The sequence below is a fragment of the Aplidium turbinatum genome, chromosome 4 (assembly GCF_918807975.1).
Source record: "Aplidium turbinatum chromosome 4, kaAplTurb1.1, whole genome shotgun sequence".
NCBI lineage: Eukaryota > Metazoa > Chordata > Ascidiacea > Aplousobranchia > Polyclinidae > Aplidium > Aplidium turbinatum.
The window spans coordinates 13,207,036-13,279,124 of NC_137475.1; the positions used below are offsets into that span (position 1 = coordinate 13,207,036).

The window sequence follows — 72,089 nt, forward strand, 5'->3', positions numbered from 1 at the left end:
CTCAGACTTAGAGTAGGGTGAAGATGTTCCACGTGGAAGTTAACAGAGGAAGTGACGTCAAAACCACGTGGTCAAATTTTGAGAAATCCCCTCTTCAGATACTGCTAAACCACTTCAAAATTTACTAATTTTTCAGAAAAATTCAGAATTTCTCCTTGGGTGAACCAGGGTCAAAGGTCAAAACCCAACAAAAAAATTTTGGTTTGCAAATACCAGTGAGCAAAATGGAACATTATTCCAAACTGACAAAAAATTTAAAGAACATCAAGGAAAATGAGCCACCCTAACTGTGGATGCATTACATGAACTCTTCAATAACATAATATGATTCCGGAGAGGTGCCTACCGATATGAACAAATCAATTTTATAGCATTACTTAAACAACCGGGAACAAAGGAATATGAAAACCACCGCACAATCAGCTTGACATCACATATTAGGCTACAAAGATTCTACTATAATGCATTATCATGAACCGAATCAAGTACAAAATCAACAATGAAATTGCGGAAGAACAGTACGGATTCATGCCAGACCGCTGTATAAAAAATACCGTATTTGTACTAAAAAAAATCGCTCAAAGATCAATTGAAATGAAGATAGATCTGTACATCGCTTTCATTGATTATAAGAAAGCTTTCGACCGAGTGAAACATGCCAAATTACTGGAGATGCTAGATAACATTGGAATTGACGATAAGGATCTACGTATTATTCAAAACCTAGACTTTGATCAAATTGCAGCAAGAAAGCTCAATCAGGACATCAGCGATTGGATATCAATCAAGAGAGGCGTTAAGCAAGGATGCGTGCTCTCTCCAATCCTTTTTTCATTACATAGTGATGTCATCCTCCGATGTCTTGAAGATGAAGCCGGCGTAAATGTCGGAGTTATGTTGATGACACTGTCTTGGTGGCTGATTAGGAAGCAAAACTACAAAATTTGTTAACCAAAATAAATGAATAAACTAAAGAATTTGGAATGGAAATAATCAAAAGAAAACGGAAACAATGGTAATCAGTCTAATCACAAAGAAAAAAGAACGTGAAATTCCAATTTTTCAAATTAAAATGAATGGAACAACTATAAAACAAGTAAAAAGTTTTCGATATCTTGGGACAACAATAAACTGGGACGCCAACAAGTACATCTTTCTCAACCAGATACAGAGTATTAATGTTACATTTATCCAATTTGTAAATATAATTCAGAAACCTGGACAATTGCCAAACCAATCAATAAAAGAATGAATGGGTTTGAAATTTGGGCATTCCGAAAAATGCAGAGGATTTCCTGGACTGACAGAAAAAGCAATCAAAATGTTTTAAATCAAGTCCAACAAACAAAGAATTTACTAAAACGTATTAAGGAAAATCACCTTCAATTTTTAGGACACGTGCTGCGAAAAGGAAAATTAGAACATCTCTCTCTCACAGGCAAAATTGAAGGAAAGCGTGGCCAAGCCAGACAAAGATTAACAGATTAATTAACCTATACTTAAACCAACAAACCCAATACTGCCTCTTGTATGAAAAGTTTCCAAGATTCTCTGTTGTTTGGTTTATGTATTAGGTGTATGTTGGTGTATGTTGGTGTTAGTTTTGCGGTTTGTTGGTTTAAGTAGGTTAATCGTTGTCTGCCTTAGGCAGTGGGCACGCTTCCCTTCAACTTTGCCTGTAAGAGAGAGATGTTCTAACTTTCCTTTTGCAGCACGTGTCCTGTAAAATGTCCTAAAAATTATCATTAGAGGGCATAGAGGCCTTAATTAATTTACAGTAGGACCGGAATTACGCTTGGTACCAAGCCCAACCTGTTTATAGCTGCTGTGATCCATCCACCAGACAGCAATTCCATTCTTTATACGTCTGTAGACGTTGAATCAATGCAAAAAAGAAACAATTTGCTGACTAGACAAGCCTATAGGCTACTGAAATACTGCAGAGCGGACAGAAACGTAGCTACGAAGGGTCTGAGGGGCCAATTATTCCCTCAAAAAATGTTTTAATATTATTACAACGTTATAATACCATTATAACTCATATTGAATGACGTTAGCTCTCCCAACAATTGCTTTTGCCTCCTAAAATTTTCTTTCCAGCCACCTCACTGGTAGAGCGAATAGGCTACAATCGTTTTGATGAGATTTAGCTTTGAAAAGCTTCGCTCATCGCTTGCCACAGACATTAATAAGTGGAATATGCTAATCTATGAAGCATTTAGTATATTTTCTGAAAGTTTTTATTGCACCAAAACGATAGCACATCCTCAGGTGTCATAGATTTTGAGAAATTTGTACTTATTACCGTTAGTCAACAACTCAACTCACTGGCGTTAACTGTGCCTGCTTGATTGCATCAACGTATGGCAAAAATTGCAACAAGCTCTTCCGACGACTTTGCAAATGCAAGTCCGTATTTCCAGAAGAGCTTATCAAACTTGCGGTTTCAATGCATCAGAGCGACTCTTGTTTATTGCTTTGTAAAGTTTAGGCCTGCAGTTCGTAGGCCTACGACAATCTTCAAAACACAAAGATATCTTTATTAAAACAAAAGAAAAACTTCAAAAAGTTTAAAAAACTATAAGAACCCGTAAAGGCTGCGCCACAGGCGACGTACCTACTTCGCCTAATGGAACCTATATGAAATCGCTTAGGTTAATTCAGATCAGTTTGTTTTGCTTTTCTGACGATAACAACAAAACTAATCGTAGACTACATGACAAACATCACATAGATCAAAACACGAACGTTAAGATATGATATGAGAAGGACTTATTGCTATTCACTTTTAGCGTGAAACCTGATGAGGCTTCGGCTCACCTGCAGCTAATTGAGATTCACTGGGACGCCAAGTGCCGAAGTCAATAACAAAGTTTTTCCCTTGTATTTTTTTACTGACTGCTGGATAAAAAATAATTTCACAAATGCAAACGTTTTGTAAAGAAAACGTTGAGCTTGTTCAGCTCAACATATTTGTGTGAGCAGACGTTCTCGGTAATGAACTTAAACAAAAACCGCTGGAGATCAAAACTAATAAGCGACTCCTGCATGCGTGATGAATTATTATGCTTGCTTACCACAAACCTCGAACCAAATTTGACCTAGGTAATGGGTATTGAAATCAAAACGTCATTTCGTCCTTCACATCAACACAGCTATATTTTATGAAATTTCTGGATGTTTTAATTTATATTGGAAAAGCAGATAACTTGTCACACCCCTTGATATGTAACTTAAAAACAAATTGCTTAAACCTGCGTATTGCTTTGTTGTATAAAAATGACATTAAATAATACAATGTTACCATACAGCCTAATGCACCTTTCTTCGAGCAAAACAAGATTTTTCGAGGACTTCCGCATTATCATGTTTGGCCCCCCTGGGAAAAAGTTTGGAAACCCCTGCCATAGCTAGACGCATGACAGACAACAACTAATTGGGTTATTTTGTTAGTTTGTTGTATTGTTTCTTGAATAATGTCATTTAATCCCATTTGTCTTTTTTTTCAATTTCGAGTTTGCAGTTTTGTTGTTTATAAATGATATTTTAGATTATCAGTCCTCCAAACGAATATTATCCCGACTGGAATGTAGCAATCACAAATACCCTGGGAGATTCTTTGGAGCGAGTAAAGTGGAGATCAAAGGAAAACTTGGACGCTGTGTTTATTATGATGTACATCTATCATTTGTCAACAAAATATTACCTAATGTTGGAAGATGACGTAAAGAGTAATGTTGGTTACGATGAGGTGGTGGAACAAGTGAGTAAAAGCCATGAAAATAATGTGTTTAATAATTTGTTTTTTTTTGTTCAAACCTTGTAACCACGTCACGCTGTGCCGTGTCAGCAGGTGAGCACCATTTATTTTCCCCTGAAATTCACTTGCGAGTCCCTATGTAGCGACCGTGCCTAAAATGTTTTGTGATAGTGTCGCTTCATGGGTCTGTTCAGAAATGGGGTGCTGTTGTTATAATGTGTCACAATCAATGTGCGAGATCTTGCAATCAAAGGTTACTAGAGGACAATAACTGATGATAACCTATAGCATAAGAATTTTTCAACCAAAACAGCAGGCTCGATCAAAATACAAAGCAGCCCGTCGCGAGACCTCGCACATTGATTGTAACATACTTAGAATATTGTTGCAAACATTGTAACAACACAATCAATACAAAACACTTTACAAAACAGGGAATTACTCAATAAAACAATTTTCATTAGTCCATCGCTGCATGATCTACCAACGACAAAGTTTCTCAAAACAATAATTATCACGTTTATTGTGAAAGTTTCCACCGTCCTCAATGTCTTCAGTGCACCGGCGAGCAAGATGACCCATCTTCTTACATCGGAAACACTTCCTCTCCGGAGAGTCCTTGGCCAGATGACCTTCTCTGTGACAGTTGTAGTAAGCCTTTTCATCAAAACGGCAGCTCCTGGCTGTGTGTCCAATCTCCCCACATCGGTAGCAGTAGTTGTCACAGCAACGTCTGTTTTCCGAATGTCCGCCGTCAGCAACGCACTCCCTGGCGAAGTGTCCGCGTCTACCGCATTTATAGCAAACCCCAAATGGGCGTCGCCTGCCTCTTCTCCTCGGTTCTTCGCGCTCGTAGTATCCGTGATCGTGAGATCGTCGCTGATTATCTGCAGAACAATCTCGAGCAAAGTGACCATTCTTGCCACAAGAATAACAAGTAACTTCAGAATCTCTTTCATTAACATTTCTGATTATAAGATTAACTAAAGGGTTTTGTAAACATAACGCTTTCACAGTCCCCTTACAATACGGAGTTTCGATATATATTTTCGCTAACGGTCCTTGGATTGAAGTGTTATTTATCGACATCACATGGCCAGTTTTTCCAGTTAACTGACTGTCTTTTACTAAATCTCTCCTCACCATTATACCTGTAGAACCAGAATCACGTAAAACTTTTACCTTTTTGTTTCCAACTTTTCCAGTCACTATTGGCAGGTAATCTTCAGGTATTATTTTTTCGCAAGCATCTTTTTTTGTCTTCTTTACCGTTTTCTTCTCCAACTGATCATCGGCATCCGGTCTCTCCTCAAGCTGTGGTTCATGTATCATTATCGCACAACCGCCTCGATAAACGTTTGTGTTTTTTCCGTTCTTCCCAGACTGATTGGATAGGGAAAACGACTTGTCCTTGCATTACTTTGCTTCGTGTCCTTGCCTATTACAACGATTGCACCACTCCTCGATTCCTGATGATTTCTGTTAGTGTTCTTCCGGCAGTTAATTGCCTTATGACCTAAGTCATTACAATTAAAACAGCTTACTTCTCTTGGAACCCCACCTCCTTTAAAATTATTTGTTTGCTCCTCGTCATTATCGAATGACAACATCTCTTCGGTCGACAACTTCTCATCATGGGCAACTAAATACTGTTCCGCCACACTGGCTATGTCTTCTAGAGTCTTTGGACTTCTCTCCATTAAATAAACTGAAAGATCTTTTGAACATAAATCTGTGAATTGTTCCTTAACCATAAGGTTTGCCATTCCGTCCAATGATTGTTCGGCCCCCGAAAGTTCAAACCATTTTAACAAAAGGTTTCTTAAACTTTCAATAATTTGACCTTTGGCTTTCATGAAGTTCAGGCTTTGCCTCACGGAATCTTTGACGGCATCCATCATCATCATCATTACTTGCAGTGATGGGCATTATCGCCGATATTATATTATCGCCGATAATTAATTAATCGCCGATAAATTTTATTTCGGATCAACACTCAAGTGGAAGGACCATGAAAAGTAATATTTTTACTAACCGCCTAGTTAATGAAATTAAAATTAAAACCAGTTCTTCTTCAGTGCCTGAAATGTGTGTGCACAGGTCGTTGTCAGGGGAGGGGGCACGCCCCCCTGCAGCGACGGCCCTGACAACACAATAATTTTTAGAGTTACAAATTGCAATGCAATGAAATGCATGCAACAAGGCTCTTGTTGTTTTGCTGCAATCGGCAATCGTGAGTGAATTTTACAAAATGTAAGCGCACAGGCGGTACAGATTCTTTTGAAGCGAAGGGAAAGAAATTAGCAAGTGGTTTGTGAAAGTGTCGCAATACGAGACCGCTTTTACATCGGAAACATGGTCTTTCGCGGCACCTCACGATCAACTATTTTATTCTTGTGTTTTCTTTTTTCGTTGGAAGTGTTAGTTTTTAGTAATTGTCGTAAAAAAGTAAAATCTCTCTCTTTAAAACATGAAACTTACTGTTTTAAGCGCATTAAATCTTTAGATGAGTAGATTAACTAAAATTGCAAGAACTGGCCTTGAGACGTGCGGTTACGTCACAAACTCAGTTTAAAAGACAGAATTCACACACAATAACAACACAAGATCGGTTATAGACTGTAAGATCGATTTTTTTCTAGCTTGGCGATATAACTTTAATCCAAAAATAATAACCAAATGCGTAAGTGCCATTTAACTTAAAAAGTTAACCCATTTGTGCCGAAAGTGAAAGTACTTAAAAAAATTTTCGGAAAATTTAAATATAGCATACTTGTGACCTAAAAAACATATCACAATTATTTTTTTTTTAATTGTGTTTGTACTTTTTGAAAAAAAAGCCGTCCTACATATAAGACGCTAGGCAAATCCGTTATCAAATTTCACAAGTTTCTTGTGCGTAATGCTTAAGCGTTATTACATTTTACTTATCGCTCACAGTGATAAATGGGAAATGTCTTGTTCATGTCTTGTCATGTCATTATTGTCATCGAGCATTTTATTGAAATGAAAGTTCAAAAAATATGAAGATGAAAAGTAGCAAAGTAACACAACATCACTGAAACAATCGGATCTGGACAATCTGGACAGATCGCTCACTTACCGCCACCATTTGGTGTCACTGCGCAAGAAACTCACATTCCGCGCTGCGCTACTCAAGCGCCTGGCAGGCTCTAGCTGGGGGGCGAGGGCTGACACTTTGCGTATAGCAGCTTTAGCCCTTGTCTACTCTTCAGCAGAGTACTGTGCACCTGTTTGGTGCCGCAGTGCTCACTGCCATAACATCGACACTGCTATAAACAGCGCCCTGCTCTCCGGCTGCTCTCTAGTAGCCTTCCAGTGTAGTCCGGGAACATCGTGAATCTGGGGTGGTAAATAGATAGACCCTCGGCCCCAGACGCTCACACGACGACGACGACTGAAACAAGTCATTGCGGAATATGATATTGCTTGAAGCATTTGACATGCAGACCGACATCACATTTTTTACATCTTGTAGTAGTTTTTGCATGACAATAGGCGGCGCATCGAGTTGCGTGGTAAAATTATGCTAAATACAGTATAACCTTTCTCATCTACCTATGCGACATAGCCTACCTCAATCAAATATTTTTATTTCCACAAATACAGTGCCTATATTGTAATATTCTTATCTCAACAACTCAGCGTGGTGTTCACAAAGAAAGCAAAAAAAATTATCTGAAATTATCAGTAAATTACGATAATTATGTTTTTGTTCTTAAACAAACACGACTAATTTGACAAGCTTGATGGATTTCACAGTATGCACGTTTTTACTACCAATAACGCTTAAGATTACTGATAAATTTTCAAGCATTTTGCGTTTTTTGGAATTTTTTCAATTATTGCTGACTTTGCTGTAAACAGACCTGCAGAAAGCAAAATACAAAGTTTGGAATTTTTTATGGTATTTTCATTTGATTTAATTATTTTGCCTACTGCACGTAAGCGGCAGTGTAACTCAATTGATAAAAGCATCCAACTGGTATCTGAAGGTATAATTATAAGCACGGCGTTTACCTCAGTGGTTTGATTCTGGATCAAGAGGTTGAAGAGTCGTTACCTACTGCCACTGTTGCGATTCTATTTATGCATAACTTACAAAAACTTTTGTCCCTTTACACTACAGTATATTATGTTCGATTTTTCGTCATGTTGATGAAAACAGTTCGTGCTGCATGGGATGGGGCAGCGCTAATCAAGAAAAAAAAATTATCGTTATCGGACATTATCGGCGATAATTTTATCGTTTATCGTTATCGCTTAACTTTTTTTTGATTTATCGTTTATCCCCAGTAAACATTTTTCCTTGGCCCAACGTTGGCTGACGGTTGTTCGGGTTGGCTGAGGGTAGTGTAGTTTTGCCAACTTTGCCAACTTTTGAAATATTTTAATCGAAGATGCCTCCAAAGAATTGTTTAAGTTTGCTTCATGGTATTCCCTTTACAATTGTAATGGGACAATGAAAATACAAAAAAACTTAGAATTAGGAAGTCGGTCTTTCCAATGTTGGTGTGCAGTTGTACAGAACGTTGGGCCAACGTCATTATTTGCGGGCGAACTACGGTAACCCCTCAATTTTTTTACGTTATTGCTATAAGTAAAAAAAAAAATTGAAATGTTTTTCTAAATCATGCATCACTATGAGGATCACTAATTCTGAAAAAAAAACACTAATTTGCAAATTTAGCTGCAGTTTTTCAAGTTTGTTAGCAGCAGCTAGTTTTTTTAGTGTTCTACTATGGCTCTATATAACTATACTCTGCCTTCTTAAAAATGATCAGGGCGGTAGTTTCATCTCGCAATTTTTACGTGCTCCGTTCATTTTTGTTTTCGAAGTTTTCATTTTATTTTTAAAAAAATATGACAACACTGAGCTGAATAATTGGACCACAGTTTCCCGGACCATGTGTTCGTAGGCAAGCACTTTAACCATAGACATCTTATAACAACTAGACAGCGTTTCTCGCATCTCGATTGAAGAAATTAAAAAAAGGCATTCGCCATTGTTACTGTCTCAAATTTGCGTGAAAGCTGCGCTGTTACAGCCAATACCCATACAACAAAATCTGTCATTTTTACACTGATTCAACGTCTACAGACGTTTGTTAAGCGTTTTACGAACCAATTTAGCTTGTATTTGCTTGCAGGTTTTCTTACCAATGAGGTAAAACCTAATTTTTAAATAACATTTGGACACAGTTTTGACTAGTGTAAAAATATGATTATTGGAAACGGTGCATTCAAACACATGATCCGAGAGATTACTAAATATCTTGGAATAATATTTACTCTTTTTATCATCTGAATTGTATTTTCTTCGTTTTCTACATCCATATGCACAGCACGCCATATCTAAAGCATTGACAAACGCGAGTAATTGGTACACTATAAAAATGGCGAACGTCTGAACGAGCATTCTTCAAAAATCGCTAAAGAGAGATGACGATGCGCATGCGCAATCAGAAGCTACAATTGTCTGTGATGTGAATCGTAAAAAAACGCGCGAAAACCCAAATGGAGTTGGACGACATTTGCATTTGCATTTGCTGACATTTGCATTAGCTTTATAGCTGGCAGCGTAGTGCAGGAAAAGTTGAATGACTTTTTAGTATGGGTAGCTTGAAGAACATTAAAACTGACTACAGGAACTGTTTAAAGTGAGAAAGTTTAGTTGGTTTGCTACACACCCAAGGTATGAAGTCAGCTGTCAAACTGGGTTTAAGGGATCGAGCTAAATTGTTGAAGTTGGCAAGGGCTCATGAAGAGTTCAGCTACAGATGCTGAAGCACATGAACTTATCAACTAATTGCTAGTCGAATTAGCTCTCATGAATAAGTCGATAGTCGTGCACAGTTTATGTCATTTTTAGCATGTGATAAGCATTAGTAAATCTTCACTGTATCCCTGTAATGTTAAGCATCGCTGTAATTTAACATACTGTACTGCTTTTTGCTGTGAGACTTAGCCCACTAATGCAATAAAGTCATGTAGAATGGTTTTTGCTAGTGTTGTTGTTTAAACCGCTTAACTCTTGCTTTTTGTTTCAGAACGTGAAACTGAATGTAATAATGATTTAGGGAATTTTTAGACGTAGCTTTGGAGACTTTCAGGTTTTCATTTATGAGAGCACTGCCCACACCATGAATTCTGGGGGTTTTTTTTCGGTCATTGACCGATTTTTTAGCAAAATGTCCGAAAAAAATATACCGTAGTCAATTCGGTCAAAATGTCCGAAAAAATATATAGTCAATTGACTATATATGACCAAAAATGACCGAAATAAATAAAATTGACCGAATTTTTTCAAGTCATTTCGGACAAATGACCGAAAAGTCTCAGCGAAATAAAACCCCAGGTACATGAATGATCATCATGAAACTCAGGTAAGGTTTGTTTCAGTTCTAGTACTCAGTATACTCAGGTCTATTCTTCAAGGTAAACTATTTAATACCTTTTACGGCAATTACGCGACCTGTTTATTGGTTTTGAAGTAACATTTGTAGAAGTAGCCTACTCGATTTTTTCAAAAAGTGGTATCATCACTTTCAAGTGGCATAAAAATGACTATTATGTCAACGAGAAGTGCTTTTATCAGGATTCAAGTGTTGCTACTATCACCGCATTATGTTGTTAATTTTATAATCGACTTGAATAACATGTCAAGTAGCAGCCACTTTATTCTTTGTTGTTTTAAGAAAACCTCTGAAACGTCAATCGCGTCTTCGTGCTGATAGAATTATTACGTTACTTTTACAGACATAAAGCTTGTGTTTACTTAAATCTATATATCTCTTTCCACGGAGTTGGTGATCTATCGACTTGTACGAAAACAATTTACATTTTTAGCAATTCCTTATTCTTCCCGAAAAACAAGTTAAATAATTGCTGTCAAGTTTTTAGACGAGAAACTGAAGCTTGCAAGGATTGTGACTCATGAAACGGCACCAGAATATCTGTAGTGTGTTGTTTTAAAATGCTATTTTTAATTTCTATTGCTCTAAAAAACAATTTATGTCATCTTGTGGGCTGAAAATTAATCGTTGTTTTTCATCATCCATTTAAACGTTGGCATAGCACGGCCAACGGTAATTCAACGTCTAAATGCTGTGTGTCTGTATGTGACTATAAATACTGGCTAAGCGCGTTATTTCTTTGAAGCCTTTCGCCGCATCTTGAAAGATGTTTTATCAACGTTGGCGAACGATTGTTATCTGCTTGCTTGCTTCAACCAAGGCATATTACTGAAGCTATTTTTTCTTATTGTTGTCTTTATATAGCGCATCTTCTTTGTGTTTTGCAATATCAGCATAAAAGGCTTAGCAAAGCGAACGTTTAGAGCATAGACCAGAAATTCCGTTGAGTTTTGTATTAGCTGCATTTGGTAAAACGAGATGTTTAAATCTTAACTCTTAAGCATAAATTGAGAAACTTTATGTGAAATATTTCTTGACCATTTACTAATTGTACATTTTGTATTCTATTTGAATAAGATGCACTAGTAGAATCAATTGCTGTATGACTGTTACGACTATTATTATTTGGATTATTACTTGTACGGATTATCACTTCAAGCCCTGATTGCTGTCTCGGTGAGTCTGAACTATAATCACCAGCTCTATCTAGAATTGAAGTAGCCTATATCTGCCCACTAAGTTTGTTAAACGACCTTGCGACCTGCAACCTTGTGGCTGGACCTTCGACCTGCAACTTGTGATCTTGTGACCTTGTGATCTTCTGACTTGTAATCTTGCAACCTATCTGCCACAATAAACTAACAGAACTCAAGACCGCGTTCAGATTCAATTTACTTGGCTTGTTTTTCTGTCTGTTGTAGGCGCATAACCGTATTAACTGAGCGACGCATATAATAATCCAATCCACTGTTTGGCGCCAGTGAGAAAGATATTCTTTAACGTAGAATTCGCGTCAAAATTCTACATTATGTATATACCACGAGTTTTTTGCAGATTGTTTTATGAAGTAGATTGCGCAGCATCGGATGCAACCTAATTCGTACCATGAACAATTCGTACCGTCAGTTCATACCTTGCAAAGATAGAGAAAAAAATTAAAAAAAGCCGAAGTCGCTGATCACAGTTTCTGCAAACATTTTAAAAATTTTCCACAAACAAACAAAAACTCTTTGGATCATTAAAGAAATTTTTAAATGTTTGCGGAAACTCCGATCAAGCCTAACCCTTTTAAAATGTTTGCGGAAACTGCGATCAGCGACTTCGGCAAACTCTTAGGATCATTACCGGAAACTTTAAAATGTTTGCATTACCGGAAATTTTAAAATGTTTGCGGAAAAACGGAAACTGCGATCAGCAATGTTCTATTTTTTTCTCTCGATCTTTTCAGTTTGTTTGTTTGCGGATACCGATGTCTAGCTAATCGATACCCTAATCCTTTTAAAATGTTTGCGAAAACTACGATCAGCGACTACAGCTTTTTTAATTTTTTCTCTTGATCTTTTCAAGGTAACTGACGGTGCGAATTGTTCATGGTACGAATTAGGTTGCACCCCGCAGCATTCACTAGGTTCTGCTGAATGGAGAGTTGTCCTTTCAATGTGTTGCTCAAGAACACATCCCGAGAGTCGAATCAGCGCCGCTTGGTCTTAGTCGGGTGCTTTAACTACTGAGCAAATGGGGCGGACAGATTTTTGTGGTCATGTCATCTTTTCATTGACATACTGGGGTATTGTAAAAGTGTTCACTTATCTTCAAACAATTCTGACAGAGCAACGTCAAATGAACAAACGGTTCTGTGAAATCAAAATTATGCTGAGAGAGAAGGGAGGGATTATCCCAGATAAATTCCTAGAATTGGCTCCGATTCCTGAGGATGTTCCTCTTTCTGCTACAACCATAGCCAACCATAGCGGAATTAAAAACCGTAAACAGCATGCTGGAGAATGAGGAGACCTATCAGATTGTGGTTAGTGAACACGATATGTTCTTAGTTCTTACTGCGCATTACCTATCTAAAGTCACCCACATTTTTGGTAAGGTAATACATGAGTTTTATGTGTGGGGAGTTAATTCTTCTATTTAGCCTAAAATGAGTTTAAACTTGAATGAATGAATTCTAAACCATTTAATGTCTGCCTCAACAGGCTAATTGCACAATTCAACGCACATAACCACATGGTACACACCAATTTACAAAAAATTCATGCTATTGTACGCTGGTGGCCTGGTACGCACCGCGACTGTTTGATGGGACTGCTTTCTATGCTGTTTTAACGATCTCGGCTTATGCATTTCAACATCCATCTGTTCTATTGCAGTTCAAACAACTGAGTCGTATAGGGGGAAGAAGCCTATACGACACGGTTAATCGATTGATGCCTCAGGTGATGTTAAACGAAGTCGCAAGTTACGTCTCGCGGACCGGGAAGGGGAAAAATAAATTAAGTGGAGAGAAAAAGTTTTCTTTTAATTCCATGCAAAACTTAAAGAACATGGTCGTAGGTAAGTAGTTTGTTTAAGTTTTGTATTCACCTTTTGTTGGTATGATATCGTCTCCAGAAAGAATACTTACTGTTCATGATTAATTTTCAATGAAATAACAACCTTGGATATAACATAAGTTTTGCAGCATCTGAAGTTTACCTTTTTCGTAATCTTTTTTGTCAATTTGCTGTTTACTATCCCTGATTAATGCCTCAGTCTAGATCCAATTGAAAAACACCTGCTGTTTACTCGTGTGCAATAAAAAAGATGAGATTAGAAAGTTGATCTGGCCGATTTCGCAAGGAAGGGTGGCCTTCTCTGCGAAAAGGTCGGGAAGGCCAACCTTCCTGGGTTCGGCGGCTATGCTTATGGTGATGTCCTCACTTTTATTTTCATTCCAGCTCTCCTGATGATCGTGCCACGCACGTGAAACAGACTGTAGAGCAACGTTCTTAACCTTTTCTGACTCGTTACCCCACTTAAGCAATTAAGCATGTTGGGCATCTTAAATCTATTATTTGTCTATTATATCCCATAACCTTGTCCATTTGCCTTGCAAGCAGTTCAAGGCGTTTATGTCAGAGAAAAAGTCGCACTAATAAGCAACCTTCGACAAGAACACGTTGTTCTGCATCTTCTCGTGAAGACTTCCAAACAGCAGCATAAAATTAATTCCATTCGTACCAATTTTATTAGCCTTTGGCAATCAATTGAATGGAATAGCCAAAGCCAAACCCAACAATGATTTAAGTTTGATTAAAAATTGGTAATAATTTGCACTGTCCTGCTCATTGCCCTCTGGAAGACCTCAAACTTCCCCAGATTGAGTAATTACCCACAGGTTAAGAGCCGCTGGCCACTGCTGTAGATGATTGTGTAAAAATAAAAATCGATGTAACATTATTTGTTTACAAAACTGCTTTACTTATAGATGTTGTCCAGAGCAATACGAAATCATGCACTCTACAAGAAATTGACCACAAACTGGGCGACTGGTTTAAGACGTGGAAAGACCGCGATGGGGGCCGGTTAAACGTCTTGCTACAAGAAGTACTGCGGGTATGTTCATTTGTTCTCTCCGTCACTGACAAATCGTTACTATTCTCTCAATAAGGGCAATAAAAGCATTTTTATTTACTAAACCAGTGATTAGTTTATTACTGGAGCAGAACTTCAAGAAATATGCACACATTTTAAGACTTGACTTCGAAAATCTATCAAACGATAACAATAATTATTTGCACTGGTTAGAGAAGGCAAACCGCATTAACACGATTAACGAATGTGCATTAATGTTAGAGGTTGATAGAACATAACGGTATACCCATTCCCCACCCCATCGTATAGGCTACGAATTACAGAATTAGAACATACTGAGGAATGTTAGGATGTATTAAAAAAATGCTTGTTGTAAAATAACCGGGTGTTGCATACACATATCCATGGGATATGTAGCAATTAGAGTCTGTTCTTTCACGTGCTGTAAACACGATCTAATTTGCACTGTACAGTATATTTTCTTTACATATGTTGCATATTGTTTTATAGGTACTTGCATTTGAGGCCGCCACAGATCACGTTGTTACATCCAGGCGCAGTCTTCTGATGAGGCATGAAGTACCTCAGTCCACTGTGTTTTTAGACTTTTATGCATGTCTTGTCGTAGCTGTGAATTCTGCATGGGTGGTGCATTTTACCATTCGAATAAATGTATTTTTCAACAACTTTACGTTTGTTTACATCATTGACTTAAATTTGCTCAGTATAAGAAGATGGTCATCGTATTGGCATATGGATCATCAGGACAGTGTCAACTTGAAATTGCAGGTTAAGTTTAACCAACGTTGCTCAACTACAACGATTAGTACAAAATATATATGGCCAACTGCGACGAAAGGTGCAAAGTGCGTTTGACCAGCGTAGGTACCAACGATGAACTACGTTGGCAGTAGAGTTGGGATTACGTAGGCCCAAAGATTTTAAAATAAGTCGGCTCAACTGCGACGAATGGTGCAAAATACGTTGGGCCATCGTAGGGTACCAACGATGAACTACGTTGGGTGTAGAGTTGGGATAACGATGGCCCAAAGATTTTAAAATAAGTCGGCTCAACTGCGATGAATGGTGCAAAATACGTTGGGCCATCGTAGGGTACCAACGATGAACTACGTTGGGTGTAGAGTTGGGATAACGTTGGCCCAAACATTTTAAAGAAGTTGTCCCAACTGCGACGAATGGTGCAAGATACGTTGGGTCAACTTCAGCCACAACGTAGTGCCAACGGAGGAGCATTATTTTACCAACTGTCACACTACGTTGGGCCGAAGTACAATGTTTGCTGGGTCGTTATCGCTTTAGGCATTTTTCGTTTATCGATTATCGTTATCGCTTAACTGAAAAATGAGTTATCGCGCCCAACACTGATTACGTGCCGTCTCCAATCCGAAGGTTGGCTGTCATTTTCTTCCACAAGTCACGTTCTTCCGCTACTCTTTTTGCTTGTCCAATGCTTGACAAATCAGCCCACTGTATAGCGTCATCTCCCCCATGTTCGTCTCCTTCTTCCACTGCACCTCTTTCCTTCCACCATACCTTCAATAACCAATTGATGTAGCTGTCCTGCCGATCCTCTCAAAATATGTCCCGCAAATTTCATCTTTTGTTTTGCTAAGTCGTTTGCACATCTATCTTGCACTCCAATTCTTTTCCTAATTGCTTCGTTTGTTATGTGTTTTTTATATGATATTTTTAATATTCTTCAGTAGCACCAGAGTTGAAAAACATTAATTTTTTTGTGAGTTTCTTTGCTGTAGGTCCAACTTTCACTTCCATATGACATGACTGGTTTGATGTAACAAGATAGAAGTCTCAGTTTTAATTGTAAATTTATTTCTCCTCTTAAAAATTCTATGCATTTCCAAAATGACGCTTTTGCTTGACCGATTCTTCTTTTTACATCATTGGTGCATCTTCCATCTTGTGTTATTGTAACGTTTCAACAAAGCTAACTTCAATTTGTCGTAGTCCATCGCATCTTTTTGTGAAAGTCTTGAATATACATCAAGGGCTTGCCCTGACAACAACATGCTTAATTGCTTAATTGAGTAGCCCACGCTGTCTTCTCCAATTTGTCTATTGTAGCATATCGTTCAAATCTTAACAAATAACTATCTAAACCATCTTTTTCCTCAACAAATGATGGCAAATCTGGACGTCTAACTTGCACCACAATAACATCTCGAACATTATCGTTAGTATAATCAGATCGCTCACCAATGTCCAGTTTTTGTCTTTCTAAATCAAATCTTAACTTTTCCAATTCATATTGCGCTCTTCTTTCTTCAGCTTCTGATTTACGCTGCACCCGTTTCTCTTCAGCTTCGAGCTGTGCCAGTTTCTCTTCAGCTTCTGCTTCGCGTTGTGCCCGCTTCTCTTCAGCTTCAAGTTGTGCTCGTTTCTCCTCAGCTTCTGCTTTGCGTTGTGCTCATTTCTCTTCGGCTTCACGCTCTGCTCTCTTCTCTTCAGCTTCAAGTTCTGCTTTCCTTATTTCACGAGCAGCTCTTCTTTCTTCTCTTTCGTCAGCTTCTTGCTGAGCTTTTTGGTCCATTACCTTATGATACCCTTCCATCACAAACTAGTAGTAGTAGTAGTAGGCATCCTTCCATCTTTTCAGATGATAGTAGCACTCTGTGTATGGCAGCTTCTCATGTGGCTCTGAAGTCCAATCCTGGCGTGGCAGTCTTGTCCACAGTTTGGACATATGAAATCAGAGGAGTTTTGAGGCTGCTGTCTCTCTTTTCTTCTTTGTCTTCTTTGCTCTAGTTGCTTCCTCCGTCCAATTATCTTGTTCCTCCGTCTGCTTTCTCCGTCCAATTATCTTTCCTCAGTCCATTATCTTGTGATACTCTTCCATCACAAACTGAGACCTCTCATTTCCACTCAGCCCCATTTGTTCAGCTATGCTCCGTAAGTTTTCGATCATCTCATTTTTGACAGTATCCGCCATTTTGACAGCTTGTTGTTGATTTATTGTTCCTTCGGTTGTTCTTCGATTTCTTCGTTTGTAATCGTTTCCTGGACGAGCCCCCAGAATGTCACAATTTCTTTCTATCTCTTACCAGGAAAGAGACTTGGAAAGGTTCAATGACGTAGTTTAATGGGATATTATCGAAAGGCAGTCAATTAAATGTGGAATAATATTTCTACTGGTGAAATGATAATGAAAATTCTTGAAGGACTTTACGAACGGCTTCTCAAATAACTCTAACTTCGAACACAATTTATATCAGCACCAATTCTCATCTACTTGTATTCAATTACTTCAACTCTCAATCAACAATAATCTCTGCACCTTTTACCAATCCACAACTCATAACACAACTCTCATAATAAACTCATAATAATAATCCATCAATTCACACAATTCACTAAACAAGCAAGTTTAAAGAAGCTCTAGATCTGCACGTAGCAGTAGAATGATCTGGAAAACACGTTACATAATAGAGATCTCGCAATCAACGGTTAGTAGAGGACAATAACCGATGATAATCTATAGCAGGGGCGTGCAACCTGCGGCCCGCGGAACCAAAATATGTGGCCGCGGCGTGCTTTGGTTTTTGGCCCGCACCACAAAATATTCAGTTTCAGGCTTTTGGTCTGCAGCAAGCTTTTTGTCTGCGTGCTACCACGCCATGAGAAATCACTAATTCTGTTTAATGGATCGTCGCTCATACTTTGAAATTGCTTCAGTGCATCGTTGCAACTCCATATTTTGCTCTAACAAGTGGAGTCGCTTATTTCTTTTTAATGTCCGCCTTTTTCACCTTTTACTCACTCCATGACGTATTTTGTTGATTTAAGTTGAGTTTTTTTCTTTATTAAGCAACAATCATATCTTTACACCTTCGTTATTGGTAATTTTACACTTGCTTAAACCTCATTGTTTAAAAAAAACTTTAGTAAAATTCAAGCAGCGATGGCAACTTCTGCAAATTTCACAGCAAAAAAAAGAAAGGTAGAGGAAGTGAAGAGAATTTTCCAAGAAAGATGGACCTTGGAATACTTTTTTGTTAAAAATTCGGATGACAAACCCATGTGTCTTATTTGCAATAAAATTGTTAGTGCTACGAAAGAGTACAATGTTAAACGACACTACGAGACAAACCATTCTGGGTCTTCTTACGGAAAGCTGGATGGAGATGATAGAAAACAGAAAGTGACGCAAATGCAGAAACACTTACAGTAAATAGCCAGCGTTTTATGTTTCAAAGCATGCGTAGTGACAGTGAAAAGGTAGTAAGAAGTAGTTTTTTGATTGCACAAAGAATAGCCCAAAAAATGAAACCGTATTCTGAAGGTGATTTCGTTAAGAAATGCCTGATTGATGTCGCACAAAAAATTTGCCCAAAAATGGTGCCTGAGTTCCAGAAAATAAGTCTGTCGCGAAGGACAGTGGCAAGGCGTATTGACGAACTTGCTGATGACATTTGCGTTACTCTTAAGGACAGAGTGAAAACTTTTGTTTCATGGAGCTTTGCAACTGATGAAAGTATACGGATCTGAAGGATACGGCACAATTGGCTATATTTGTGAAAGGTGTGGACAGGGAGTTGAATGAAACGGAAGAACGTTTGTCACTGAAGTCTATAAAAGGCACTACCACTGGTGCTGATATAGCTAGGGAAGTTTTTAATGCTTTTGAAACTTTCGGAATGGACCTGACTACCTTATGCGGAGTTGCAACAGATGGTGCTCGAGCCATGTCCGGACATGGTATTGGATTAGTAGGCCTCTTGAAGTCTGCTTTACGAGAAAAAGAAATCAGTGATGGTATTGCAATTTTCCACTGTATCATTCACCAGGAAAATCTGTGCGCAAAGACGTTGAAATTTAAACAAGTTCTTGGTCCGGTCACTAACGCAGTAAATTTTATTCGAGCGCGTGGACTTAATCATCGCCAGTTCCAAAACTTTTTGGATGATTTTAACTCTGAGCATCAAGACCCGTTGTACTTTATCGAAGTGCGTTGGTTGAGCAAGGGTCGCATGCTCAGACGGTTTTATGATCTGAGAAAAGAAGTAATACATTTTTTGAAAACAAAAGGGCAACCTGTACATCAAATGGAAAACGAAAGTTGGTTGTGTGATCTAGCTTTCTTGGTTGATATAACTACACACCTGAATGACCTCAACACGAAGCTGCAGCAAAATGGCCAGTATGCAAATGACATGTATGGGCACATAAAAGCGTTTCAGAACAAGTTAAAACTTTGGAAAGCTCACTTACAAAAAGGAGATCTAAGCCACTTTCAATCTCTTAAAGAAACTGGACTGCTTGCTGAGAAGAAGACAGAATTCGCAGACCAACTTCAAAATCTATTGAGTGAATTTTTGAATCGCTTCAAAGACTTCAAATCCCACGAACATTTGTTTGAAATATTTTCCTCGCCATTTCAAACAGAAGTTGACAAAGCACCAAATGATATTCAAATGGAACTGATTGAACTCCAAGCGAGAACTGACTTAAAGGCAAAGTACTTGGAAATGAGTCTGGGCAATTTTTACCGCAAACGTCTCGATCAAGATAAGTTTCCACAGCTGAGAAAATTTGTCTCTTCAAAGATGGCATTGTTCGGTTCAACGTACGTGTGTGAACAATTTTTTTCTAAACTGGGGTTTATGAAATCCCCTCATCGCTCAGGACTGACTAATGTACACCTGGAAAATGGACTTCGGGTTGCCAGCACTTCAATTCAAGTAAACCTGGATAAGGTGGTTGGGAAAGCAAGCCAGCTTCAAAGCTCTCATTAAAGTGATTTTAAAAACTTTACCGCTGATTCGCAATAAACTAAAAACGAAACTGTTTTCTTTTCGTGGTGTTCACTAACAGGTAGTCGATAAGATATGCAAGTGGCCCGTGGTCTAATACGAATACACATATTTGGCCCGGCAGTATGAAAGGTTGCACACCCCTGATCTATAGCATAAAAATTTTACAATCAAAACAGCACGCTCGATCAAGATACAAAGCAGCCAGTCGCGAGACCTCGTACATTGATTGTGACAGGTGTGAAAGCATTACAATTGGAGAAGAATCGGCCAACAGAAATGTTTCAAAGGTACGGGATGTGAGAGTTGTTATTGTATATTTTGAGGCCTCTGATTCCAAAAATGCACTTGTTTTTTCGAATTGGCACTAGTCTTTGAGATACAGCGAATAATTTGTTTCGCAATTACGAATCGCAAGTTTCCATAAACTAAACGTTGTCTCATTCATTCTATGAAGATTACTAGAAGAAATCCAAGGCATAGTTCTGAGTTATTTAAATGGCTATTGGTACTGATTAAGTTGATTACAATCAAACAAACATAATTTAACGTTTAGCCTACTGGCCCAGTAGCCTACCAGTCAAAATACGGTATAAAGTAAATCTGAGGATGCCAAATGAAGAATATTGAATGTGCGTTTATATGATTGCTTTACACTTACAGTATCAAACTAAGTAATAACTACCTACTGAATGCATAAATCTTTTTGGTTGAGCTGATAGACAAATATAAACAGCAATCATGTTTTTTTTAAGGTTTGATTTTGGTGACCGCTAAGTAGTTTTAAGAGACCGCAAGTGTTTCATTTAAATACCAAAAAATAGCCATAACTACATACAATCAACGCAATATAAAATGAATTATTCGACAAGGCACAGCTTAAATGATTGTGGCAGCGACCAAACAGCCTGCCCAACACGGCCGCCAAACAAGTTTGCTGCACAATCAAACAAAGTGTGCTTGTTGGCTTCTGCTTGTTATGTTTCCACACGTAAAAACTGATCATTATGCGCCATAAATCAGAAATAAACATTGCCGAGTATCGAAGGTGCACTTCTAATAAGTGCACTTCGTGCACTTCTAACCGTTTTCTAAGTTTCTAGAATATTTCGTTGAGTAATAGTAGCAATGTTACGAGAAAGGTGAGGTACGGTTGTATAAATGTAGTAGCATTGCTAAAAATTAAATGTCCATAAAATCAATATGGCTGTGGCTATATTTACACTATATAGTGTAATAATAGCCTCAATAGTGCCAGATAAAGCATTCTGCCCTAATTTGAGAAGAGTTTATAGCTGTTGAAAACAATCCCTTCCTAACTTTAATCCTACCTCTGGCAACATCTGATTGTAACCATTGCAGTGTGGAAAAATAGCCACTTTCAATCAATATTGCATCATAGTCTGACTATTGTAGAAGCATTATTGCATCATAGCCGTTACTATGCCTGACTGTTGTGTTGCGTTTGGCTGTAACACGACAGCATTGCATAAAGTTGGTCTGTTTCAGTTTCCAAAAGAAAGTCCGCAAAAAAGGAAATGGAATGTGTTTGTCAACATGGTCACAACGGTAAACCGTAATCTCTTCGTGGGAAAATTGTAACATAAGATTCTCGGATCTGTTCGTCTGTATGCAATGACTGAAAGAAACACTCTTCTGAAAACGCCTATTCAAGAATTGTATTTCTGTAAAAATAGCCTCAAGGCTGTCGAAATTGGAACGCAACACGATGCGCCACTAAAACTTGTCACTGCAATACAAATTACTGAGATAAAGACGGAAATTTCGTCGAGCTGGCAAGCACTAAGCAAAAAAGTTAAATATGCAACCAACTTTTCAAGCAACAATTTTAAAAATGACGAGAATAGATTGCAATATTTCAAACGCACGTAAGCAGCTTCTGTGACGTAATAATGATAAGCATTATGAAGCTATTCAAACATCTGTTGAATTTGGCTTACACCATTTCTCGTAATTCAAGATATAATGATTATGTAATGTTTCAAAGGTGTGACAAAGGTGATGCAATCTTTGCTTATTTCTAGCAACAGTCCATAACGTAAGACGTAAGGTTCAGTAGACAACGGTTCTATGTGACGTTTGATTTAAAAATTGTCCGTAACATAGCGGCCCTTAGTTATGACAGTCTAACATGGCATAACTAAAAAAGAATTTAAGGACAATCGTGAGCCAATGAATAAAAACACACAATACACAAATTGTTTAAATCACTCACGTTTAAGTTAATACGCAAATACAAAGGGCATGCAAAGAATGAACAACAATAAGAATAATACACGACGATACATGAAATTGGTACCATAGATACACGCTAAATTGACGCTATATACAATGGTTGCGATAATAACTGACTGTTCTGGGCTCAGACAAGTGTCAGCCACCGCAGACAAAACCAGGCTCAAACCCTAACACTTAAGTGTTCTTTACAGGGGCGAGGCACGAAATATCCCTCAACACGTAGTCTACTTTCACTTTCCCCGTACTCTCATCATAGTTGCAAACGGCAACTTTAGCTCTCCGAACCACAGGCTTCCCTTTTCTAATTCGTGTAAACAGTATGGGTCTAAATATGGGGTCAACAGTGAGGCAGGGGTGATGACAGTAAAATCCCTAGGGTTTTCACTCAAAGGTACCAAAGGGCGTTCGTTCACGATCCGAACGGCACTGCTTGTGTACGTAAGCAGTTCAATAAAATTGGGCTTGCGTATTGAAGCTTCCAAAATGTGAAAAAAGTACTTAGTCATATCGGCCACGAAACCAAATCTACTAAGCCGAAATCTAGCCAAGACATCTACCAGAGGGTTTAACAAATCAGGATACGAAAACATTACATCATTAACACAAGTTCCTCGGCATTCAAACTTGCCATCGTAAACAATGCGCTTTTTTAATTGAGACGTCACAAAGTATGGTAAATACCACTCAAATCCTTTTACATTTTCTGCTTCACTAGCACGCTCAATATAACCATTAGATTTAAGATCTTTTATGGTGTCAGTAAGAAAATTACGAAGTTCAGGTTGTTTTAAAGCCTTTTTCCTTAAAGCAGCAGCTCTATCTGACGCCAACACAAAATTGTTAGGTAGTTCAATATCTTCCTTCAACGGTACAGGTATCTCAAATCGACCATCTTTCAACTCAATATTCGGTTCAACAGTTCTCTAGCCGAAATGTCATTGCGAGACAATTCACAGGTTTCATTTTGCAACGTCAAATCCTGAATGACTTTATTCAGGGCTGCTATTTCGATATCACGAGACTCAATTTTACGCTGAAAGCTAGAGATGACATCCGACTCTGAAGATGTTTGCACTCTGCACACGTTAGCAACGCTTTCATCTAAGGGTGACTTACCACCACAAGCCAACCAACCGAGAGGAGTGAGCAAAGCATGCAGTTCACTACGATTTTCACCAACACGCTCTTCTTTAGCCCACATCAAATAAGCGTTGTCGTTGCCAATCAGTAGCCTACATCTACAGTACTACAATCATTCAAATGAAACACATTCACATCATGAAAATGACGAAAACCACTTAAATCCTGGTTATGCGTTAAAGTTTTAACAACGTCAGCCCAAGCTGGGTGAACAACCGAGGATACATCACAAAACAGTTCATCGGTCTGTAACGACTTGATGTTGAGTTTAACAAGGTCAGCACAAGTAGCTTCCTGACCAGCCAGAGTATCCATGTTAAACGACGCTTTATCATACGGTTTAAGACCAAGTTCGCACACCAAATCACTCGAAACAAATGTCAACTGCGAACCAGGATCATGCTGACAATATACCAACTTCGATTTACCAGTCATTGGATTCAAAACACGAGCAGCAGTAATGCGGTTAAAGGCTGCTTTAACATTTCCAATCTTAACATTACGCACAGGAACTCTGGCACAAGCACCATCTTTGCCGATCGAATCCAGAGAATCACGTGACGTCACATAAAAAGCATGCAAAAGAAAAACGTGTTTCCTATCGTTGTGAGGCCCACATTGATGACAGTTGTTTGCATGCTTATAGTCCCTAACCACATGCTGGCGCAAACAATTCAAGCATTTGCCAGCTTTCACAATAACAACTCTCCGATCTTTCGGTGTCAAGCGCAAAAAATCTTTACAATTAGACGAAAAATGATATTCAACTTGACCACGTGACGAACAATAAAGACACGCCGGTAGGTCTTTACGTCTGGCCTCACCACCGCGCGGTGCACCAACAGCAGTCGAGAACTGCGAAATCCCTGACATCACATTATCATGGGGTTTTACCGACGTCTGCCTAACGGACATGAAGACAATTTTTCTTTGCCAAACTTTTTAAAATGCTGCGACTCACCAGAATCGCCCATTAGCATAATGCTAAAATCAATCGACTAGCGCGTTTCCTCTCGTACTACATAATCAAACAAATTCTGAAAAGTAGGCTCATCAGTGCTACCATACTGATCACCTAAAATGTGAAGATAACGCTGCTTAGCGTCAAATGGGAGTCGCTTAGCCAAATCCAAAACAAAACGTCTTCCCAATTTATCACGCTGACCATAAGCTTGCGCGTAAAGCAGACACTTTGACAATTCATCTTTAAACTCTTTCAAATCACTGGAAGAGATCGAAGTTATTTTGCTACCATAGCGATACTTTCTAATTTCTGGTTCGGCGAAAAGACCTCCACGAACTCCAAAACGCTGGGACAAGCGATCTAACCGCATTTCTATCCTGTCTTCCTCTGACAAGCCAGAAGTGTCGGAAACCAAATTAGCAATCGTTTGAGCAGCTGTTCTAACACAAGCTGGTTGTAACAAAGTCAAACGAGTTCCTTTAAAGGGCGAAGCTGCCATTAAGGCCGTAATACGATTTTTAAAGAAGATAAATGGCATATTATTACCATCGTAACCAATCAAGGCCGCCTAATCAAAAAACGTTCTACTATTTTGGTATTCAAAAAAGCAATCCTGTTGTTGAGAACTCGATTTAGCGGGAAAAGACAAGCTATATCCCTTAAGGGGCTGAGGGGGCTCAGTCACATGCACAGCCCGATCAGGATCCTCACACACGTTAAATTCAGGAGACGCGATACGCCTCTCACAACCACCCAAATTACGTGTAGCTGGGCGATCAAAAGCTAGCGGCGCAGAAAACTGTGAAGGGGCAAAGCATTACTGCTAATGGCGGCCCGTGACCTGTACGCTCTGAGGGAGGAGTTCGGTTATAATTCGCAGGCCTTGGCTCCAGACTCTAGAGCCTTCGGAAGACCCTTAGCCGCGGCCCCGAGACCTCCTGAAACAGTTTGAAAACGTGTGGATTGCACTGGTCCACCCACGGATTGAACAGGCGTGGGGAAAAGGTAATGTAAATTAAACTGCGATTGATGTTCACTTCTGGAATGCCTAGAAGAGCCCTTCTTGGAGCTACGCCGGGATCCCACATCTGATCGATATCTGTAAGCTTGTGGCATGTTTAAAGTTATAGCCCATGCAGTCAGAGGGAAAATTCTGAAAAATCTAAAAAAAGCTGTCCTATCATCTTGCAAAGAAAATTGACTTCGAGAGGGTAATCAAGGCGTGGTGCAGTCAAACCCAATGCTTTACATTACCTTTTTGCAATTGAAGCTCTAAAAACGTTTCTGAAATGCATCAAGTTGGAACCAACAAGAAGCTTGATCGTAAGCTGAGTCAATGCTAAAGTAGCCTACAACTAGCAGTTTTAAATTTGTGACTGCTTTGCATTGTGTGGATTAAGGTCCTAAAGAAGATTCACTGATGAATTTGAAATTAAAGGAAGATGTAATCTAAGTAAGAGAAAGCTGAGAAGAGTAGGCTACTACTCGCAAGCTAAAGTTGCAGTAGTAATTGTAAATTTAAAAGAAAAAGATTGTCTTTTCCTGAGGACAGAACGCTTTTATAACTCCACTTAACAAGCTGAATCATTCGAAGGAAATGTATTCTAGCGTAGGCTACATTGCAAAGGATTCGATAGTCGTTGGAATTGACAAATGCATCAACAAACTCAAACATATCGTCGATGAGTTTGAAGTTTCATGAAAATTTCATCGTATGCCTGTTGTGCAGTTGCGGGCATGTAGAACAAATTTAAACCATTTGTAGGCTACAACAATGACATTTTTAAGACATTTTGGATGAGTTGGTACTTTTGACAGAAAGCCACACAGCAAACTTCAGCTGCAAACCAGGACGAACCACCCCATAATTTCTACACAAGGAAATCATTGATTGCAACTTTCGAAAGGTTTTTCAAAATAGTTTTGTTATGATTTTTTGTATTCCGGTAGCTACCTCCAGCGGTTGCGATTTGAGAACGTGGTTTTAGCAATTACTAAAATTTGTAAAGAATTGTTTGCGCTCCAGTAGGCCTATGACTCAAAACAGATTGAAAACCCTAACTATACATGTTGTGCATCAATTCAGACGTCGCAAAAGTTTATTATTTGATGCTGTGATCCGTAACTTTGCATTGCAAAAAGTCCAGAAATGGTTGAATTAAATCTGGGATGTCCAAAGTCCGGCCCGCTGGACAACTCCAGCCCACGTTTTTGTATGGCCCGCGCGTGTTGTTGTATAATGTGTTATTTTTAGCCTGCAGACACACAAAAATCATATGAATTCAACTTGCAGTTTTCAGAAAAATTATTGTGGCTGTTTTGGGCACTCCTGAGTCCTGAATTACATGCTTGGTTGAACTATTTTTGTTGCCTGTATTGTGGTTTACAAAGCTTTCTAGACAAAATAGTTTGTCTCAATGGCATTTTTGTTGCAAGTGTAATCCGGTGATTATTGTTGATTTTTACATTGAACGAAGTTCTTTTCATGCTGAGGAAAGTAGGCTAATTTCAGCTTAACACGAACAAGCAACGCAAGATACAAATTAGTTGTATATTTGCTAAAAAAATATTATGGGGCCCATTTTTCGTATTGTTTCCGACCAGTGCTGACTTCTCTCGGAGGCCCTGCCAATGAAGAAAAATGTCGGCTCATTTTGATGACGAAATCAAAAACTAGCTGTTTTCAAATACTTTCTCTGATGCAAGTCCAAAAGGCTTACTCGAAAAAGATATAATATGATATATTGTATATAAGCTTTTGATCTCCCATCTATTTTTGCCTCGTGTGTTTGCTGAATTTATAAAATTAACGTTTCGCTATTCTATTTCTACACTGCAGAATACCAAGCGATTGGAAAACTCTGATTGGTTCTTCATTTCTTACTCCGGTTGTTGTTCTATTGGAAAGCTGTTCAGAAGAGAAAGTATTCCCTCATTTGCTGGTTTTGTTCATAATTTTTGGAATAAAAAGCCAATCGATTGGTTACAGGTAGGACACTGCATATCCAACAGCTACTGTAATGGCAATTTTATGATGAAGGCCAAACTAATCTATTAAAATTAATGATAAACTTCCTGTCCAAATGCGTAGCCTATAATGTAGAGTAGACTTTAATACTTTAAAATCACTTGGTCAAAATAAAAGAATAACGTGTTGCAGATCAAAAGAAAAAATTACCTTATGCCCAACTAAGCCTCTGAGTCTGCAAACGGCTTATGTAGACCATACCTGTAACGCCAGGGGCTGTGGAGTTGGGCGAAAAATATACAACTCCGACTCCTCGATTTATAAATGGCCGACCAACTACGATGGCGGCTTCAGTGTTGCCAGATTTTTTAGGATTGTCAGACTTTTTTTAAATGTTTGTCCTTTTTTATTTTATTTTTTTGAAATTTAATTTCACTAAGTTGCGATCGATGGCGACATACACAAAAACTGACAAGAACAAACACTTATACTTTCTGGTGAAGTTTTGAAGCACAATACAAAGAACAAGAAGCAATGTTTTCAAAAAAAATTGCAAAAATGTTATTAAGATTCAAAGAAAATAAAGGGGTGTAGCCTACTAGCAAACCAGCAAACTTTTACTTGAGAGGTTACTGTTATTTTTTATTCACTTGTTGAAAAACGTTATTGTTCGTTGTTTTGTATTCAACCGGAGTCGATCTTTTTTAACAACTTCGGACATGCCAAAATCCTTCCGACTCCGGCTCTCTAACTCCACAGCCCTGCCTGTAACCCGCGATGCACAGATTACAATGACGCTCAGTGGTGGCCTTTGGGGTGGGCAAGCTAGGGGGACCGCCCAGAGCCCGCAAATTTTTGGGGCCCGCACTTATCCAAAATATGCACAAATAAAATTATTAAGCACTAGCAGAAAGCAGTAGGTTAACTTAACTTTTCCACCATAGTTTATAGTTTGCATCCCTATTTTTTTTAGAGTTGGTTTTGCATATTTTTTCAACCAGCACCTGGCAATCCTGTTTGAAGGTGTTTCGTTTTTTTTTACTTTTATAGATGTTTTTTTCTTCATGACAGTCAGGTCGGTAATCCTAATGAGAAAGGTGCATTTTTTGTAAGTGCTGCAGACGGGTGGTGTAGGACTCGGAGGGCACTGCGTATGGTGGTACCAGGCGCAGATCTAGGAGTTTTTTTTTGGGGGGGGGCCAGAAAATTTAAAATCAATTAAAAAGAAAGATAGGCTAAAACAGATATAAACAATGATACTAAGACATATACGATATGCTATAAAATAGAAATTAAAACAGCCATTTTCATCAATTGTGAATGTTTAAAAAAATAAATTTTGATAAAAATTGCTGAGCATGCAAAGTAAACTTGAAATCTGGTTTGAAACCCTGTATGCAGTGTCCATGACCATTGACCAATTGGATATTTGTATGTTTACAGGCATATAAGGTAATTGATTGAAATTATAATGAAGACTAAAAACTATAAAACAGCCATTCAAAGTTTCAGATTGTATCAACTGACGTCATTTGGTTCAGTGTTGGTTTCAGCTGAGTCAGCTCCAACAAATGTTGCTATTAAAATGTATTTGAAGTTGTATGAAAGAAAATAACGGAGTCTGATCGATGCATAATTTCAACCATAATAATAACAAAAAAATATTCCCCTCCCTCGGGATGAGTTAAGTCCGCCGTGGGACTGATATCAGCTGTTTAGAAGCATATCAAACCATTCGATGCGGAAACATACAATTTCAACAATTCCTCACAAAATTTCGGGAGGAGGGGCCCGGGCCCCCTGGGCCTCCCCCATAAATCTGCGCCTGGGTGGTACAACATAGTATCAGAGTGATGTGAAGATGTCATAGCATGAAATACACCTTTCTCGCTTACCATCGCTGTTTGTTGTTGTAGCCTATTATGTTAATTCTTTTTTGTGTTATTGTGCTGTGTAGTTATTGGAGTTTGCGTACTTTAATTTGTCGATACCGAGCTGTGGGGGGCCCTCATGTTTACTTCTTGCACAAGGCCACCACTGATGACGATGGTGTTTGCGGTAATTAACTGAGCTTGCCAATTAAGGTCATCATAATGTTGATCTTTATTTCAAATCTTCAGTTTCAAAACAGCTTTTGTCAATAAGGTTTACATAGAATCTAAGTATTAGGCTACTCTTATTTCCGAGCACAGAATAATTTTAGTATCCTGAAACGTTTGCAAGAGGGAGTGGGGAATTGAAGACAACACCGCGTATTACCTTTTGCTGTAAGGCGTTTGCATCCAAGCCGTTTTATTAAACAACTCCTTTTCCTGTTTGTTTTGCTGTGTCTGGTGTTTAATATCCTGGGATCTCAATGGTACCGAGCCCAGAGTGTCCGATATCTTCTTATCCGATGGGCTATTTTTTAGAAGGATTACACAAGAACAGCGTATTGTACGAATGATGAAGATGAACTAACATGCCAAAGAGAATTTAAAAAGAGATTACCAGCAATAGAACCATATGTTTTTCATCATGTTGGAAAGTAGGTGTTTCATGATTGGCTACACTACAGCCGTGGTTGTAGAATTATCTCGGTCAAAATAGTTTTATTTGTGAATTGTAATTGCCTAAGCCGCAGTAGTCAGTATCCTTTTTTAACAAAAGAGCCATGCTGCTATGCCTTTCAGCAGATATGACCAGCAAGAAGCCACAAACGTAATATAGCCAGTGACGTTCGATGGCTTAAACCGTTGTGAAAGCAACTTGGAAATATGCTGCAGCAAGGTAGTAGGCACGAAGGGCGTAACCGTCGGGCGAAGCCCGAAAGCGTGTTGCGAAGGCAACACCTCCAGCGGGGGGTCTGGGGGCCTCTCCCAGAAATTTTTGAAAAACACTTCCAATTTGGTGCGCTCTGAGAGCATTTCCAAAACAAATTAAAAATAAAAATCTGTCAAATTGTGCTTCGCCTATGTCGTGATCATACATCCATTTAATGTTAAGAAGTCATGAACAATCTTAATTTTAACGTTGCAGGACCAAAATTCAGTGTTAGACATGGAATAATAGTTGTCTAAATATTTAATTCGTCATGAATGTTCATTCTCAGATATTCAGTTAGGCCTACACTACAAAAACTAACACTTAGGCTATGCTGTTTTCCACCAACTCGAATAAGCTACAATGTGACTAAATTTGGAGCTACCCAGAACTCGCCATTTTTTCGCCTTTATGATGCTATGCTGTGTACCGTGACGAGAGACCATTCTGTGCGTATGACGAGATAGTCTATCTATTGTAGCCTACGCATTGACGTCACTGGGAAAGCAACTCTAACCATAACACATCTGATTGGCTAAGCAGCTGGTAACGTTTTACAAAACGAGTGAGGATTGGATAAAACGAAGGCGTTTTTTGACGTTTTTGAACGTGGGGAAAGCAACTTTGCAAGTTAAGTTGCTTTTCCTGGAGCGTCAGTGGTGGTTTCTGACAGGAGCGTTTGCGTTAATTGGCATTTATAGGCAATACATGCGGTTTGGTGAGGACTTAGACTACTCACAAGCGTTACGAGTAATTCTAGTCACAAACACAGTAATTTTCAAGTTAAAGTAGACGTGATAAAAATAATAAGTTAAACCTAGAATTCAGTCATTATATTTTGCATAGTTTTCGCTCAGGTAAGCACTGCTTTCCTTGCTTTCCCTCAACGATCGTCACTGAATATAGCCTACGTATTTCGTGTTGTTTCCGTAAATATACATGAGAATTAAGAATAAATTTTTTGCGCTTTCTTAAGACAAAATTTTTTCATAAAATCTCCGTCTGTAAAAGGCTTTTCGAGCTTTACAGTTTTCGAGCTGCCACAAAACTAGCAGCACTGACTTGCTCCGCTTTTTCCATTATTTCCACAACTGCTTTCTTCCGCTCATATTCAGTGGGTAGTCTACTTTGCAGCAAATGGTAGGCCTGTTCTGAAAATGTTTTTGTAGGCTACGTCACATTTTTTGTTGTTTTCGAATTTTTCCCGCATGTTACAGTTATGCCAACATCATTTCATTGAACACAACGTTATCTGTCTATGCTCCGTTAATGATAAAGGTTACCTCATGACCTTAGATTTAAGAAAAAAGAAAGATAAGCATAAGCTGTAAGTAATAAAAGAATGTTTTTTCCTTGCTGCATCTCTTTCTATGATGTTAGTCTCATTTTATTCTCTCGTTTTTGTAAACAGCACACTTTTTATACTTCACTAATATGGACACTCATGATATATTTTATTCGTTTTTTATTGAATGTGATTGGCAATTTGCATTCACGGAGAATACGCCACTGCGCGATATGTTGGCTATGTAGCTCATTGTTCTGGTTTTATTTAGTTGCACTGCAGCGTTGTCGAACTCAAATGCACCACGGGCAAAAATTAAAAAATCTGTACAAGTCGCGGGCCAGACTAGTTCAACATTTATTGCAAAATATATTTCAAGGAACTTCCGACTTTGCAACAATAATAAGTGGTTTTGCCAGCGATTTTGAGCATATTGGTTGCGGAAACATGATTAAAGCAGATTAAAGTTTAAAAAAAGTAACCTCAGGTCAACTCATATCTAAAGTCAAGGTAGGGCTAATGAAGAGCCTTTTCAGAGCAGCGAAAGAAAACAATATTCAAACTAAAACCAAAAAACACAAACATGCCTCTAAAAAGCAAAGAAAAACCTATACGAAAGCTTGCTTTGCGCATTTGTAACGCATAATACTTTAACCCCGATACTTGGCTTCCCATTTTGGATGCAAGTTCATCAATGTTTGGGGTCAAGCTCTCAGCTGAAGAAAGAAGGAGAACAACTGTTCACAAACGTACGTGCTGCCAAACATAGAGAGCAATCGACCAACTTGGCTGCGCAGCTGTGACATTGTATTGGGGATAAAAGGCGGAAATCTTGCAGCGCCCACAGAGTCGTACTTTGCCTTGAGACTTGAGTCCATCACTCCATTGCTGTTCGATCAGCTCCATTTGGAGGTTGGTCGGTGCACTTTCCACGTCAACTGCAAATGGATTACTAAGCAGTGCAAAATTGCTGTTCTGGGCTTTAAATTCGGCAAATCGTCGTGTGAAGTCGGCACCAAGAATATTAAGTTTTTCAACAAACTGAGTACATGGAAATACTGTGGCAGAAACCTGGTCTTTCACCATTTGGCAACACGGAAAATGGCTAAAATTTTCTTCCAGCATCTCACTGCTGCGTACATATCAGTGATCACACTACCCCACCCCTGAAGTTGCAGTTTGAGCGCATTGAGGTGGTTCGTGATGTCACATAAAAACGCCGTTTAACACAGGAATTTTTTATCCCGGAGCTCTGATGTGTCTTTTCCTTTTTTTTCCATGAACCCGCAAATTTCGTCAAGTAACTCGAAACATCGAGCATTCAAGCACGTTTTAGCATATTGATTAAACGCCAAAAAGAATTAATTTCGCCAAATCAGTTCTCAAAAATCGCCAAAAAAGAGCCAAATCGCCAAACCATAGATATGAAGCCAAACGTCTTTAGAAATCACCAGATTTCTGAATTTTGGCGATAAATTTGTCAATATGACAACCCTGGAATCTACTGATCAATTATTACGTAAACAATAAATTGTTGTCTTAACAATAACTTGATAAAGCATATTGAGGACTTTGCGTGCAAATATGCACTGTGCAGTGTACACTTGTACAGTACTTATGAACTAAACATTTATTAAGTTTTAATCACGTATATAACTTCATTATTGTTTATTTCAGTTGTGTAAGTTTATTAACTTATTAATTATTTAAATTTTAAAACTTGAAATTGTTTATGATCCAGCATATCGGCGGGTCAGATTTAAAAGGAATTTAATACAATCCTGCAGGCCAAAAAATGTTGCATCGCGGGCCGGGAGTTTGCCACATGTGCACTATAGTATAGCCAGGGGTCATCAAACTTTTTTCTCTGAGGGCCGGATTGCTGCGAGATTAACAGCTGCGGGCCGGATGCAAATTGCGAAAAGATATACAACTATTTAAAATCTCCATTGACTTGAAATGAGCACAATAAATAACAAAGTCAGCGGTGGAATAACATAGTTGTGATGAAAATCAAAAGGTTGCTGGAAAAGTTATCCCCTGCTGTGATACACTACAGGGCATCGTGCTCTTGAAAAGACATTACATCTTTCCAAATTTTCTCAACACAACATCAGTCCTTTACAAAAAGTTTGGTAACTTTTTTTCCTTAAAGGCCTACTCAATGAAAATTTCAAACGGGAATTAAGCATTAAAATGCGTAAACTGAACATTCAAGAATACATTTCAAGAAATATTACCGAAAAAAAATTGTTTTCAATGGCGCTGGCAAGGCCCAAAGTCCAATGTTTTATTTATTTTCATTTTTTTTTTCAAAATAACCAAAAGTGCAAACACTGCTCGAGAATACGTCACAAAAGACAGCAATAACAAAAGCCACGTTACCACATCTGATGTTTTGAGCAAACTGTCTGATGTTTTGATGTTGAAATCTGATGTTTTGATGTAGGCTACATACATACATAGCCTACAGTCAAATCGCCGCAGTAACAATTATTGCGAAATCAGCTAATTGCTAGTCTCTAGTGACGCAGACTGTACAGTCGCACGCTTCGCTGCTCAAGCCCAATCTAGTTTTGAAAGCTCTGACAAAAGCACGCGCGCAATGGTGGTCAGACCGCAATGGGGCAAAGTTTTATTGAAAATCGTTTTATGGTAGCATGTTAAACAGAAAGAACGTGGAAAATCGCCAAGTCAGGTTTTTCCTTTAGTAGGCTATCCCTTTAACAGTTGTAGTGAAGCTGTTATTTCCACAGCACGTGGCGGCCGGATGAAATCAGTTCGCGGGCCGGTTCCGGCCGCGGGCCGTAGTTTGGTGACCTCCGGGCTATAGACTATCACTGCGAAACTATTATTAAGACTATTACTGCAAAAATACAAGAAAAATAAGGTTTTATTTAGTTTTAATTAAGTGATTATTACAACTACCGAATGCTAGATTTTCATCAAAATTGCCAGGTAGCCTAAAATCCTCACCAAAAAGCGACAACTTGGTCTAATTTTATTTACTGTGTCAGACAGCTAGAAAATCATTCAAACATTTTTTGTACCATTGTTTAATTTTCTGTGGTATCGCTTAAGTGCTGGACCATGAATAATGCATTTTTTTTATTATTTTTCTGAAAATTTCCGAATGTCAGACTAATACTGTTCGAATTCTTCCAGGATTACCTGGCAACTCTGGTCTTAATTTCAATTTTGTGAAGCTGGTGATGCACGCTACAATTAACTTTCCAATGTATTTCAGATTCTCATCCCTTAAAGGTAAAGTGCAACCGATATATGACTGAACGAAGAACTACTTACAGTTCTATAAGAACGCTATCACATTTAGTATCAAAAGAAGTACCTAAAGACATGTGGAATGGAAAACATATTTTTATCCAACAACACCAAATCGATCTAGCTGTTTTCATTTTTTTTTTAAAGATAGATGCTTTTCAATGCCACCAGGTCTAGTAATGGTTGTATGTCACGGTCTTTGTAGCTGTTAGCTCAAGACTGAACGCCCAACCCTTTCACAAAAATAAAAAAACTGCATCAAAAAAGGGAACAACAAGAAATACTAGTAAAATTATCGAGGAAAGAGGTAGTTTTTCCGTGAAAAGGAGGATTTGCCCCAAAAAATTAATATGAATGCAAACGCACTGTTGGAAAAGAATACGTGGTGGTGTTTTTTTCAAATTTTCTGTTCCGCTGGACAGTTTCCATATCAGGATCAAAGAAGCCTGGGCTCCTCTATTAATGCTACTGTTTTTATTATAGCGAGCATTGTGTGTCGCAAACTAATAACTATATCAATGAACCTTTATCTCATCTTTAAAAACTAAAGCACAATACATTTGCATTTGGGTAGTCGACCGTGGAAAGAATGGAGCGGTAAACTGGTACAACACGGTCAGAACCCATACCAAGTTTTACAACAGGATCAAATAATAATTTTTTACAATTTCGGTTGTTTGTGCTGATGTACATAAAAGCGATGCAAAATTTCTGGTTGTTGTGCAATAATTGTTTTGTTTCGCAAATCATGAAGGGATATTCTAAACTTCCCTTTTATTCTACAGCAGGGGTTCCCTCCTAGTGGGCCATAAGCTTTTTTCAAGGAGGCCATGGAAAAATTTGAAAAATATTTTTTTTTAATTGATCATCTCTAAGTTCACTCCAACACTATATAACAAAAGAAATAACTTGAAGTTTAATAAAAATACTAGTACATTTTGCCCAAATCTTTATGAAATGGTCTTTAATTTCCAGTTGTTTCAAAAATAATAATATAAGATTTCTATGTAAAGTTGTAAACAGTTGCGGCTGCTGTGAGACTAATAAACATCATTGAATTTTACCAGCAGCTTCATCTGGCAACACTGGTTTACTTTCTTTGTTTTACTTTTAGATTTATTAATATTAATATTTTAAAATTTGCGTAATGGCTGCCCCTGCTAAAAAAAGGAAATAAAATGCATATGTAATAACTAATCAATGTACTATCATATTTATTGTGTGTTGTATTTATAATATCTTTCCCAAAAAACTTTTAACTTTCATGTGCTCCTCTGCTACATCTAGGTAAATCTAAAATTGTGTTCACAGACTCTGTAAATTACCTGGGTGTATTTATTGAGAGTTCTCTCTCAGATGAAAATGATATTTCATGGCAGGTACGCTCTCAGTCGGCCTACTGTGCTGCAAACACTGCAAAATCTTATTTCACTAAATGCTCACCCGCTGAAAAAACATTGTATTTCGCTCTTATTGTATGTCCTTATACGCATCCCAGTTATGGAAGAAGTTTAGATCTTCCAGTATAAAACGATTGCGTGTTGCTTACAATGATTCTTTTAGAATATTGCACAATTTGCCTCGTTATTTCAGTGCCCGTGAATATCAAGTAATGAATATAACAACGTTTGATGCATTATTGAGGAAAAACATATTTTCGTTTATCAACGGTTGCATTCACTCCTCAAATCGCTTTATATCAGACCTGATGTCATCTGATTGTTTTTATCGTTCTGAATACTTTCAATTCTTCCAACGCTCATTTTAATTAAATAACGTTTCTTAATTTTTTCAAAAAGGTAAAAAAAATAGGGGGCCATTGATTTTTCAAAATTTTCAAAGGGGGTCACGGTGTAAAAAAGGTTGGGAACCCCTGTTCTACAGTAATATTTCTAATTTCCAAGGCAAAATTAAGTTATAGCTGAACCACAATTAAACCATAACAATTTATGGTAAGGTAGGTTTAGGAGTTATGCATTTCCAGTTACGCTTTCATTTTAAATAATAATTAGCCTATCCTTAATGTTCCATTCAAGCAGATTAATATTATCAATTTGTGTTGTGATTGAGTAGGGTAGCCTACCACAAATTTTGTGTGAAATTCTAAATGTCTGAATTATCGAGGTTTGTTTCCTGATGTTCATCAAAATAAAATACCAGCTTTTTAGAATCATCTAATTCTGCAAAGATTTAACTCATAATAGTAGGCTATCTTAGCAGTTGTGTGTCAAATAGGCTATTACCATAGTTGCTTCTTTTTACTTTAGTAGCCTTCAAGAGACCTCTGCAACTAAATGTTGCTACATTAAATTTTATTGCATTATTATTGGTCACAACGGTAAACCATAATCTCATCGTGGGAAAATTGTAACATAAGATTTCCGAATCCGTTCGTCTGTATGCAATGACCGAAAAAAACACTCTTCTGAAAACGCCTATTCAAGAATTGTATTTCTGTAAAAATAGCCTCAAAGCTGTCAAAATTGGGACGCAACACGATACGCCACTAAAACTTGTCACTGCAATATAAATTACTGAGATAAAGACGGAAATTTCGTCCAGCTGGCAAGCACTAAGCAAAAAAGTTAAATATGCGACCAACGTTTCAAGCAACAATTATAAAATGACGAGAATAGATTGCAATATTTCAAACGCACGTAAGCAGCTTCTGTGACGTAATAATGATAAGCATTATGAAGCTATTCAAACATCTGTTGAATTTGGCTTACACCATATCTCGTAATTCAAGATTTAACGATTATGTAATGTTTCACAGGTGTGACAAAGGTGATGCAATCTTTGCTTATTTCTAGCAACAGTCCATGACGTAAGACGTCAGGTTCAGTAGACAACGGTTCTATGTGACGTTTGATTTAAAAATTGTCCGTAACAATGATTTACAAAATATTGTGGGCGGGGATGAATATAGGAATCAATTATGGGTCTCAAAAGTTTAGTCTAGTTATGATATGCCTTTTCACCCACAATTTGCCTGAGAAATCTACATTTTTAAGCTTACCGGTACATGTTTTATGCTCGGGAAATAAATGCCTTTTTTCCCATCATTTACGCGCGAAAAGTGCCCTTTTTAACATAACTCTCGAGCTAAAAGTGCCTTATTTTGAAAATTTGCCCACCTAGTCCCAATTTGTGAAAGGATGCTATGCTATGCATCATTGAAAGAAGACCTCGTCCAGTTCAAGACTTCGTCACATGCCAATGGAATTCGACGTCAACAGACTGGATGATGGCGATGACATAGAAGCTAACTTGAGAATACACAGTGCTCAGTGGCACAAGAAATATCGTTTAAAGTTCAACAAAAAATATTAGACAAGCAGAACAGAGCATAATCCGCTTCAGGACAACAATCTGGTACCGGTATTCCGACCCTGCACAGCGCACGATCAGCAGCTGCTCACCGGCTTGCACAGTCAACCGAGGCTATCTGTTTCCTTCTGCAATAAGCCAGGTGGCACAGCAGACTTGCACCAAGAAGCTACAATGGGAATTGACAAGAACGTTCGAAGATGTGCCACTGAATTGGAGGATACTGAACTGCTGACCAAGCTGTCTGCAGGAGACCTGATTGCCATCGAGGCAAAATACCAACGTAAATGTCTCTGTGCATTATACAACAAAATCAGACCAGCATCACTCAAAGACGAGGAGGATGATCGATTGCATGGCATAGCCTTTGCTGAGCTGGTGGTGTTCATGAAGGACATGCAAGAAGATGAGGACAATGCCCCTGTATTCAAACTCTCCCACGTGGCTAACCTTAAATTCTTGTCACGAGAGACCATTCGTCTTCCAATAGCTTATGGCAAGGAAGTGTATGCAACCTGTGGAGTTGATGTCCTGTGCTCTCCTGCCGAGTCCGACTTGACCAACCTCTCCCCATGTTCTCAGGAGGAGGCGGATACACGCATGCTTCTACATGTGGAAGATGCTGTCCAGAAAGGGATGAGGAAGGTGACCATACGCACTGTAGATACTGATGTTGTGGTACTGGCTGTGGCTTCCTTCAACCGCATTACCCCTGATGAGCTGTGGATAGCTCTTGGTACTGGGTCCAGCTTTCGGTACATAGCTGTTCACCACTTGGCTGCCGCCATGAACCCCAGACGATGTGCTACTCTCCCGGTCTTTCACACATGGTGCGACACTGTGTCTGCATTTGCTGGCAGAGGGAAGAAGACTGCCTGGGAGATTTGGACAGTTTTCCCAGAGGTGACTGATGTTTTCGAAGAACTACTACACATGTGAAGTGATGTCAGTGAGGAGTTAATGTCACTGCTGGAGCGCTTCGTTGTGCTGATGTATGACCGCACCAGCGACATCATGGAAGTGAACGTCGCTAGGAAACACCTCTTCGCACACAAGTCGAGGGCTCTAGAAAACATCCCTCCTACGCAGGCAGCACTCCAGCAACACATCAAGCGGGCATCTTTCCGGGCCAACTGCTGGAACCAAACTCTGGTCCTGAATCTCAAGTTTGCGAGCCCATCTGACTGGGGCTGGACAAAGGAGGCTTCTGGGTGGCAGCCTCTCTGGGCGACACTGCCAGAGGCATCAAAATCTTGCCAAGAACTGATCCACTGCAACTGCAAGAAGGGGTGGACCGGCCGCTGCAACTGCACCAAGGCTGCACTGAAGTGCACTGCATTATGTGCATGTTCGGGAGACTGCTGGCTGCGACGACGCACCTTGACATTTATGCGGCAGTACCGGTATGGATAATTCGTCTGTATTTCATTACCGATATATACTATTCATGTGTCTGAGGCCCGCCTGGCCTCACTGTACTTCAAGCTTTTATAGCCTCTATGTACATTAAACATTACACTGCAGCAAATTATCATAACATGTCTTTTAAATAATTTTCGAGACAAAAAACTGCACAAGAATCGTGAAAAAACTGTAATTTAGGTCATTGACCTCTCAAGGTCATCAAAGGTCAAATTTGACTTACTTCCCGATCTTAAAATGAACCTTATGATATTATGGACTAACGCTGGTAAAAATTTCATGCTTTAATAATTACCATAACATGTCTTTCAAATAATTCCCGAGACAGACATAGCCTACTGCACCAAGATCGTGAAAAACTGTAATTTAGGTCATGTTTAGGTCATTGACCTCTCAAGGTCATCAGAGGTCAAATCTGACTTACCTCCCGATCTTAAAATGAACCTGATGATATGCACTACTAACACTGGTGAAAATTTCATGCTTTAATCATAATTTGCACAATTGTTATGCTAACCCGCTGCACTATAGTGTTTCCAAATTTGGTACTCTGTTTATCAATTTAGAAACAATTTGGTATCCATTCACTAAGTGTGGTTGGCGGCACTGCTCAAAGCTTAGAATGCTGACTAGTCAGTCCCAGTGGTCACTGGTCAGCCGTTTTTGAATGGCAGTTGAAAATATGAAGCAAATCGGTGTAGCCTACCAACAACTAAACTCAGGCCCGTAGTTATACATTTTAGCTTGGGGGGGCTCAAAAGCTGTTGTGAAGTAAAAGGCTATGCACCAGTGGCGACTCGTGACTTTTGGCCATGGGGGTGCTGTAAATGGTGATGTTAAATATGACGTCATAAAGTGACAGGAACGGACAAGCGCCGAAGGCGCGAGCCTCCTAGGGGGGTCTGGGGGCATGCCCCCCCAGAAAATTTTGCACTTTTATATGCTCTAAAATACTATTCCTGGTGTTTTCAGGACAAAAAATAAAAATTTTAAGCAGTTGAAAATGTGGATTTTTAAAACTTTGAAACAAAGAGCACGAGGGATCAGTATCGAGCACGAGGGATCAGAGAGAGAAAGCGAAAAATTAATGAATGTCATCACGGAGGTTGAAGATACTTTATTTCAAGAGGTCTGTGCCCCTGAAAAGAGCAATGTTGGTGCAATGGACCTCACTAAAAGATTTAGGCTATATATGCTAAACCATCACAGCACGCTTAGAATAGTGATACCTTTTAGAGTAAACGTTTTCAAGGCATGTTTTTGAAATACAACACACCAATATTCAGCGCGGCTGTGGAACGCATGTTTTCGCTTGGAAAGGACATTATGCGTCCCAAACGCAGCAGATTGTCAGACAAACGTATTAAAATGCTTATGTTTCTACAAGGAAATAACTAAAAGCTTTGAGCTTGGGGGGACATTGCCCGATTTCTTTCTCCCACGCCAAACCCTCCATGAACACCCATATAATGATGACAACAAGGTGCAGACAGCAATCGTTAAAGAATGCGCAGGCTGGAGCATGGTCCAGGAAATGAGACATTTTGAATATACTGCAGAAGAGAGCAAAGACGATCCGAAAATATTGCTGGAAAAACTTGAAAAATATTGCAGCCCAAAACAGAACGATGTTATCTCCACATTGAGGTTTTACAAAGTAGAATACAAAGAACCCTTCGACGCATTCCTGACGGATTGAAAGCAAAAGCCGAACACTGCAAATTTCCAGACAGAAACAGGGCTTTGCGAGACAAAATCATACTGTCTGTTCCGACGGCGCTGCAAGAGAAGCTTTCATGCGAAGCGACACTCACGCTTGACAAAACAATACAAATCTGCCGAGCCCGTGAAGCATCGCACAAACAATTGCAAGAATTGCAAACGAAGCCTGCTGAGTCCATACACAAGGTTGTACAACACCATTCCAACAAGGCAACACAGAGACGCTTTTCACGCTATGAGAAAAGCGTTGAATGCAGGGACGTGCAGTCAGGGGAGGCAGTTAAGCCAAATGATAAACAAGTGCATAAATCAAGGGATTTTTCCACACTGCCTGAAAGTTGCTCAAGTAGTACTTATTCATAAAAAAGGTTCAAAGACTGATTGTAGCAATTATCGTCCCATCTCACTTCTCCCTCCTATATCAAAAGTTGTTGAAAAAATTATTTCATCACGTATCAATGAATATGTAGAAAAATACAACTTACTATCAAAGTGTCAATATGGTTTCCGAAATGGCCTCTCTACATCTCGTGCTGTTTCTGATGTCTGTAGTAATATATTATCCAATAAGGATAAGGGACTTCATACATGTAGTGTATTCTTGGATTTATCAAAAGCCTTCGATACCGTGGATCATGCTCTATTGTTAAAAAAATTGAAAACTGTTATGATATCAGAGGGGTTCCTCTATGTTTATTAAGAAGTTATCTAAATAACCGTTCACAATATACATGCATAAACAATACTATATCTAACCCTGAGCATATATTATGCGGAGTCCCACAAGGCTCAATACTTGGACCTTTACTATTTTTACTGTACGTAAACGATATGCCATTGGCTTCTTCTTTTCAAACCACCCTCTTTGCAGATGACACCTTGTTATCCATGTCAGCAAATACACTAAATGATCTCCAAAGTAATGTTAACAAAGAACTTTTGCAAGTTAATAATTGGCTTCGATACAACAAGCTTTCTTTGAATTATTGTAAAACTATGTATATGCTAATCAAGAAAGGAGGGAATAATATAAATGAAAACTTTGCAATATCTACCAATGGAACCTAAATCGATCGCACAGACAATGTAAAATACTTAGGTGTTATAGTTGATGACAAAATGAAATGGACACATCACATAGAAAAACTGACAAAACAATTGCGAAAATCTATTGGTCTTATGTATAAGATTAAGCATTATGTAGATGAAAAACACTGATGATGTTATACTATGCTCTTATATATACTCATCTCCAATATGGCATCACAAGCTGGGGCACAGCTGACTCTTCCAATCTTAAAATTCTAAACACCTTGCAAAACAATGCACTGAGATGTATAGCCAACTGTGACTATTATACAAAACTTTCCCCCAAATATAAAGAGTTTGATATACTCAAGATAGAGGATGTTCATCGACTAGAACTAGGAAAATTTATGTTTAAAATTCACCATAATATATTACCAAATCATTTTAAAAACATGTTCACAAAATCGAAAGACATTCACAAGTATTCAACCAGAAGTGCTAAGAAAGAGTCTATATATATTAAGCAAATAAATTCCAATTCTGGGAAAAAATGCATTAAATATGCTGGAGCAACCTTGTGGAATAATATCCCAAAGCAAATTACAATGTTGTCGTTTTCTTCTTTCAAAAAGGAATATAAAAAACAACTCATCTCTAATTACTGAAGCTGATTTTTGGCATTATTTACATTGTTGGCATTGATAAACTGATTTAGGCTACTAGTTACTGACCCAATTAAGTGTCATTCTGTGATTATATTGTTGCTTTAGGCTACTGTTGTTGATAACTTTTTTTTTTTTTTTTTTTTTTGTTGTTGTAGTCTTTCTTTGTGTTTGTTTGTTTTTTCTGTACTATTAATCCAATTATATATTGTATCCAGTAAAACATACCATGTGGGGGCACCTTGACTTAGATAACCGAATGGTTTTTTCGGTGCCTCCATGGTGTAGTTTCCATATAAAAAAAGCTATTTATTATATCTCCTGATGTGTACATTGAAAATGAATGTGGAGCTATGCCGAAATAAACTTGATTGATTGATTGATTGATTGATTGATTGATGCCTCACCTGCCAACATCTGGCAAAGCAAAAGTTATATCAAAGAAATGGTTATCAAGGAATAAATATTTTTTGTTAAAAAGTAGTAAATGTTGCACGTTTTTAGGTGCTTTAGTTTGTGTGAATTGCTGTAGTCGTGCCCCCTTTCCCCCAAATTTTACGTTTCTACACCCAAACTGTGCTTTAATTTGTTTCTGTTTCTGTGGCGATATTCCTATCGAGCGTTCATGTGGTCAAAATCGTTGAAATACGCAAGGAAAGGCAACGCCAGCTTTGCCTCACTTCAGATCAGAAAACTTCCATACACTGCACTATGCGTGCCTTTTTCTTTCGCAAAGTCGCCAGAAATCATCATGAACGATTTAGCTACGATTTGAGGCACGCCTCAAATGTGACGTCACAGCTATGAAACCTTTTTCGTCAAGCTGGAGTGCCCGCGAGCCTACGTGGTATGTGACTTCTTGCAGCGTAAAGGATTGTTTCTTATAAAATGTAAATAAAATGGAGGAAGATTTAGTATCAAATCTGAGAGATTTTTAAAAACTAAACTTTCAATCCAAAGTTAAAGTCATAAATAAAGGAAGACCTGTTCCAAATTTATAAGGTTTGCATCAGACGACTGAACAAAAAAAAATAACTTACAACTTTCAAAGAGATTGGTACTCAAAAAAGAAGTGGCTGTGTGGCTATGCTTTAAAAATTGCCTTTTTTGCTTTCCCGTCTCTTATTTTCAATATCTAGTGATAATGTTTGGAGTAAAGAAGGGTCTCTACAACAAAGTCACAGATGTTTTAGTCCAAAAGGATAGGCGCATGGATTTTATTTTTAATAAATGTGAAAGCATGCTGCTAATTTTTTTGATTAGTAAGTTATGACACCGTTTTTGTTGTTAAAAAATTTTATTGTAAAAGTGACTTGAAAAAAGTAGTGCCTCATCATCTAGGAACCTCACCGCACGTCACTGGTTGAATGTGACTTTTGTGGCCAAAACCATCCCCGCAACAGAAGCATGTGCCCAGCGTATGGAAAAACGTGTTCCACTTGCTGGAAAAGAAATCATTTTTCAGTAAAATGCCGAAGCCGCCTACACCAGGTCCACAACATGGAGCCAAGCGTGCACTCAGAAGAAGAAGACGCATATTTGTGTGCTATACAAGGAAGTGAGAAACGAGGACTAACTGCACTACTCAATATAAATGAACAGGAAGTCCGTTTCCAGCTAGACACCGGAGCTGACGTCAACACCATATGCAAGCGCTTTGTAAAAAGAGGTCAGATAACTCCGACTACACAAACATTAACGATGTGGAATAAAACGACAGTCAAACCAGCAGGTACGGCCCTACTCGATGTTATCAATCCGAGAACTAATGAAACCTACTGTGTTAAATTCACTGTTGTAGATAATAACTTAATTGAACTGTCTTCTAGGATTATCCACAGTTAAAAACTTGAATTTGATTTCGATTCATGATGATGCTTTTATCGCCAATATAAGTAACACAAAACTGGGTTACATCGGTTGTGCGTCTTTAACAGTAGACCCAAGGGTAAAACCTAGAACCCTACCCTGTCGCAATGTGCCAGTCGCGCTCAAAGAGAAAGTCAAACTCGAACTCGAATCGCTGGTAGAGCAAGGCGTACTATCCCCCGTTGATGAACCAACGGACTGGGTTAGTCAAATGGCAATAGTAAAAAAACCAAATGGGGATTTACGTATTTGCATCGATCCCCAGCCACTAAACACAGCATTAAAAAGAGAACATTATAAATTGCCAACGCTTGACGATATCTTACCTTCCTTAACAAATGCCAAAATATTCTCAAAGGTCGATGTAAAACACGCCTATTGGCATATCGAACTAGATGAAGAAGCAAGCAAACTAACAACAATGATCACGCCGCATGGTCGCTATCGGTGGAATAGACTTCCATTCGGTCTCAAAGTAAGCAGCGAAATTTTTCACAAAAGATTAATAGAGGCGTTGCAAAACCTAAACGGTGTCTTCGCTGTCGCAGATGACATCATTGTTGTTGGTTGTGGGTCAAATGAAAACCAGGCCATCAATAACCATGACGATAACCTGAGAGCTTTGCGACATCGCTGCAAAAATATACCAATTTTGCTCAATGATCAAAAGGCGATCATTAAGAAAACGGAAATCACGTTTATGGGCCACAAGGTAACGAAAAACGGGATCCAAGCCGATCTATCAAAGATAGAAGCAATAAGAAACATGCCCTCACCCACAGATATATCTGGCATAAAACGATTCTGCGGCATGATTCAGTATATATCGAGGTTCATGCCAAATCTGGCAAACGACCTCGAGCCTGTACGAAGACTGACCCGAAAAAACGTAGAGTGGGAATGGAGTGAGGAGTGTGAGCAGGCAATACAAAAGGTTAAAAAGAAAATCGAGCAACCCCCAATACTGGCCTATTTTGACGCGCAAAAGCCAGTGATTCTACAGGTGGACAGCAGCAAGGATGGACTTGGTGCTGTTCTCTTGCAGGACGATCAACCTGTCAAATATGCATCTTGCGCCATCACAAAATCTGAGCGAAATTGGGCACAAATAGAGAAAGAGACATTAGCAGTCGTATTTGGTCTGGAGCGATTTGACCAATACACCTATGGCCGACAAATCACAATACACAACGACCACAAACCCATCGAAACCATACTTAAAAAACCACTAAGCCAGGCCCCCAAACGGATACAGAGCCTGCTGATGCGCATGAATAGATACGATGTTGATTTCAAATACATGCCTGGAGCCAGCCTTGTCATTGCCGACACCCTAAGTAGAGCCTTCCCTGAACTTAACGACTCAGAGAATCAACCGAATCACATAATGAACTTAAACGTCCTAGAGGACATACCAGACGAACGTCTAATTGCAGTAAAACAGGCCATGCAAAGCGATGACGAAGCAAAAACACCGTTGAGGATCATAACAGAAGGTTGGCCAGCTACCAAAAATGATCTCCCAGAAAACATCAAACCTTATTTTTCGCTTCGAGAGTGCCTGACGCAAGAAAAGAACTTAATACTAAAGGGAGAGTGCATATTTATCCCAAAAAAATTTGCGCCGCGAGATCAAAGACAATTTACACCTTGCGCATTTAGGTTATGACAGCATGATGCGGCGAGCACGAGAGACCGTGTTTTGGATAGGATTACCAAAAGAACTAAAACAAATGACAGACAATTGTATAATCTGTCAACAAACAAAACCAAGCAACCAGAAAGAGACACTCAAACAACACAACGAAGGAACGGCGCCATGGGAAAAAATTGGTATTGATCTGTGTGAGTTTCAAGGAAAGAGTTATTTAATAACGGTCGACTACTACTCTAATTTCATTGAAATCGACGTGATGACGTCAACCACCACCAGACAAGTTATAAGCTGCTTAAAAAAGCATTTTGCGCGATACGGCATTCCCAAATGTGTGGTATCAGACTGCGGCCCACAGTTTATGTCTGATGGCTTTAACGCATTTTGCAAAAAATGGCAGGTCACCCATACAACTTCCAGCCCAGGCCATCAACGAGAAAACGCGAAAGCAGAGTCAGCGGTTAAATGTGTAAAAACCATGCTGCGCACATTTCTCAACCAAACCGACCAATACCAAGCCCTGCTTGAGATCAGGAACACGCCGCGCCAAGACGTAAACATCAGCCCAGCAGAGATCCTCTTTGGCAGAAAACTTAGATCAGTGATACCTCTAATCACCAAACCTAGCAACACGTACCATGCACGCCGAAAAAAGGCTTCATCGCAGAAATGCCACAAAAAGAAATTATGATAAAAACGCTCGTGATATGAGTCCATTTTCAATTGGACAACGAATTTATTTTCAAAGCCCACCCAGTACAAGCTGGGAACGAGGGAGAGTGACCGCAATACTTTCTTCGCGCACCTACATAATCGAGTCCGCTTCTGGCACAAGGTATAAAAGGAACAGGGTCCACCTTCGTATCGACAAAAGCGACCTGCTCTTAGATATACCAAACAGTATAACCCCACTTGACAACCATGACGCACCCTCTGAAAGCTACCTCAGAAGTAGCTCTTCAGAACGACCAAGACGGATGCGTAGAGCCCTTGTGTGGTTGAATGATTACCATACTACGTAATTTTCTTAATTTACAACCTGATGACATTTGGCATTTGTGTATGAAGTTATATGTGATATATTTTAACTGCATTATCCCAGATATCACTGATAACTGTTAGCAGTATGCTTGCATCTCCACCTCTTGAGCATTTACCCTTTCGCTGTAAATATAATTAACTTACCATATCGTAATCACATATGTTACAATACGTTTTGCATTGTGTGTATATCGTAATCATATGCCATATCGTAATCATATGTGTTACCATACGTTTTGTATTATGTAACCTAACCCCCAAATGATCTCTCCTTCATACTGTAGTAAACCTGCAATCCTATTCATAACGCCTTTCATTGAAAGGGGGATGGTGATGACGTCATATCATTGCGCAACGCAGTATCTGTCTTGAGATCAGTAACTTCGCCTTTTTCTATTCTACGACCACTTGAGCTAATCCGTTACCGCCATTTTGTGACACACATTCATTCTGTTACTGAAGTGCTTCGTACCAACAACGTTCGCAATAAAGCTCGAGACATAATAAACAGAAGCTTAACGAACTAAATATTGCACCCGCACCTGAACGTTCATTGGCGAAGTAACGTTATATCAACGCTGTAAAAAGGGCAAAGGCATGACTATGAAAGCTAGTAGGCTAAAGTACATGGCGAGGAGACATCAAAAAACAGCAACAATCTTATTATGATGCTGTGCTGTGTACCATGACGAGAGACCATTCTGTGCTTATGACGAGATAGTCTAGCGATTGTGGCCTACGCATTGACGTCACTGGGAAAGCAACTCTAACCATAACACATCTGATTGGCTAAGCAGCTGGTGACGCTTTGCAAAACGAGTGAGGCTTGGATAAAACGAAGGCGTTTTTGAACGTGGGGAAAGCAATTTTGCAGTTGCTTTTCTGGAGCGTCAGTGGTTGTTTCTGACAGGAGCGTTTGCTTTAATTGGCATTTATAGGCAAGAGATGTGGTTTGGTGAGGACTTAGACTACTCACAAGCGTTACGAGTAATTCTAGTCACGAACACAATAATTTTCAAGTTAAATAGACGTGATAAAAATAATAAGTTAAACCTAAAATTCAGTCATTATATTTTGCATAGTTTTCGCTCAGGTAAGCACTGCTTTCCTTGCTTTCCCTCACCGAGGCCTACATATATTCCATAATTACGCAAAAATCTTCTTTCGAGCCTTGTTCTGCGCAAATTGTAGGTATACTGGGTCATAATCCAGGGATCTGGGAATCTTGTTTTCGATGGTAATTGCAAGAGCAGAAAGCCTGTCATGTGTCATGGTTGAACGCAGGATATTCTTGATCAGTTTTATTTCTGCTGAAGGTCCTTTCAACGCTGGCGACAGTAACTGGTGTGGTCGGTTAGAAGAATTCTGATGCAAATGCAAAGATTCGGATATATCTCCTGAAGGCTGTTCTAGTGTTCTTGCACGTTAAAAAAAGTGCTTGCCGTGACAAGTCCTCTCTCTTTCTCTATGACATAAATAAAACGATTCAATTCCATTATAAGTTCGTTGGCATCAATGTAGCCTATCCCATTTTTTATTTAAATTTTTTACAGTGATTGTCCAGTTCCATTGTCCGCCCTGTTAGCTCAGTGGTTACGTGCCTGACTCAAGACCACGCGGTGCAAGTTCGACTCTCGGGGTGTGCGCTTGAGCAACGCATTTCCGGACTGCTCTCCATTCAGCGGCACCTAGGGAATGGAATAATTTCCTGGCAACAGCACTTCAATAATCGGAAAACTTCACTCTGCGAATCTCGGTAACCGGCCCTACGTCAAGAGCCTCTACAAGTATGCGAAACTACCAGGAATAACCAATCAAGGCTTTGTCAGTCCGAGGATAAAGATGTAACATGTACCATGTTTTTAACTAACAAAATTATATTTTAACATTTAACCGAAAATTATCAATATTACAAGTTTTAGTATTCGGGGAGTTGAGAAAATTGACTAACTAATCTAGTTTATTGAGACGGGTGTCGGATGAGTGACATTCTCCCGGCGTGAATTTAACCTTCTCGTTCTAAAATTCAGTCCGTTCGTTTTGCCAGTCTAATTTCGAATGCCTGTCATTTTCAATTCCCCGCTTACTTCATAATATACCGGTAGAGCCTTTTCATCAATAACAGCTATCGTAAGAATCAAGGGAAAAGCTATACCGGTTTCATAGTTATGTCGCTTTAGAAATACAGATGTGTTGAGCTAGATTCTGTGTGAGTGGCATTTGTTACAGGAAGCTTGACTTATGTTCTGTGAGAACGTTAGGTTTTGAATTTGCAGCATTGAAATGCATTTTGCAATACTGATAATTTTCGGTTAAATGTTAAAATATAAATTTGTTAGTTAAAAACATGGTACATGTTACAAAGATTCAAAACCAACCAACCCAACCATTTTCTCTGAGACACTTCTTCAGGCTACTACCGTTGTGCAGAAATTCAAACAACTTGTACCACTCCACGAGTTGGTCAAAGCGCGAAGAAACAGAAGACATGGCCTGATCAGTGAGAACAAGAAAAAATTGCGATTTGAATTTTTCTTCAGCAGAAAGACGACTCGAATCACCATCACATTCGTAACCAAACATTTTCTTCCTACGTCGCATCGTGATTTTTGGAAACACCTGCTCAATACCAATAAGCTTTGCTATTTCGCGTGCATTTGTGACCACGTGGTTACATCCTGTATTTCGATAGTCTTCCAAAAACTTTGTCGGAGGGGCCCTCATTCCTTGCGGGGCTCCCTCCGATCGGAGGGTTCGGAGGGCGGTTGCTACGCTTCTGATAAAGAGAAAATAAGGACTGTTTCGAACACAAACAAATCCGCTAGAGATGCCTTTGATAAAAAATTTTGTAGGAAAATATAGCCTATTAAATTTTCGTATCTCCTAATGTTCGTAAGTTGAGAAGTTCCCGTACTGTATGGCCTAAATGAATCTATAAAGCCATAAAACAATGTTTAATGTTTTTTCAACATAACTTTATTGCTGTGTTGTATACAGTGTTGGGCGCGATAACTCATTTTTCAGTTAAGCGATAACGATAATCGATAAACGAAAAATGCCTAAAGCGATAGCCTAACGATAAACGATACCGTAAATCAAAAAAAAGTTAAGCGATAACGATAAACGATAAAATTATCGCCGATAATGTCCGATAACGATAATTGTTTTTCTGGATTAACGCTGCCCCATCCCATGCAGCACGAACTGTTTTCATCAACATGACAAAAAATCGAACGTAGCCTAATATATAGGCTACTGTAAAGGGACAAAACTTTTTGTAAGTTATGCATGAATAGAATCGCAACTGCGGCAGTGGGTATCGAATCTTCAACCTCTTGATCCAGAATCAAACCACTGAGGTAACCGCCGTGCTTATAATTATACCTTCAGACACCAGTTGGATGCTTTTATCAATTGAGTTACACTGCCGCTTACGTGCAGTAGGCAAAATAATTAAATCAAATGAAAATACCATAAAAAATTCCAAACTTTGTATTTTGCTTTCTGCTTCAAGGGCTGTTTACAGCATAGTCAGCAATAATTGAAAAAATTCCAAAAAACGCAAAATCAAACGAAATTTATATCGAAACAGAAATATCGGATTTTTCGATGCTAAAATTAGCCATTTAATGCCAAAAACTCTCTGATAAACTCCCTGAGCTTCCGATCATCGGATTCCACTGAGTGAGTTTGCAGCGCTTCCCCAGTTCTCTGGCTGAATTTTAAATGAGTTTTCATTCAAATTCACTAGGTTATTATTTGTCACGTTTTTTGTCTCTGTGGCCTCTCCTTATAAACCGATTTTCAGGGAAACAACAGACGAACTACGGTAGGCTACTAAGAAAAGTCGACGAAGAGCATGCTAAGGTTCTCAAAGCGAGCTTCCAAGAGTTCTACACCATTACCTTTGAATATATCAACAAGTGGTATCGATTTGAGAAGCATCCAACGCACATCAACTGGACCCTGCTGAAAGATCAAGCAATCGAGTACGAGAAAGTCAAGGGGTTGGCGAAGCAATTAAGTTGATCCACTAATAGCAATGAAATATGAGCTGTTCGATGAGGTCTCGGCTGTCAACGCTCTGTTCAAGAAGATTCCAGATGATGTGTTCAGTAAGGATGAAACTGTGGCCAAGTGGATGAAGATCTTTACCGGATACAACTCTTTTCCGCTGCTCTACATGCTGGTTAGCTTCATTTTTTCCCTTCCGGTCAGCAATGCGTTTGTGGAAAGAGTGTTCTCTTTTGTATCGGCGCAGTGGACCAGGGAAAGGAACAGACTTAGTGCAATGACAGTTAAATCCCAGCTACAAGTAAAGATAAACCTATAGGCAGAGGTGGGCAGTAACTAGTTACAAAAGTTACTGTAACTAGTTACTTTTTGAGTAACTGTAACGGTAACTTCGTTACTATTTTCCAAAAGTAACGAAACGCGGTAACTAGTTCCTATTTTAGCACTTTTTCAACAGTTACAGTTATAAGTTACTTTTGTATTGAAATTTATGTTTCTAATTGCCGTCCATTACTCTGCACATGTTTGTGTCATGCTTTATGCGTGTTTGCTACGCGTTGCTCAATAATGGATTCTTCTCGCAGCTGTATCGGAGCAGCACTGCCCATGCGCGGCGCTCTTGTTTTGTGATCTTATGGAGCAGAATTGCCATATTGGCAAATTCATCGCCAAAATCCAGAAATCTGACGATTTTTTAAGACGTTTGGCTTCATATTTATGGTTTGGCGATTTGGCTCTTTTTTAGCGCTTTTTGAGAACTGATTTGGTTAAATTAATTGCTTTTGGTGATTGATCAATATGTGACTTTCTATGCAATGTTTAGCAAAAGTGTTTGGCAACACTTAATAGCTCAGTTCATGCTTGTCGTATAGCTGCCAGAGGTGTACAGGAGTCGTATTTTTGCAGTATTTACGACCCGGAGTCTCGGTGTTACGTTCACTGTTCGCAACCTTATTACATCATTGTTTTCTCGATTCAAAATTGGAAGTCGATGTCTAAGTAACCTCGAGTCATAGCAGGGAAAACAAATTATTTCCTTTGTTTCGAGAATTTAAAGAGAATATAGTTTCGGAAGAGAGTTTTCTTTTTTGTACCAAAGACAGACAAAACACAACAATACCACAGGGTTGAGCATTACAACAATATAGTTTACATATTTACAAGTAGTTTAACAGTCAAACGTTTTCGGCTTAACTTAAGCCCTCATCAGGAATCTGAAAATATGTATAAATTGTAATAAATTTAAACTTTTTGAAAGTAACTATAACTAACTGACTATAAGCATCAAGAAACACGCAACGATTATAAGCAATAGTGTGGAAAACAGACAAACGGAAAACAAACTACATTAGGAAAAGGCAACTGCGTAACTAGAAAAGAATTTGCACCACAGGGTGCGTGATACATCTAATAAATGTTGAGGAGAATGGATGCGCCTCCCGCAAATAAGTGTTTGTTTAAATTTGGATTACAGCATTTATGTTGAGATTTATGAGTAACTGAAAGTAACTAGTAACTGTAACTAGTTACATTTTTGAAATCGGTAACTGTAACGGTAACTCAGTTACTATTTTGGCCAAGTAACTATAACTGTAACTCAGTTACTTTTGAAAGTAACTTTGCCCACCTCTGCCTATAGGCCTGAGCTGCCGTGAGATCCATGAAACAATTTCTAATAACAAGGAGTTGCTGGAGCAGATTGTTTCTGGCAAAAAGTATAGAATGTGATATGACACAGTTCGTATAAATGCAAAGTATGTCCAAAAACGTTTTTTAAATGCTAATCAAATTTTTCGGTTGTCCTTATTTTTGGGTCCATGTCGATGGCAACCCTGACTATAGGCCTACTGTATTGTTCTTGCGTCTTTTCTCGCATCTTTAGCAGGGCTGTCAGATTGGAATAATTGATTCCAGATCTGAAATCAAAACGAACTGTCTAGGAGAGAAAAAAAATGTCTGGAATCTGGAATAATTTTTAGAAGCAAATTGGGATTGTTTAGACAAGTCTAGATTGTTTCGGTAATTACCTTTTTTTCATTGCATTTAGTAGGGATAAGCAGGTTGACGGCTGCGGTCAGACTGAAGATTAGACACACTTGCCGACAATTGCACTGCGCTTACTGTGGCATGGGAAACATTTGTTAGTTTTGACATTTGATCGGCAGCTTTTGCTAATTCGTTTAATGACATTTCGAGGTTTCCGGTATTTTACAACGTAGGCTATACTGCCTAATAAATGGTACCGTATATATTTCGTTTTAGACTTAAAATGAAATGTCTAGACCTGCAATCTGGAAGGGAAGGCTACAACTAATCTGACAACCCTGATCTTTAGTCTTTACTGCATGGCTAATTTTCTCTAACTTTAAACAGGAACAACTTTTAACTTGCTACGCCCCTAACCTAAGCCTATGCAGTAAAATCCCACTCTCCAGAGTCTTGATCTTGAAAAGTGCGGTATAATGCACGATGCTGGAATCAGAGTTGCGCTTACATTTTAATTGTAAAATTCACTCACGATTGCCGATTGCAGCAAAACAACAGGAGAATTGTTGCATGCATTGCATTGCAATTTGCAACTCTAAAAATTATTGTGTTGTCAAGGCCGTCGCTGCAGGAGGGCGTACCCCCTCCCCTGACAACAACCTGTGCACACACACTTCAGGCACTGAAGAAGAACTGGTTTCAATTTTAGTTTCATTAACTACGTAGGTGGCTAGTAAAAATATTACTTTTCATGGTTTTTCCACTTGTGTGTTGATGCGAAATAAAATTTATCGGCGATAATCATTTATTGCCTTTGGCGATAACGATAACTGAAAAAATAATTGAGCGATAAGCAATGAAAATTTATCGCCGATAATGCCCATCACTGGTTGTATATTAATTTTGTACAATATAGACGCCAAGTTTAGATTTCCGTCTTTTTACATCGACATTAATTCTTTACTTCTGCGGACAATGCGCCATTTTACTCCGGGGAATTTCCATCTTATAGTTGTGCCCTGTAGTGTGTGACTGCTTCTGTCAATCATAATCTGTCTTTATATAACCAAAACAGAAGGTGTGTGGTGGGAAAACAATTTTGCATCGCACTCAATAAGTTTTTTTTTCTAATGTATTTTTGTTATGGTATATATATATATTTTTTTAGTATTGTTTTTGATTGTTCTTCGTGCCACAGTTCTTTGCATATTGAAGGTACAGTACCATTTAAAAGTTATATTTCCTGCTGTGGGTGACTATTATCATTATCTGCTTCTCATTTTTTAAAACAAACATAGGCCTACACTAGAAAATATTTTTTGCTTAATCAGCTAGCCTAGCAGTAGCAAACAGTACTTAATTTTTGTAAAAATGATTTATGTTTTGTGCTCCATTAGCAAAGTATATATACAAGTAGTGATTCGCTTGTTTAATAACACCCATCATAGTTATTTGTATGTATAAAGCTAACTCTTCAAGTGTTTGCAAATTTTTCAAACTAGTGCTTCAAATTCAACTGCCTAAGCTATTTGCAACGCAATGGAAAAAGTCAGTAGTAGTCAAGAAGATTTTTCTAGCAACAAGGATATGGATATATCTTCAGCCAAAGCAGAATCAGGAGGAGATAGTTTGACAAATGTTGTAAAAGAAGCAAATGACATTACATTTAAAATTGTTTTCAACAAACAAAAGCTTGAAGTAACTTGGGATTCGAACAAAACAATTGCAACGTTAAAGACACACATCCACAACCTCACAGGAGTTCCTCCAGCAATGCAGAAATTAATGTTTAAAGGTATTTATTACTGGAGTTGATGAGTCAGTTACTACTGTGTAACCTTTGCACAATCGTTATTTGATTGTAATTAGATCCATTCACCTTGCTTGTAGTTTGTGAAAAGTAAAGTCGATGAAATGATAGATAGCATAGTGTAAATGCCAAGCTGCTTAGAATCACCTTTTTTGCAAACTCTATATTGGTATCAGTTTGTTTGATGGTCATGTTTTTTCATTGTTTTTAGCCGTTTTTTGCACCACATTTTAAGTTTAGACTTTTGGTCTAAACTCTAAACTTTACATCATTTCAGTGTGTCACTAAGGGAATGGTGATGACATTGTCTAACCAGTTTAACGGTCCAGGAGCCACTGCAGTCTGGAAGTTACCATAACTTCCTGATAATGTATGCACAGTCTAAAAGTTATTAAACAAGATTGTTAATTGTTAAATTGGGGATTGCATCACATTTAACGAAAATAAGATGAAAGTTATAACAAAACTTGTGCCAAAAATCAAATATTGCTTCATAATCTACCATTCAAAGTTGGAGACCAAACTCACCAGTCTTCATATGAAAACGGGCAAACCAGAATCAATATGCAGTTGTATGCTACAGAAGCAACATTTCTTGTTATTTGTAGTGACTTGTTTGTTTGCGTTGACGCTGTCAATTTGACGGCGTCAACTTTTTGTTGACGCTGAGGCTAACGCCGTCATTTTTGTTTTTAATTGACGGAAGTGATAGCGCCGTCAACTATTTTGGCAATTTTAAGCGTCAAGCGCTATGCGTCATTTTTTGTTATCTCGTTTCATAATGAGACTTTCACAGTGTATTTTGGCCAGCGCGACTCAACCGAATTACTGGCTTTGGCGTTGGTTGGAATGGCTACTTGGAATACAAGTGGAAGAAGTTCGCCAAATGGTGATCCCTCTCATATCGTGAGCAGTAGCCTATCGAGAACGAGGGATCAGAGAGAAAAAGCAAACAATCAATGAATGTCATCGCGGAGGTTGAAGATACTTTATTTCAAGAACTCTATGCCCCTGAAAGCGATTTTGTTGCAGTGGACCTCGTTAAAAGATTTATATATGCTAAACCATCACAGCACGCTTGGAACAATGATACATTTCTGAGTGAACATTTTCAAGGCTTGTTTTTGGAATACAACACACCAATACCATCCAGCGCTCTTGTGGAACACATGTTTTCACTTGGAAAGGACATTATGCGTCCCAAACGCAGCAGATTGTCAGACAAACGTTTTGAAATGCTTATGTTTCTATAAGGAAATAACTAATAGGCTAAGCAGCTAATTACAATACAGTCTCAAAACATAATACCTGCTTTTATTCATAGCTATTGTTAGCCTAAACTTGGTTAATATACTTCCGTTTTGTGAGACCCTGGCTAAAATAGTGCTACAAGTTAGCGCTGACGCCGTCAATTTTTTTGAGAGTTGACGCAGTACTTTACACCGTAAAGTTTTTAGGCAATTTGCTCTGACGCCGTCAATTTATTTCATTGACGCGTACAGCCGTACAACACTGTTTGTTTGTTGAACAACTTGAGCTTTGTCCCAGGATTAACTGCCATTTTTTTTTATGTAGTCATCCTTGTCTGAATGCAATTTGCTTAACCCTTACGGTAGCAGGTTTATACCCTGACAAACAACGTCGGAGAAGTACCTAAACTCACTCTTTTGCTGAGTGCCAGGCAGAAATGAAGATCAGTACCATTTTGAAAAGGTCTTTGTTATGACCCAATGATGAATCACAGCCACATCTATCAATGCAGAGGCGAGCACTCAAACCACTAGGCCATTGTGTTGGTTGTGACTTGTGTTAACATTGTTGTGCAATGTTGCTTCCAAAAAAATTATTGTAGGTATTAAAGGTAGTTGTTATTGCTGTTATTTGTTCCATTGCTACTCTTGTCTTCCTACCAAGCAGTTCTTGTAGCTATCTTCCAAATTGCACTATTTTCTTTTTGCAGATTTGAAACATTTTATATTAATACTTTCATATTTATTGTTTCTCATTGTTTTCTTACCTTGAAAAAAAGAGAATTTTGACACTTTAAACCCTGATTAACGTAAAGTCAATAGAGGATCCGCGTTAAGCAGATACAAAAGCATCTACTTTAATGAAAAAAATTGAATGCAGTAATATTGACGACATTTTAAAGTACATGTACCGGTAGTTCAAACAGAAATAGAAAATGTTGGGTGGAAATTTAAAGTTCATGACAAAGTCCAAATTGAAATTCTTCTGTTGCAGATCGCGATTTCGGGTATTGAACCCTCTTCAGTACAACTTATTAGCTCATAGTATCAGTTTACAGCAGTTCACTTTAGAAAATGACTAAAAATGTTTATGTGGTTGCTAAGAAACAAATTAGTCTGCGAAATTAGTCTGCGAGCAGTAATAATGACAATTTTTATGCAAATATGAAGTTTATTAGGTCATACAACCGACAGTTGCAACAATAAAAAGCATGAAAATATTAAACATTCAGGCGAAGTATTTAAATTCTAACAACAATTCTAACATTTTTCTTACCTTGTTGTTCTTTTTTATATGAGCACCTAGCCTAGACCTTTGCCTGAAAGGTTTGGTTTTAGTTTACCAGTCACTTTGTCGTCGATCATCTTTTTATTTTGCAATACTATTGTTATACTTTTCTTATACAATAGTCACTAGTCACACCGTCATTTTACGGCGCAGGTCTCGTTAAAGACGATCAAGTGCTTTCGGAAGCTGGGATTTCTAATGGTTCTAAAATGATGCTGGTTGGATCAAAATTAAATGATGTGATATCGGTGAATAAAAAAACTACAGATGAAACTTCGTCCTCAAAAACAGATTCTTTGGTGAAGAAAGAACCTTTGTCAACGCAGAAACCTCACACTAAAGTAATTATAATTGTTATGTACTGTAAGAATTGTAACAGGCTCTAATGTAATTGATTTACAAAACAAAATAGTTGCATCAGAAAATATTGACCTTTTTTACATTTCATGAAACTGTTCATAATTTTTGTGTTTAAAAAATTTCTTTAGCACAGTACAAATATATAAGCAAAATACGTTCTATAGTTTGAATTATTTTCCATTACATCATGGCTTATGAATCGATTCCCCCTCCCCCAAAAGATGAAAAAGTAACTTTAATAACCATGTATTTTTATTTACAATGTTGCTCAAAAGTGTCATATTTGTGTCATATTTATTTTTTTATCGAAGCAGGATTGCTACGTTTTCTCTTTCAGATTTGACGCCATTTTTGGTGTTTTGGTAATCAATTAGTTTAAAATATTGCTAAAATCACCCCTTTAACTTTACAAGCTACCGTAATGTAGATCTGCCCCGCTACTGAAGAGACTGTTTTATATAACCCTTTTTTAAACCACATATTCTCCAAAAGAACGTTACTACTCACTAGTGTCAACTCATCTTATTGTAGGCCTACTGAGTCATCAAGTAAGGTTGCATTGTCCAAAAAGCTTAAATCTGAAACAACGCCCACTTCAAGTCTTAATAATACAACCATCTACCAAGTTTTATAATGTACTGTATTTTGAGACCGCTTTTAAATTTTCAATTATACTTGTAAAAGTTGCGCGCATGTCGAAACCCAAACATTTATAACTTAACTGACTGCAGACAGGATGCCACTTTTTCGGGTCCACGTCTATTAGGCGCTGACAGTTAGGCGCTGGTCTAATAGGCGCGCACACTGTGGCGTCTGGATATTTAGTTGCGGAGCACTGTGGCGCCCGGTCATTTAGGTGTTATTCCTAGTAAAGTCTGCAGGTTGTATCAGCTTGGCAGGTAGGGGCGTAGGGCAATGCTTTTCACACAAAATATTATATGGAACAGAAAAATATGTTGTTTTGTTAATGCGTGTGCATTGTTGGTCATGGCTTCAGTGAGTGAAGTTGCTTAAACCGGCAATGCTTTTTCACACAAAATGTTAAATTGAACAGAAAAATATGTCATGGCTTCCGTGAGTGAAGCTGGTTAAACCGGCAATGCGTTTTCACACAAAATATTATATTAAACAAAAATATATGGGTGAAGCTGCTTGAACCGGCAATGATTTTCACACAAAATATTATATTATTACCGTAGCCAAAAAAGGACAGGCAAAGACTATGGATCTGCCATGATTTACGACGTAGGAATACTTCCGTAGGATTACTTCCAATAATGTTCGAAAGCTTGAATAATTTATTGATAAAGCTTTCACCAACGCAAACCTGGACTAACAACAAATAAAACAATAATAAATCAATAAAACAACAATATATTTTTCTGTTCAATATAACATTTTATGTGAAAAGCATTGCCGGTTTAAGCAGCTTCACTCACGGAAGCCATGATATAATTTTCTGGCAAGCTGCCAAGCTGTTACAATCTACAGACTTTACTAGGAATAGCACCTAAATGACCGGGCGCCACAGTGCTCCGCACCTAAATATCCAGACGCCACAGTGTGCGCGCCTATTAGGCCAGCGCCTAATTGTCAGCGCCTAAAAGACTTGCTCCCACTTTTTCGACCTTGAGGTCTCATCAGTGCAATAAACGCACAGTAGACATGAACGCTTTATTAGTATATAAGTAATTCCTCGTCGCAACGTTAAAGATATTAACTATATTCATTTGTTTAAGACATGACAGACACTTTACTATTTTCATTGGCAATACGTAACTCAAAGAAAATGCAAAATAGTTTGTGGAAGTAATTCGCTGATCTGCTTTTTTTGCCAGGTTATCGAGAAAGGAGTCCCAACCGATGCAATGCCTGCATACAGAAATGGCCACGAAGGTCTTCCTAGCATTCCTTTATTTGGAATGGTAAATAAATCTAACAATAAGGTATGATCTGGAATATTTATCATTAACTATCTTCATGATTGTTAAAGAGGTTTCATTAAAGAGGTTTGAAAAACCTTTCATCATTAGAATTTCTGATCATTTAGTTGGTTTTCTTCGACTTGCTCAGGTTATTGCATATTTATGTCAGGCGTACGAAGATGGTGTCCTTTCAAGTGTTCTGACCCAGCTAGAAACTTAATCACTTACCCAGTGGATGGAATAACTCTCTAGCAGCAACACTTCAACAATCTGAAACGCTGTCGATCTCGGTAACCGGGCCTTGTGTCAGTGGTTCAAAGCCTCTACAAGTATGCGAAACTGCCAGGAATAACCTATCAGAAGCTTTGTCAGTCCGAAGATAAAGATTCAAAATCAACCAATCCAACTTCAAATGCTGCCGAGTCTGGTTGAATTTAACCGGTTGATTAAACCAGACAACAGCTAAAACCTTTAAATTTGGCGTCGAACAGGTGCGTTTAACTTTCAAGCTAGAAAGCGATCAGGTGTGGCTCGGAACCAAGGACAACACTGAAAAGCTGTCTATGAACTCGATTAAGAATATCATTTCCGAACCAATTCACGGCCACGAAGAGTACCACATGATGGCGCTGCAGCTCGGACCAACGGAACAAAGCAGGTAGGAATTCAGTTGATAATTCTTTTCAACATTTTTGACATGGAAATAACCTCAAACAAACGTGCACTATGAAACTTCTTTACAAGATGTTTGAAATCTACGGTTGAAAACAGTTTTGTGAAGAACTTCTGAATGTTTCATTTTCAGGCAAGGGCCTGTACGTCATCCCAAATTATTATCAAGGCCGCTCAGTTGTTTGCAGCGACGTCTCCAGTTATCTCATTGACTTTATCTGTCATTGAAATTCCGTCTGTTCATGTTGTATTGTGCCTTCCCTTATGCCGACACTAATTTATAGCCAACCTTTCTGCTATGCAAAGAGCAATAATTACAGTGCAAGAAATCTAAAATATATACAATATACCTATGACATTCTTTCTGTATTGTACAAGCAAACGTGCACTACAAGAAATCTTTACGAGATTAAATTTAACTTTGCGAACAACATCTCAGAAGAAAAATGAAATCATTATTTTAAACAATTTGCATACAATCGCCGGTCAAATTGCATAAGCATGACAGTAAGTTCTGAAATCTTGATATGCCTTTTTTTGGTATACTGTGAAGTTTCGCATCTTATATTTGCTTCCATCATTAGCTTACTGACAGTATACTAAATGCAAAGGTAAAAACACGCTTTTAACTTTACAGGTATTGGATTTACTGGGTACCAGCACAATACATCAACGCAATTAAAGATATGATATTGGGAAAGTTTTATTAAATTCTGCAAGATGCACTCAGCACTCTACGATGTAGAGTTTAGCTATTGCTAGACTAGAATCCGACGAGATATTTGAAAAATGTTTAGGCCAAAGCTGGTGTTTTGAAGGTGATGTCCCTTAGCAATAAGCAGAAAGCTAAAGCAATTCTGTTTCGAATCTTAATGGACTTTCGCTTTGATATCCGGCGACATTTTTAAGCAATACAACAAAAATTGGAACTTTTTCGCAAGTGCAATGCCACAGTTCAGTCGTGTGCTATACGAACGCATTGCTGATGATCCTGAAAAACTTTCTGCGAGTACTTCATTTCAAAATCAATCTTTTAACTGCCTGTTTCAACTTGGTGAAAAAGAAGTGTTCCAAATGTTGACAAAACATAAAATTCCTGATTTTATGAACAATGAACATAGGACTCCTTTGCCTAATGTGAATAATGAATATACAAAAACTTAAATTCATTTTCTGAATGGGCTTTAATGTTTAGAAGATTTTAAACTGTGCAGTCAGCCCCTTGAAAACAAGTCTATTGATGGTCTTAAGTAACGATTGGGACTAATTTAGTATTATCACTTGGTAAGAAGTTTGTTAGTCACTGTTTTGTGATGGTATGAAACGGACTGGGAATTATTGATGCAATAGCATGTTTGTGTCATGTACAAGAACACTGCTCCAACTGGATGATGTGCTTTAAACAAATGCAAAACTTAAACAAAGATATTGGGTCAGAAACTTTTTGTGCCATGTTAGTCAGAGCAGAGGCAATGCTTTGTTGTCATTCCGTGAAATAAACGAACAAGTATTTGTCAATCAACAAAATGTAGCTGAAACAAACGAAGCACAGCCTGAAAGCCAGTCTTTAAATTTTGCAATCAAAAAGAGGTTCTCGGGTATAACAACTTGGTTGTGTTTTCATTAATACCATCAAGTTCTCTTCCTCTCGTCGAGGGTTGGAGGCAATGAAGCGCCAAGTTTGTTTGTTGTGATATGTTTCTATTGCAGTTTGCATCAAGTCTTGACCAGTCTACATTATCATTAGTCTCGTAGGTGGGTTGGGTTGGTTTTGAATCTTTATCCTCGATCTGAAAAAGCCTTGATAGGTTATTCCTGAATCCTGGTAGTTTCGCATACTTGTAGAAGCTCTTTACCCAGGGCCGGTTACCGAGATTGGCAGAGTGACGTTTTTAGATTGTTGAAGTGTTGTTGGCGGAGAATTGTTCCATTCACAGTGCCGCTGAATGGAGAGCAGTCCTGAAATGCGTTGCTCAAGCGCACACCCCTAGAGCCGAACCAGTGCCGCGTGATCTTGAGTCAGGCGCGTAGCCAATGAGCTAACGGAGCGGACCGTGTTTATACTTATAAAATTCAACCTTTGCAAACAAAACCATTGTGAGAGTGAAGATGTCCGATCACTTTAGGCCTACTCAGAAGCGGATCTAGAAGGGAGGACACTAATATTCCCACTTTTCCTCATAGGCGTAATGGATTTCAATTCCGTGCTTAGCGTGACCCCAGCCTGTGGGCTACCGCCGTCTGGAGACCCACTCTCTTAGTCCATCCCTGCATTTGAGAAGAAAAAAGATCGCAACACTGCTGCAGAAACTCGGCATTTTATGTCATACCCTGCCTACATCACATTCACACCTTGTGGTTTTTATGTCATAGTGGGTACAGTAGGCTAAGTCTGTATTTCCTACAACCAGTAAGTTCACAATTTATGGCCGCCCCGATAGCTCAGTTGGATAGCGCGTGACTTCTGGAACGAATACTATTCCTAGGAACGAAGAAGCTTTAAGATCAAGCTGCGCTGGTTCGACACTCGGGGTGTGCGCTTGAGCAACGCACGTTAAGGACTGTTCTCCATTCAGCGGTATCTGATGGATGGAATAGTTCCCTGCCAACAAGACTTCAAAAATCGGAAACTTCACTCTGTCAATCTCGGTGACCGGGCCGCGAAATTTTTTTTCCCACGAGATTTCTGTCTCATTGATTTTAGTCACTTTAAAAGTAAGATTTTCCGAAAGTGTTTGAGAGATTGGTTGATTCAGATTGCGAAATAACTATTTTCCAATAAAATTCTGCAATGATAATAAAATATAAGCTTTCCCTAACCCTACTTTTTTGAAAAGCTCTTGTGCACTGCAAAAATTAATTTAAAGAAAAAAAAAAGTTTGACTTCGACGGGCGTCGAACCCTTGTTCACACGATTACTAGGCAGAGGTTGATACCACTGAACCAACCGTGCCAACTAGAGAATGTTGCATTCACACGGTTTTAATACAAACTTTTACCAAAATATGTAAATGAGACAGAAATCTCGTAGAAAAAAATATTTCGCGACCGGGCCTGCGTAAGTGATTCAAAGCCTCTACAAGTATGCAAAACTGCCAGGATTAAGCTCTGCAAGAAGTTTTCCCAGTCCGAGGATAAAGATTCAATCAATTTTGGAATATTTCTGCTTGCCACGCACAATCTTGAGTCAAACACACCACAAAAAATAGAAGTTTGCTTTGATCATTGAAAACATAGAAATTTCACAGAGGAAGACGGGACAAAACAGACATTTGCTTTTTGAATAAAACTATAAAATTGGTCACAGCGGTAAACCATAATCTCTTCGTGGGAAAATTGTAACGTAAGATTCCCGAATCCGTTCGTCTGCATGTAATGACCGAAAAAGAAACACTCCTTCGAAACGTCTATTCAAATTTGTATTTCTGTAAAATTAGCCACCTGGCTGTCGAAATTGGATGTAACGCCGTACACCACTAAAACTTGTCACTACAGAACAGATTACTTAGATAAAAGACGGAAAATTTGTCCAGCTAGCAAGCACCAAGCAAACAGTTAAATTTGCGACTGACTTCCAACAAACAATTTTACGAATGACTAGAATAATTTGCGATATCTCAAATGCACGTAGACAGTAACTGTGACGCAATAATGAAAGACATTGTCACGCAATTCAAACCGGTGTTCAAAGGTAGTGATGCAATATTTCATCAGGTCTTACGACCGATGGTGCAATATTTGGACATTTTCTAGCAATTTCCATGACGTAAGATGCCAGCTGGGTTAAGTAGACCATAACGGTTTTTATATGACGTTTGATTTGGTGAAAATTGTCGGGAACATAGCGGCCCCTAGTTATGACAGTCTGACATGGCATAACTAAAAAGAATTGACGACAATTGTGAGCCAATGAATAAAAACACACAATACACAAATTGTTTGAATCACTCACGTTTAAGTTAATACGCAAATACAAAGGGCATGCAAAGAATGAACAGCAATACGAATAATACACGACGATACATGAAATTGGTACCATAGGTACATGCTAAAATGACGCTATATACAATGGTTGCGATAATAACCCACTGTTCTGGGCTCAGACAAGTGTCGGCCACCGCAGACAAAACCAGGCTCAAACCCTAACACTTAGGTGTTCTTTACAGGGGCGAGGCACGAAATATCCCTCAACACGTAGTCTACTTTCACTTTCCCCGTACTCTCATCATAGTTGCAGACGGCAACTTTAGCTATACGAACCACAGGCTTCCTTTCCTAATTTGTGGAACTACCTCATGCACCCTCCCAAGTTGATACTTCCCACGTTTACCAATGTCTTGAAGAGAACCTACCACTACAAGTTGACCAGGCTCCAAATTCTCGGCCATTTTTAGCCATTTTTTCCGGCCCTGAAGCCCTGGCAAGTAAAAATCTATCCATTTGCTCCAAAACTGCTGAGAAAGTGACAAATTGAACCGATAATCCCTTCTTAGTTGGTCACGATCATGTGGTTTCCCAACAGCACAGTATGGGTCTAAGTATGCGGTCAAAAGTGAGGCAGGGGTGATGACAGTAAAATCCCTAGGGTCGTCACTCAAAGGTACCAAAGGGCGTTCGTTCACGATCCGAACGGCACTGCCTGTGTACGTAAGCAGTTCAATAAAATTGGGCTTACGTATTGAAGAGTATAAAATGTGAAAAAAGTACTTGGTCATATCGGCCACGAAACCAAATCCACTAAGCCGAAGTCTAGCCAAGAGATCTGCCAGAGGGTTTAACAAGTCAGGACCCGAAATCATTACATCATTAACACAAGTTTCTCGAAATTCAGACTTGCCATCGTAAACAATACGCTTTTTTAATTGTGACGTCACAAAGTATGGTAAATACCACTGAAAGCCCTTCACATTTCCTGCTTCACCAGCATGCTCAATATAACTATTAGATTTAAGATCTTTCATGGTGTCGGTAAGGAAATCACGAAGTTCAGGTTGTTTTAAAGCCTTCTTCCTTAAAGCAGCAGCTCTATCTGACGCCAACACAAAATTGTTAGGTAGATCAATATCTTCCTTCAACGGAACAGGTATCTCAAATCGACCATCTTTCAACTCAATATTCGGTTCGACAAGTTCTCTAGCCAAAATATCATTGCGAGACAATTCACAGGTTTCATTTTGCAAGGTCAAATCCTGAATGACTTTATTCAGGTCTGCTATTTCCATATCACGAGACTCAATTTTACGCTGAAAGCTAGAGATGACATCCGACTCTGAAGACGTTTGCACTCTGCACACGTTAGCAACGCTTTCATCTAAGGGTGACTTACCACCACAAGCCAACCAACCGAGAGGAGTGAGCAAAGCATGTGGTTCACTACGATTCTCACCAACACGCTCTTCTTTAGCACACATCAAATAAGCGTTGTCGTTTCCAATCAGTACATCTACAGTACTACAATCATTCAAATGAAACATATTCACGTCATGAAAATGACGGAAACTACTTAAATCCTGCTTATGTGGTAAAGTTTTAACATCGTCAGCCCAAGCTGGGTTAACCACCGAAGTTATATCACAAAACAGTTCATTCGTCTCTAACGACTGAATGTTGAGTTTAACAAGGTCAGCACAAGTAGGTTTCTGACCAGCCAGAGTATCCATTTTAAACGACGCTTTGTCATACGGTTTAAGGCCAAGTTCACACATCAAATCACTCGAAACAAACGTCAACTGCGAACCAGGATCATGCTGACAATACACCAACTTCGATTTGCCAGTCATTGGATTCAAAACACGAGCAGCAGTAACGCGGTTAAAGGCTGCTTTAACATTTCCAATCTTAACATTACGCACAGGAACTCTGGCACCAGCATCATCTTTGCCAACCGAATCCAGAGAATCACGTGACGTCACATAAAAATCATGCAGAAGAAAATAGTGTTTCCTATCGTTGTTAGGGCCACACTTACGACAGTTGTTTGCATGAACGCAATCCCTAACCATATGCTGGCGCAAACAATTCAAGCATTTGCCAGCTTTTACAATGACATCTCTCCGATCTTTAGGTGTCAAGCGCAAAAATTCTTTACAATTAGACAAAAAATGATATTCAACTTGACCACGTCACGAACAATAAAAACATGCCGGTATGTCTCTACGTCTGGCCACACCACCGCGCGGTGCACCAACAGCAGTCGAGTACTGCGAACTCCCTGAAATCACATTATCATGGAGTTTTACCGACGTCTGCCTAACCGGACATGAAGGCAATTTTCCTTTACCAAACTTTTTGAAATGCTGCGACTCACCAGAATCGCCCATTAGCATAATGCTAAGATCAGTCGACTTGCGCGTTTCCTCCCGTACTACAAATTCAAACAAACTCTGAAAAGTAGGCTCATCCCCAGCCAGCAAGCCCATATGGGCCCCATATACTATTTTAATGGGCTTGTGGGCATGTGGGTTTTATGTGGGTTTTTTTGTTTTTGCCATATGCGCCCAATATGGGCTTTCTTGCAGAATGTGTTGCTAAATGACAAGGTGGAATATAAAACTTCCAATCGTCAAATGCGTGATCATATAAATGCATTTTAAGAAATTTAGCCACATAAAATTATTGATCATGGGCTAAGCATGAAATATTGATGGGCTTCCCACTTTGTTTATGGGCAGACCATGGGCTGCCCACTTTGTTTATGGGCAGACCATGGGCTGCCCACATTTTTTATAGGCAGAACATGGGCAGCCCACATTTTTTATGGGCAGATCATGGGCTACCCACATTTTTCATGGGCAGGCCATGGGCTGCCCACATTTTTTATGGGCAGACCATGGGCTGCCCACATTTTATATGGGCAGACCATGGGCTACCCACATTTTTCATGGGCAGGCCATGGGCTGCCCACATTTTTTATGCGCAGACCATGGACTGCCCACATTTTTTATAGGCAGACCATGGGCTACCCACACAGTGATTTAAAGGTTTGTGGGCAACCCATACTAATATGATATACACCTCGATCAGCATTTGTCTAGACTTTGAGATTTTTTAGTTGTCTCAAACGACTTTTGTTGATCTTTCAAACAAACACAAAATGAAATTGAACAAGCAAAATTACTGGAGGCACCTTGCTATGCATTGCGCAAAGCTCACTGCTTGCAGTTGGAGCACTTTGGCAAGGTTAGCAGTAGTACTATTTTTTGTGCTTTCGTACCACAAATAGGAAAATGTCACATGGAGCTATATACCTACTCGTGCGTTGTTGATCAAAATAAAACAGTTCATCATCGTGTGCACTGTCTGCAGTTCACGCTCTTGGCTTACGCCGATTGAGACTTTACTGGGGGCACCTTGCTATGCATTGCGCAAAGTTCACTGCTTGCAGTTTGGCACTTTGGCATCTGTCTGCAGTTATAGCCTATACCTGATATACATATGGGCAGCCTGTATTAGATTTATGGGTTACATATGGGCAGCCCATATTAGATTTGTGGTTTGAGTATGAGCAACCCACATGAAACCCATAAATGAATATGGGCAGCCTATATGGGGGCAATGTGATGCCCGCGGACACAATGTGTATGGGCCCCATATGGGCATCTCACATGGGGCCCGTACATCAGCCCATATGGGTCCCCATGTGGGGCCCATATAGGCTTGCTGGCTGGGTCAGTACCACCATACTGATCACCTAAAAAGTCAAGATAACGCTGCTTAGCGTCAAACGGGAGTCGCTTAGCCAAATCCAGAACAAAACGTCCTTCCAATTTATCACGCTGACCATAAGCTTGCGCGTAAAGCAAACACTGCGACAATTCATCTTTAAACTCTTTCAAATTACTGGAAAAAATCGAAGTCAATTCGTTACCATAGCGATACTTTCTAATTTCCGGTTCGGCGAAAAGACCTCCACGAACCCCAAAACGCTGGGACAAGCGAGCTAACGACATTTCTATCCTGTCTTCTTCTGACAAGCCAGGAGTGTCGGAAACCAAATTAGCAATCGTTTGCGCAGCTGTTCTAACACAAGCTGCTTGTAACAAAGTCAAACGAGTTCCCTTAAAGGGCGAAGCTGCCATTAAGGCCGTAATACGATTTTTAAAGAAGATAAATGGCATATTATTACCATCGTAACCAATCAAGGCCGCCTTATCGAAAAACGTCCTACTATTTTGGTATTCAAAAAAGCAATCCTGTTGTTGAGAACTCGATTTAGCGGGAGAAGACAAACTATATCCCTTAAGGGGCTGAGTGGGCTCAGTCACATGCACAGCCCGATCAGGATCCTCACACACGTTAAAATCAGGAGACGCGATACGCCTCTCACAACCACCCAAATTACGTGTAGCTGGGAGATCAAAAACTAGCGGCGCAGAAAATTGTGAAGGGGGCAAAACATTACTTCTGATAGCGGCCCCGTGACCTGTACGCTCTGGGGGAGGAGTTCGGCTATAATTCGCAGGCCTTGGCTCTACAGCTTTCGGAAGACCCTTAGCCGCGGCCCCGAGACCTCCTGAAACAGCTGGAAAACGTGTGGATTGCACTGGTCCACTTACAGATTGAACAGGCGTCTGGAAAAGGTTATGTAAATTAAACTGCGATTGATGTTCATTTCTGGAATGGCTAGAAGAGCCCTTCTTAGAACTACGCCGGGAGCCCAACTCTGATCGATATTCAGCTAAAACTACCTCTTTACGTTGTTCAGCCCTCAACTGAGCGTCTTTGAGTGCGAACTCAGCAGCTCTCGCTTCTGCTCTCGCTTCTGCTCTCGCGGCAGCCTCAGCAGCTCTTGCTGAGGCCTCAGCTCTAGCAGCGGCCTCTGCTCGTACGGCCTCAGCAGCTCTCGCTTCGGCCTCAGCTCTTATGGCTTCAGCAGCTCTCGCTTCGGCCTCAGCTCTCGCGACAGCCTCAGCTCTTATGGTCTCAGCTCTCGCTATGGCCTCAGCAGCTCTTGCTTCGGCCTCAGCTTGTATCTGGAGCTCCTCTCGTCTTAGCTGCAGGTTAATTTGTGCAACTATCCGTGACGAGCTCTCAGACATCCTAGTGCTTACATTTGAGGCGCTATCCTCAGGATGTATGTCAGCATCCAACCTATCTGAGAACTCACTTTCTTTTTGTTCGAAGTTATTTTTTAACGAGTTAAATTCAGGATCTACCCTATCACGAAATTCTGCCAAGATTGCAGAGTTAAAAATTTTAGTCAAAAGAGCATGGAAATGCCGTAAATCCTCTTCCAAAGTAGAGAACTTAGATCTAAAAATTAACAGTTCCTGCTTATCACTCAAAGAACCTAGGGCTACAGAAAGTTCCCCAATTTGAGTCAAAATATCCCGTCTAAGATGCCGGGCCTCTCGAACTGACTTAGCCTCATCGTTACTGGGTCCCTCCCCAGAATGGCCTGCCCGACCGCAAAGAACATCATCAGGCTTAAACTCAGTCGAGTCTACGGCGGTCGAGTCCTTGTCGCCACCGAGTGTAGACATATTAAATGTTGGGGCTAAATTTAACAATTAAAAAATTAAGTTACACAAACACACAAAGTTAAGTTATAAAAAACTTAACTGCAAAGACCGTAAAAATACAAAAAGAATTTAAATGCACAATACCGTAGTTGTACGGGTATATGAAGTCCTAGAGTTCCACAAAACTTGCTTGGATTCGTTCACTTGAATCTTCAAGCACAGATCGATTGTCTTTAATCTTTTTTCTTCAAATGAATGTCAATGTTGTTTTTTCTTCAGTACTAACTGAGAAGAAATGTCTTTAATTCTCCTTTGCTTCTGTAGACTACCAACCAACAACTTCGTCTTTTATTATTTTGCTTTAATTTCTTCTTGACCTACCAACTGACAAGAACTCGTCTTTCATTATTTCTTGCTTCAAGTTCTTCTTGGCCTACCAGCTAACAAGCGACGTCTTTTATTTTTTATGGTCACAGCGGTAAACCATAATCTCTTCGTGGGAAAATTGTAACGTAAGATTCCCGAATCCGTTCGTCTGCATGTAATGACCGAAAAAGAAACACTCCTTCGAAACGTCTATTCAAATTTGTATTTCTGTAAAGTTAGCCACCTGGCTGTCGAAATTGGATGTAACGCCGTACACCACTAAAACTTGTCACTACAGAACAGATTACTTAGATAAAAGACGGAAAATTTGTCCAGCTACCAAGCACCAAGCAAACAGTTAAATTTGCGACTGACTGCCAACAAACAATTTTACGAATGACTAGAATAATTTGCAATATCTCAAATGCACGTAGACAGTAACTGTGACGCAATAATGAAAGACATTGTCACGCAATTCAAACCGGTGTTCAAAGGTAGTGATGCAATATTTCATCAGGTCTTACGACCGATGGTGCAATATTTGGACATTTTCTAGCAATTTCCATGACGTAAGATGCCAGCTAGGTTAAGTTAACCATAACGGTTTTTATATGACGTTTGATTTGGTGAAAATTGTCGGGAACAAAAATAACGATGTTCTCTTTATCTTCTAAAACTACTTGAATGAATATTCCAGACAAAAAATGAAACGTTCGTGCGGCACTCGGTGGCAATAAAGAGGTCCAAATGGCTTTCTCAGTAGGCCTACTTTGGCATAAAAACTTAGCCTACCTACTAATATGTGTGATGATACTTAAATCAAATGTAGTTATTAATATCTGAAGCCTTTACAAATTGTTTTACCTAACGGATCATCAGAAGGTCTGAAAAAACATGCAAACAGTAATGAATCTGTAGGGTTTGGCCTAACTTACGACCCCAGCGTAGGGTTTGGCTGTCTAATTGTCGTAAATTTTGTTAATAAAAATAAAAAGAATAATTTAAAAAGAATATTGAGAGACTCTAAGTCTCTAATTAAAAGAGGATAATTTAGGCTTCTGGCTGTCTAGTCTAGGGGTATGACTTCCTACAAAAAAACAAACGAATTAAATAGAACTAATCATTTTTTATTAAACCAAAGTTACAAGATGCGGGAAATTGAAATATATGTCTAACTAACTTAATTTAATTTATTGCAACCGGTGTCAGAATAGCGACATTCTCCAGTTGGGAATTTTAGTTCTCTCCGTCTGCCGTTCAAAATCTCTGTTTTATATATTTATGTTATCAGCATTTTCCAATTCCCCGCTTATTTAATAATATGGTACATTTTTATCAGTAATAGCTTATCGTGAGAATTATGAAGCAAAACCAGTTACACAATTATGTCGCTTCAGAAATACGATTGTGGTTAGCTAATTCCGTGAGAGTGGCATTTCTGGGAAAGCTTGACCTAGAT

General features: G+C 38.9%; 2 protein-coding genes across 2 annotated transcripts; both read left to right on the forward strand.

Moving 5' to 3' along the window:
• The first annotated feature begins 3,667 nt into the window (after nt 1-3,667).
• LOC145768136 (alpha-1,3-mannosyl-glycoprotein 4-beta-N-acetylglucosaminyltransferase-like protein MGAT4D) lies at nt 3,668-35,395 on the forward strand. Its single transcript, XM_082579609.1, has 4 exons — nt 3,668-3,763; nt 27,272-27,421; nt 29,812-29,927; nt 34,735-35,395. The coding sequence occupies exons 1-4, from the start codon at nt 3,671-3,673 to the stop codon at nt 34,775-34,777; spliced, it is 402 nt and encodes a 133-aa protein (XP_082435735.1). The 5' UTR covers nt 3,668-3,670; the 3' UTR covers nt 34,778-35,395.
• Nucleotides 35,396-54,896: 19,501 nt separating this feature from the next.
• On the forward strand, nt 54,897-62,319 carry LOC145768644 (ubiquitin domain-containing protein UBFD1-like). Its single transcript, XM_082580195.1, has 5 exons — nt 54,897-55,293; nt 58,000-58,187; nt 60,045-60,152; nt 60,623-60,789; nt 61,441-62,319. The coding sequence occupies exons 1-5, from the start codon at nt 55,038-55,040 to the stop codon at nt 61,511-61,513; spliced, it is 792 nt and encodes a 263-aa protein (XP_082436321.1). The 5' UTR covers nt 54,897-55,037; the 3' UTR covers nt 61,514-62,319.
• Nucleotides 62,320-72,089: the final 9,770 nt, after the last annotated feature.

Bases quoted from the DNA above. Each gene is read 5' to 3' on its own strand.
- LOC145768136 (XM_082579609.1), top strand. From the start codon at position 3,671: ATGATGTACATCTATCATTTGTCAACAAAATATTACCTAATGTTGGAA. The intron at 3,764-27,271 runs GTGAGTAAAAGC...TCTACACTGCAG, and splicing joins ACGATGAGGTGGTGGAACAA to AATACCAAGCGATTGGAAAA. The intron at 27,422-29,811 runs GTAGGACACTGC...GCTATTTTTTAG, and splicing joins AGCCAATCGATTGGTTACAG to AAGGATTACACAAGAACAGC.
- LOC145768644 (XM_082580195.1), top strand. From the start codon at position 55,038: ATGGAAAAAGTCAGTAGTAGTCAAGAAGATTTTTCTAGCAACAAGGAT. The intron at 55,294-57,999 runs GTATTTATTACT...TTTACGGCGCAG, and splicing joins GCAGAAATTAATGTTTAAAG to GTCTCGTTAAAGACGATCAA. The intron at 60,790-61,440 runs GTAGGAATTCAG...TTAACTTTACAG, and splicing joins GGACCAACGGAACAAAGCAG to GTATTGGATTTACTGGGTAC.